Source organism: Bombina bombina, chromosome 5, assembly GCF_027579735.1.
Source record: "Bombina bombina isolate aBomBom1 chromosome 5, aBomBom1.pri, whole genome shotgun sequence".
NCBI classification, from domain to species: Eukaryota; Metazoa; Chordata; class Amphibia; order Anura; family Bombinatoridae; genus Bombina; species Bombina bombina.
In genome coordinates this window covers 991191111-991263199 of record NC_069503.1, presented here as the reverse complement: position 1 = coordinate 991263199, position 72089 = coordinate 991191111, and positions in this window count along the sequence as shown.

The window sequence follows — 72089 nt, the reverse complement described above, 5'->3', positions numbered from 1 at the left end:
CCCCTAATCTAACCCAAACCCCCCTTAAAATAACCTAACACTAATCCCCTGAAGATCATCCTACCTTTAGTTGTCTTCACTCAGCTGAGCCACCAATGGAACTGAAGAGGACATCCGGACCGGCAGAAGTGATCATCCAAGGGGCGCTGAAGAAATCTTCCATCCGATGAAGTGATCCTCCAAGCGGCGCTGAAGAAATCTTCCATCCGGGCGAGGTCATCTTCCAAGAGGCGCTGAAGAAGTCTTCTATCCGGGCGAGGTCATCTTCGAAGCCGGGTCTTGAATCTTCATCCCGCCGACGCGGAACATCCTTCTTTCCCGACGGACTACCAATGAATGAAGATTGAGCTCGCATTCTATTGGCTGATCGGAACAGCCAATAGAATGCAAGCTCAATCTGATTGGCTGATTGATTTTCCTATCAGCCTATCAGCCAATCGGAATTGAAGGGACGCCATCTTGGATGACGTCCCTTAAAGGAGCCTTCATTCGTCGGTAGTCCGTCAGGAAAGAAGGATGTTCCGCGTCGGCGGGATGAAGATTCAAGACCCGGCTTTCGAAGATGACCTCGCCCGGATAGAAGACTTCTTCAGCGCCTCTTGGAAGATGACCTTGCCCGGATGGAAGATTTCTTCAGCGCCGCTTGGAGGATCACTTCATCGGATGGAAGATTTCTTCAGCGCCCCTTGGATGATCACTTCTGCCAGTCCGGATGTCCTCTTCAGTTCCATCGGTGGCTCGGCTGAGTGAAGACAACTAAAGGTAGGATGATCTTCAGGGGATTAGTGTTAGGTTATTTTAAGGGGGGTTTGGGTTAGATTAGGGGTATGTGGGTGGTGGGTTTTAATGTTGGGGGGGTTGTATTTTTCTTTTACAGGCAAAAGAGCTGAACTCTTTGGGGCATGCCCCCACAAAAGGCCCTTTTAAGGGCTGGTAAGGTAAAAGAGCTTTGAACTTTTTTAATGTAGAATAGGGTAGGGCATTTTTTTATTTTGGGGGGGTTTGTTATTTTATTAGGGGGCTTAGATTAGGTGTACGTAGCTTAAAATTGTTGTAATATTTTTTTAAATGTTTGTAACTTATTTTTTTTATTTTTTGTAACTTAGCTTTTTTATTTTTTGTACTTTAGTTAGTTTATGTAATTGTATTTAATTGTAGTTATTTGTAGGTAGTTTATTTAATTTATTTAATGATAGTGTAGTGTTAGGTTTAATTGTAACTTAGGTTAGGATTTATTTTACAGGTAATTTTGTATTTCTTTTAGCTAGGTAGTTATTAAATAGTTAATAACTATTTAATAACTATTCTAACTAGCTAAAATAAATACCAAGTTACCTGTAAAACAAATATAAATCCTAAGATAGCTATTATTGGCTGTTCCGATCAGCCAATAGAATGCGAGCTCAATCTGATTGGCTGATTGGATCAGCCAATCGGATTGAACTTGATTCTGATTGGCTGATTCCATCAGCCAATCAGAAAAATCCTACCTTAATTCCGATTGGCTGATAGAATCCTATCAGCCAATCGGAATTCGAGGGACGCCATCTTGGATGACGTCCCTTAAAGGAACCGTCATTAGTCGGGAGACAACGGAAGAAGAGGATGGATCCGCGTTGCCTGCTTCAAGATGGACCCGCTCCGCACCGGATGGAAGAAGATCGAAGATGCCGCTTGGAGAAGATGTTTGCCGGTCCGGATGTCCTCTTCTTGCCGGATAGGAGGAAGACTTTGGAGCCTCTTCTGGACCTCTTCAGCACCGGATGATGGATCGCCAACCCCCGCTTGGGTTGGATGAAGATGTTGGAGCCAGGACGGATCGGTGATACCTGGATGGTGAAGACAAGGTAGGAAGATCTTCAGGGGCTTAGTGTTAGGTTTATTTAAGGGGGGTTTGGGTTAGATTAGGGGTATGTGGGTGGTGGGTTGTAATGTTGGGGGGGGGGTATTGTATTTATTCTTTTACAGGCAAAAGAGCTGAAATTCTTGGGGCATGCCCCGCAAAGGGCCCTGTTCAGGGCTGGTAAGGTAAAAGAGCTTGTAACTTTTTTAATTTAGAATAGGGTAGGGAATTTTTTATTTTGGGGGGCTTTGTTATTTTATTAGGGGGCTTAGAGTAGGTGTAATTAGTTTAAAATTGTTGTAATATTTTTCTTATGTTTGTAAATATTTTTTTATTTTTTGTAACTTAGTTCTTTTTTATTTTTTGTATTTAGCTAGTTTATTTAATTGTATTTATTTGTAGGAATTGTGTTTAATTAATTTATTGATAGTGTAGTGTTAGGTTAATTGTAGGTAATTGTAGGTAGTTTATTTAATTATTTTATTGATAGGGTAGTGTTAGGTTTAATTATATCTTAGGTTAGGATTTATTTTACAGGTAAATTTGTTATTATTTTAACTAGGTAACTATTAAATAGTTCTTAACTATTTAATAGCTATTGTACCTAGTTAAAATAAATACCAAGTTGCCTGTAAAATAAATATTAATCCTAAAATAGCTATAATATAATTATAATTTATATTGTAGCTATATTAGGATTTATTTTACAGGTAAGTATTTAGCTTTAAATAGGAATCATTTATTTAATAAGAGTTAATTTATTTCGTTAGATGTAAATTATATTTAAGTTAGGGGGGTGTTAGTGTTAGGGTTAGACTTAGCTTTAGGGGTTAATCAATTTATTAGAATAGCGGTGAGCTCCGCTCGGCAGATTAGGGGTTAATAATTGAAGGTAGGTGTCGGCGATGTTAGGGAGGGCAGATTAGGGGGTTAATACTATTTATGATAGGGTTAGTGAGGCGGGTTAGGGGTTAATAACTTTATTTTAGTAGCGCTCAGGTCCGCTCGGCAGATTAGGGGTTAATAAGTGTAGGCAGGTGTCGGCGACGTTGAGGGGGGCAGATTAGGGGTTAATAAATATAATATAGGGGTCGGCGGTGTTAGGGGTAGCAGATTAGGGGTACATAGGGCTAACGTAGGTGGCGGCGCTTTGCGGTCGGAAGATTAGGGGTTAATTATTTTAAGTAGCTGGCGGCGACGTTGTGGGGGGCAGGTTAGGGGTTAATAAATGTAATACAGGGGTCGGCGGGGTTAGGGGCAGCAGATTAGGGGTACATAAGTATAACGTAGGTGGCGGTCGGCAGATTAGGGGTTAAAAATTTTAATCGAGTGGCGGCGATGTGGGGGGAGCTCGGTTTAGGGGTACATAGGTAGTTTATGGGTGTTAGTGTACTTTAGGGTACAGTAGTTAAGAGCTTTATGAACCGGCGTTAGCCAGAAAGCTCTTAACTCCTGCTATTTTCAGGCGGCTGGAGTTTTGTCGTTAGAGCTCTAACGCTCACATCAGAAACGACTCTAAATACCAGCGTTAGAAAGATCCCATTGAAAAGATAGGATACGCAATTGACGTAAGGGGATCTGCGGTATGGAATAGTCGCGGCTGAAAAGTGAGCGTTAGACCCTTTAATCACTGACTCCAAATACCAGCGGGCGGCCAAAACCAGCGTTAGGAGCCTCTAATGCTGGTTTTGACGGCTACCGCCGAACTCCAAATCTAGGCCTTGGGGTTTATTTTACAGGTAAGTATTTAGTTTTAAATAGGAATAATTTATTTAAGTATAGTGTAGTGTTAGGTGTAATTGTAACTTAGGTTAGTTTTTATTTTACAGGTAAATTTCTCTTTATTTTAGCTAGGTAAGCTATTAAATAGTTAATAACTATTTAATAGCTATTGTACCTAGTTAAAATCAATTGAAAGGTGCCTGTAAAATAAAAATATATCCTAAGATAGCTACAATATAATTATTATTTATATTGTAGCTATATTAGGATTTATTTTATAGGTAAGTATTTAGTTTTAAATAGGATTAACTTAGTTAATAATAGAAATATTATTTAGATTTATTTAATTAATATTTAATTTAGGGGGGTGTTAGGGTTAGTGTTAGAATTAGGTTTAGGGGTTAATAATTTTATTACAGTGGCGGCGTTGTAGTTGTGGGCAGGATAGGGGTTAATAAATTTATTATAGGTGGCGACGGTGTAGGGGGGGCAGGATAGGGGTTAATAAATTTAATATAGGTTGCAGCGGGTTCAGGGAGCGGCGGTTTAGGGATTAAACTATTTATTTATTTGCGGCGAGGTGCGGGATCAGCAGGATAGGGGTTAATAACTTTATTATAGAGGGCGACGGTATAGGGGGGGCAGGATAGGGGTTACTAGGTATAATGTAGGTGGCAGCGGTGTCCGGGAGCGGCGGTTTAGGGGTTAATACATTTATAAGACTTGCGGCAGGGTCTAGGTGCGGCGGTTTAGGGGTTAGTAACTTTATTTAGTTGCGGGGGGCTCCGGGAGCGCCGGTATAGGGGGTAGAACAGTGTAGTTTAGTGTGGTTGCTTAGTGACAGGCTAGCAAGAAAGCTGTCAAAAGCCGAAGAGCAGCGAGATCGGATGAGTGATAACTCTCACAGTCCGCTGCTCATCGCCCCGCGGCTTTTTGACAGCTTTATTTGATAACTTAGGCGAACGTATATCAGGTCCACGGCGGCAAAGGTAGGCGAGCTTAGGCGGGTGTATTGGGCCGGCGAAGGCAGAAAAGTAGACGGCTTGATAACTACCCCCCCTTCTTCTTTAAAAGAGAAGAAATTTATTTTATTATATTTGATACTTTTTCTAAAGGAAGACTTAACATGGCAAGATTGATGTCTTTGGAAAAGCCAAGGAAAGTAATGTTTCGAGTTGGAAAAGGAACTGATTTGTTGAAGTTGATTAGAAAACCTAAATTTTGAAGGAGGTTTATAGAGATATTCAAATGATGAAAGAGAGTAATGTAATCTTGATGCATAAGAAGGATGTCATCCAAATAAATGATAAAACAAATCCTTCTTAGGTGAAGCCAGGCTACAATAGGCTTTAGAATTTTTGTAAATTCCCAAGGAGTGGAAGAAAGGCCAAAGGGAAGACATGTAAACTGCCAAACAGAATTTATCCAGATGAAACAAAGGAAATTCTTGAAAGGAGGATGAATCAGTACTGTTATGTAAGCATCTGTTAAATCTAATCTTACCATCCAATCCCTGTCCATCAAAGAATCTCTGAGGACGTGAATACCCTCCATTTTGAAATGATTGTATTCCAGAAATTGGTTTAGATTTCTTACGTTTATCACTGGGTAAAAAGTGCCCTCTTTTTTCTTTACAAAGAACATGTTGCTTATAAAAGACGTTTCTATTGAGGGGGCAAGTTCTATAGCAAATTTTTGAGCCAGATTGGAAAGTTCTATGTCTAAAAAGTTGGAATCCTGTAAAGAAAATACTTATTGGATCAGAAATGTGGGACTGAGACGGTGGATATATGAAATTTAGATTTGCAGGACCCAAGGGTCTAAAGTTATTTTCTCTTCCTCCTACTAAATGTGGGGATAAATTGGTAAAGGGAAGAGAAAGATTTACCTTGAAAGGGTCTTCTTTGTGCTCTGGAACGAAAACCTGAAGTTCCATGTCCGGGATCTTGAGCGAAAGAAATTTGTAAGGGAAGTTGAGGGAGGGCGGTTGTTTAGAAATTGAGACCTTAAGACAAATGAACGATCAGGAAAGTGGCCTCTACCTTTACTGCCCCTATCAAAATAAATTTGAGAAGGGTAGAAAATTTTCTTTGTATCAAATTTAATTTTGTTGAGAGAATTAAACGAATTTACATATGCCTAGATTACAAGTTTTGTTGGTAATGCTGTGCGGTGCTAACGTGCAGTTTTCCTTCACCGCTCACCTACAGACAACGCTGGTATTACGGGTTTTTACAAACCCGGCATTAGTCGCAGAAAAGTGAGCTGAGAGCAAAATTTTGTTCCACATCTCTCCTCAATACCAGCGCTGCTTACGTTAGCGGTGAGCCGGCTGAACGTGCTCATGCACGTTTTCCCCATAGGAATCAATGGGGAGAGGCAAAAAAGCAGCCCCATTGATTCCTTTGGGGAAATACATTTTATGTCTACACCTAACACCATAACATGAACCCTGAGTCTAAACACTCCTAATCTTACGCTTATTAACCCCTAATCTGCCGCCCCTGACATCGCCGACACCTGCATTATATTATTAACCCCTAATCTGCCGCTCCAGACATCGCCGCCGCCTACATTATATGTATTAACCCCTAATCTGCTGCCCCAACATTGCCGACACCTACATTATATTTATTAACCCATAATCTGCCACCTCCAATGTCGCCGCAACCTACCTACACTTATTAACGGTAGCGGTCCCGACAAAACAAGCACTCAGTCTCTCTCATGCCGGAGCACCGGAACTAAACAAAGAACATCCATTGTACTGACCTCATCTGGAGTTCCGTAGCAGGGAGCCAGAGAACCAATCCGCCAAATGTAAATGGATGTATAGAGGGATGCAGGAACTACAACAATACTTGCAAATAAAAGCCTCAGTTTGTTGAATGGAATAAAAAATATCCAATACAGTGTTAGAGGTAAAATATAGCAAAAAATGGACTAACAGACATGCAGTGTGAAAGACAAAGGCGTGTGTCTGATGAGTTTCGCGCCCCCTACAGGCGCTTACTCATAGACATGATACACACGTTGAATGAAGTGCTATTTATACAGAAGTGAACAATAAAGTTAACCCTATGATAACCAAATATGATTTAAAAATTGAAAGTTAAATAACCAATAAATAAAAAGTTTTAACTATTCAATAGTACACACACCAAGCACTATACTTGTATATACTATAGCAAATAAATATGTTTAAACCATGAAGACCCACAATGGTAAAGAGAACAAAATAAATATTTTAGCATAAATAGGTTGACCACTAAATAACTATGTAAATTTGATATTAGCGGACCACATAAGAAAACATTCATAAATATATAGAACAATAAATAATATTCTGTATGTTTGTGGATAGCAATTGATAGGTGAATACAACAAAACACAGTTCATAATAATGGGGGCCCCAGGGAGCTCAAACTCCTAAGGGCTAATGAATTAGTACAATCTAATTATTAAAGGACACAATATAATTCTTAATAGTGTATGTATACAAAGACTTAGAAGAAATTATTGGAAGGACAAGAAATTAGGCATCAATAAAAAAATTGATGTCACATTCTCTGTTCATTCCCATTGGGCTTCATGTATGTAATTGAAGTATCCAAAAAAAAATTTTTCCTTTCCAGGATATTGTATCTATTACCACCTCTAGGTGGAACAACTGCTACATCTATTATTTGAATCTTAATATTCGCTAAATTAGTGAAATGTTCGCCATTGAAGTGGTTTGCTATAGCTGACTCTTTCACATAATTCTTAGTATCCCTGAGATGCTCTCCAAATCTTTTTCTAACCTCCCTAGAGGTTTGGCCAACAAACTGATGTTGGCAAATGTTACAAGTAACCAAATAAACTGTAAACGTGGTGCCGCAATTTGCATAGAAGTCAATGTTATAGCTTTTCTTAGTAATATTGCTGACAAAATGTTTCTGCTTAGACATTTAAAATTACCATGTTTATTGAGCCACCTGGAGCCCGTTGAAATTGCTCTAGAAATATTACTGAGGGAAAGGCTCCTAGCTAGGGTCCTTGTTTTTTTGGGAACAAATTTACAGTTTTTAATAAAGGGTGCAAGAACTGTATCTCCTTCAAGTATATGAAGGTGTCTCTGAAGAATTTTGGCTATTTGAGTATATTGACTATTATACTCTGTGGTAAAAACTATAACCTCATCGTAAGACTTATTATTGTATTGTAATGTTTAATGTCATTTCTACATTTTTCTAGATGTTGTTCATTAAAACCCCTAGCCACGAGTCTGTTTTTAAGATCTAAAGATTGTGTTTCATATACCTCCAATGATTGAGTGTTTCTTTTTAGCCTTATAAACTGTCCTCTTGGGAAAGCTTTAAGGTGGCTAGGATGTTGGGAAGCAGCGTGTAATATCATATTGCCAGCAGTCGGCTTACAATAAGTTTTAGAGATGATTTTATTATCATTAATTTGTAAGGTTAAGTCTAAATAATTTACTTCCAATTGATCAAAAATTCCTGTGAATCTTAAATTCATGAATTGTTATCTAGAAACTGAATGAATTCTTTAAATACATCTTTATTTATTTGTCTCTTTAAGATGATCAAAAGATCATCTATATACCTGACAAATAAGAAAATATCCTCTAACCATGGGTTTAGAACACTATAGATATAAGTTAGTTCCCACCAGGATACGTAAAGATTTGCAAAGGCCGGGGCGAATTTGGCCCCCATGGCCGTCCCACATGTTTGTCTGTAAAAATTGTTGTCAAACAAAATAATTATGTGATAACAAAAACCTGAGAACATCACCTATATATATTTTTTTTTGTGTAATATTCCAAGCTCAATTCTCTTTCTAGAAAAAATTCAACAGCTTCAATACCCAGGTGTTGTGGTATGGAAGTGTAAAGTGATGTAATGTCTACAACTAACCAGGTATAATCCGGTTCCCAGACTACAGATTGTAATGTGTATAATAGATGTGAACTGCCTTTGAGGTATGACAACTGTTTAGTGGCCAAAGGCTTTAAAATACTGTCTAACCATGCCCCCAAAGGCTCAAACAAGGACCCCACACCCGAGACAATTGGTCTTCCAGGAGGATGTGTCAGGTCCTTGTAGACCTTGGGGACATGGTAGAATATAGGTAAAAGTGGGTTTTGAGGTACTAATGTATCAAAATCTGACTCTCTAAAGACTCCCAATTGTATCCCTTCTGTTATCAATTTTTTAAGTTCTTCCTTATAACGTATAGTAGGATTACCTATAAGCTTTTGATACACTTTGGGGTCAGAGAGTTGTTTATAAGCTTCAGAGAAATAGTACTCTTTATCCAAGATCACAATGCTGCCCCCCTTGTCTGAGTTTCTAATGACTATATGTTCATTGTCACGAAGGGACTTAATAGTTTTACGCTCCTTGTAACTAAGATTATAGGGGACAGCATTGGTATCCAGATCTTTTTTCAATTTCAAAACATCCTCTTGCACCATTCTTGGTACGCATTAATGTGAGGGCCTCTAAAGTGTACAGGATAGAACGCTGATCCTGATTTTTTAGGTTTAATAATGTCACTAGGTAGTGTTTCTTTTTTCTCTCCACTATACAGATCAGTGAGGTGCACTATAGAGCACGCCTCACTAAACGGCAGATGTACACTGTCTGCAAATAGCAGATCTGTGTCATCTTTAGGCTCTAATACATTTCTTTCTTCTGAATCTTTAGTGAGAGAGAAAAACCGTTTAAGTGCCAATTTTCGCATAAATTTATTAAAGTCAAGAAGTGTATTAAAACTAGAGAAATTAGAAGTAGGTGCAAACCCTAATCCTTTAGTTAACACTTTTCTTTCTTCATCAGTAAGCATATGTTTAGACAAATTAATAATGCTAAATTCAGTAACTTGTGCATTTAGGGTATTATGAACTGTGTTTTGTTGTATTCACCTATCAATTGCTATCCACAAACATATAGAATATTATTTATTGTTCTGTATATTTATTAATTTTTTCTTATGTGGTCCTCTAATATCAAATTTACATACACCTAGATTTAGAGTTTTGCTGCCAAAGGGGTGCGTTAGCTACGCATGTTTTTTTTTCTAGCGCTGCTTCTAAACAACGCTGGTATTTAGAGTTCTCTGAAGGGCTGCGTTAGGCTCCAAAAAGGAAGCGTACAGGCATATTTACCGAGACTTCAACTCTCAATACCAGCGTTGCTTATGGTAGTGGCTAGCTGGAAAAACGTGCTCATGCACGATTCCCCCATAGCAAACAATGGGGCAGTTTGGGCTGAAAAAAAAAACTAACACCTGCAAAACAGCAGCGTTCAGCTCCTAACGCAGCCCCATTGTTTCCTATGGGGAAACACTTTCTAAGTCTGCACCTAACACTCTAACATGTACCCCGAGTCTAAAAACCCCTAACCTTACACTCATTAACCCCTAATCTGCCGCCCCCACTATCGCTGACACCTGCATTTTATTATTAACCTCTAATCTTCCGTTCCGTACACCGCCGCAACCTGCATTATCCCTATGTACCCCTAATCTGCTGCCCCTAACATCGCCGACACCTACATAATATTTATTAACCCCTAATCTGCCCCCCCCAACGTCGCCGCTGCCTTACCTACACTTATTAACCCCTAATCTGCCGACTGGACCTCGCCACTACTCTAATAAATGTATTAACCCTCCCAACGCTGCTTTTTAAGGCTAACGCAAGACTCGTAATCTAGCCGAGTGTTATTTAATTCCTCAAGGCCATGTTCGCCAAAAAGCAGGCCATTAGCTAAGGGCAAAATCCTGAATTTTAGGGTCAATACGCCTCAGGACTAAACTACGTCTTTGTGTGGCAATACTAATCAAATAAAGAGTTCACTGCAGCCATTCCCTAACTTTCACCTAGATTATTACGAGTTTTGCGCTAAACAGGGTGTGAAATGAATGCAACAAAAGTTGCGTTATTTCACCCCCTATAGCGCTGCCATTATGAGTTACTGAAAACCCTCCTTGTGGCGTTAAGCTCCATATCGCACAAAATCCAAGGGCTGCTTTGACATGCTCGTGCATGCTTTCCCCTGTAGACATCTATGGGGAAAGAGTGTTAGAAAAAAAAACTAACACCTGAAGTGCGGAATGGAGATCGCCGTAACGCAACCCCATTGATGTCTATGGGGGAAAAAAGTTAAAGGGACACTGAACCCAATTTTTTTCTTTTATGATTCAGATAGAACATGACATTTTAAGCAACTTTCTAATTTACTCCTATTATCACATTTTCTTCATTCTCTTGGAATCTTTATTTGAAATGCAAGAATGTAAGTTTAGATTCCGGCCAATTTTTGGTGAACAACCTAGGTTGTCCTAGCTGATTGGTGGATAAATTCATCCACCAATCAAAAACTGCTGTCCATAGTTCTGAACCAAGAAAATAGCTTAGATGCCTTCTTTTTTATATAAAGATAACAAGAGAACGAAGAAACATTGATAATAGGAGTAAATTAGAAAGTTGCTTAAAATTGCATGCTCTATCTGAATCACAAAATAACATTTTTGGGTTCAGTGTCCCTTTAAGTAACTTTCTAATTTACTCCTATTATCACATTTTCTTCATTCTCTTGATATGTTTACTTGAAAAGCAAGAATGTAAGTTTAGATGCCGGCCCATTTTTGGTGAACAACCTGGGTTCTCCTTGCTGATTGGACAGCACCAATAAACAAGTGCTGTCCATGGTTCTGAACCAAACATTTGCTGGCTCCTTAGTTTAGATGCCTTCTTTTTAAAATAAAGATAGCAAGAGAACGTAGGAAAATTGTTAATAGGAGTAAATTAGAAAGTTGCTTAAAATTGCATGCTCTATCTGAATCCTGAAAGAAAAATTTTTGGTTCAGTGTCCCTTTAAGTTTAAACCTAACACCCTAACATAAACTCCAAGTCTAAACACCCCTAATCTGCTGCCCCTGACATCGCCGACACCTAATTAAATTTATTACCCCTAATCTGCCGCTCCCGACATCGCCGCCACTAATAAAAGTTATTAATCCCTATTCTGCCACTCCCAGACATCTCTGCCACTATAATTAAGCTATTAACCCCTATTCCCCCATACCCCGACATCGCTGCCACTATAATAAAGCTAATAACCCTTAATCCGCGGCTCCCCGACATCGCCGCTAATAAATAAAGTTATTAAACCTCCGGCCTGCCACATCTCCGCCACTAAATAAACCTATTAACCCCTAAACCTCCGGCCCCCCCACATTCAAATCAGCCAATAGGATTTCAGTAGCTTTCATCCTGTTGGCTGTTTTGAACAGCCAGTAGGATTTCAGAATCAAATCAGCCAATAGGAATCAAATAGGAATCAAATCAGCCAATAGAAATCAAATCAGCCAATAGGAATGCAAGGGACGCCATTTTGAAACAGCTAACTTGCATTCAACTTCAGTGTATGGCGGAGACTGTATGAAGAGGATGATCCACACAGGATTGGATCAGCTTCTAGGATAGCTCCGTGCCGCCAGGATAAAGATGCCCCGGGATGGATGAAGAGCTCGCCGCCTGGATGGAGATGGATGTCCGGACTTCAGAAACTGTGAGTAGATCTTCTGGGGTTAGTGTTAGTTTTTTTTTGGGGGGGGGGGGTTTGGTGGGTTTCTTTTAGATTAGGGTCTGGGCTTTGTCATGTTAATGACAATGCAAAAGAGCTAAATGCCCTTTTAAGAGCAATGCCCATACAAATGCCCCTTTATGGGCAATGGGTAGTTTAGGTTTTTTTTTAGTTAGTTTTTTTTATTTTAGGGGGTTGGTTGGGTGGTGGGTTTTACTGTTGGGGGGGAGCTTTGTATTTTTATACAGGTAAAAGAGCTGATTTCTTTAGGGAAATGCCCTACAATAGGCTCTTTTAAGGGCTATTGGTAGTTTATTGTAGGCTAGGGGGTGTTTTTATTTTGGGGGCTTATTTTTCATGATTTTAGTGTTTATTATTTTTGGTAAACTTAGATTTTTTTAACCTCTTAAGGACATATGACGGAATGTTTCTGTTATAAAACAACTGAGCAAACTGAAAGCTGTGTTAGGGTTTTTTAAATTTGTAATTTAAAATTTTTAATTGGTAGTATTTTTTTATTTTATTAGAATAGTTATGTTAAGTTAATTTATAGTTTAATGTTAGGTTTATTTTTATTTCACAGGTAAGTTTTTATTTATTTAAATAGAGTTATTTTGTAATTTTAATTTAAAGATAGGGGGTGTTAGGTTTAGGGGTTACTAGTTTAATTTATTTTTTTGCGATGTGGGGGGCAGGCAATTTAGGGGTTAAAAGGTTTATTTAGTGGCAGAGATGTCGGAGGCCAGAGGTTTAGAGGTTAATAGCTTTATTTAGTGGTGGCGATGTCAGGGAGCTGCGGAATAGGGGTTCATACATTTATTATAGTGGCGGTGATGACGGGGAGCGGCGGAATAGGGGTGAATAATTTTTATTAGTGTCGGAAATGACGGGAGCTGCAAATTAGGGGTTAATAGGTTTATTTAATAGTCGCAATGTGGGTGGGCAGCAGATTTAGGGGTTAATAGGTTTAATATAGTATTTGCGGGAGGGTGGCGGCTTAGGGGTAAACATGTAGTTTATTGGTGTTAGTGTACTTTGTAACACTTTAGTTATGAGTTTTGTGAAACATTTTTGTTAAACAAAATCCATAACTACTGCTCTCAGTTGGCGGCATGGATTGTGTCGGTATAGGCTGTAACGCAAGCATTTTAGCCTCACTGCTCAACCTGTAATACTGGCGTTATGAAAATCCCACACAAAAATGTCATTTTTTTGAGTGTGGGATTGACATTGCGTTACAGGCTACAATGCTTGCAGTATACCTATACCGACACGACTTGCAATATTGCGTTCCTGCTTTTATGCTGAAATTGCCATTTTTTCAGCGTTAAAAGTTGCAACGGAAAACTCGTAATCTAGGTGTTTGTGTCTAAGGATGATTCTTCTTTAGAAATAGCTTTTTCAGAGAGCTCAAACAGCTTTGTGACCATCCCTAAAGTATACACCACTTTATCCTGGCAGGATTTTAAAAACCTGTCCGGCCCTTTACAGATATTAACCCCTGCACCTCCTCAGGGGTCAAGCTGTGGAAGCGATTGGGAGCACTTCCAGGCGCTTTTAGGCTATTGCAGTGATGCCTCGATATTGAGGCATCCAGCAATACCCTTTTTTAGCATCCGATGCAGAGAAAGCCACTCTGTGACCCTCTCTGCATTGGACACCAATGGTGTCGATTGTTGGTGGGTGGGAGCTGTAGCAGGGAGGTGGGTGGGCTGTCCATCGTTGGAGGGATTTCAGGATCCTGTCCCTGCAGTGCGCACGACTCAGACACATTAGTAGCAAATGTATGGGAAGGAGGGAGAGGGAGAAGGAGAGGCAGGGGGGAATAAATGTTGGAAAAGGGATCTGGGAGAGGGGGGTAGGGTATTGAGGGGGGGGCAGCTACACTAAAGAATATTGGGTTTGAAATAAAATTAAAAAATACATATTTTCTTAGCAAAGCTGCCAGTACCCAAGATGGTGGCAAATAGGTAGAGGGAGAAGGGCTAAAGAGCTGTTTGGGGGGGATCAGGGAGGTTGGGGGCTAAGGGGGATCCAACACTGCATTATATATATATATATATATATATATATATATAGTAGTAAACAATTTCCAGTTCAGCCCACCGATAGCCAACTCGCCTGGGTGCAATGATATACCATCAAATAGAAAACAAGAGAATGCACTCTCAGGACTTTTTAAAAAAAAAAACAATTTAATGGAATGTTTTCGGGGTTCACAACCCCTTCATCAGCATACAAACCAAACCAAATTCAACTAATTTATAGTGTTACATACTAATTAAATCACACCAACCTTAGTGTCTCTCCAAAAAAGTGAGCCAATTTTTCGAGCTTGGAACGCATCTTGCGTTCCACAGTGCTATCCGAAACCGGAAGTTACATTACCTCACTTCCGGTTTACGGTTTCAATGAACAATCGTGAATTTAATAATGAAGTTGTACAATCTACATGTTTAAACATATTAGGGTGACGTACTGATGTAGAGGACTTCATATAAACAAACTTGTGCAGCATAATCATAGGTGCCTAAAATTGTGATAAATACATATTGACAAATGTTAGTGCATCCGGTCGGCATGGAGACAGTAACCATGGTAATCATATACAATCTAAATTGCCCAAAAGTGCCAATGCCTGTGTGAGGTTTACAACAACATACCAACTGAATAAGACAACAATTTTCATAGTGTCAGAAACAGCATACATTCAAGCTGAATACGATCATACCGTAAATGTAAAAAATAATCATTAAAATAATAATTGGACCATATATCAGTACGTGTGATTGGAATGGCAAGTTCTAAGTAAGAAACAAGTATAGTGCTGCAAATATGGGTATAGTAAGTTACAATGTATCGCCAATATGACATATAGTGAACTGAAACCAACTGACATTTGGCAAATATGTTGCTACAATGAATGTGCAAACAATTGGATGCATCGAGTGGGAGCAATATGTGGTGAAAGGAGTATATAGAATATTGTAGGGCTGTGGATCTAATCTGCTATACTGCTGGGGCACCATATTCATGTGGATTGAATTTGGCCATTGGACGGTTATAGCTTATATCAGCCCAAATGTGGATGCAAATGGCTATAAAAAGAAATTATATAAGGAGGGAAACCTTATTTTGAAATTCTAGCCTCAAACTTGTTTGCAAAAAACCACCGGTGTCACAGGATAGAGGAAATAATGATAATAATAATGAGGACATGTAGCTCATATGAGTATTATCCACCTCGGAAATTACTTCCAAGTGGGTATGGTAATGTTCATGTCTGTTTTTAGGACTGATGGTGCGTGTTAAGGCAGTGGGTAATAGCTCAAGGCAGACCAGGCTTCCACGGAAAAGATGGAGACAGTTGTCCCCCCTATTCCATGCCGTTAGGTGCACAGCATTTTCCCCTACAAATAGGAGCAAATGGAATATGTACCAAAACGGAGCCACAATGTCCACCTGATATACCCCAAGTATGTAGCACCCCAGTTGTTGATCACATAATGCTCTTAAAGTCCGGCATGGTATTCAAGCCACCTGGCTGTATCGTGCCCAGTCTGAACATCCACTGGGCCTCACGTTTCAGAAGTTGCTTGTTCCGGTCGCCCCCCCGGTCCAATGGGGGTATGTGGTCAATTAGAATGTAGCGGATGGAAGACACCGAGTGTCCCTTGTTAGCGCAATGTCGCGCCACTGGCTGCTCGGAATCACCATGTTTGAGTGCTGTCCTTATGGCGTGGCGATGATTGGCCATACGCTCACGGAGTGTGCCAGAGGTTTTCCCTATGTAGAAACAGGAACATTGACAAAATAATAAATATATGACGTGAGTAGTGGTACACGTTATGGAATGCCGGATAGAAAATGTTCGGTTTGTGTGTGGGTGATGGAAAACTTTGGTACCCACTAGGCCATTACAAATTGTACAGCCCAAACAGCGATAGGAACCCTTTATATTCCTTTTGTTCCCAGTCGAATAACACTGCTTGGGGTCCGTTTTCACCAAGAGATCCTTGAGATTAGTACCCCTCTTGAACCCAACCATAGGTCGTAAATTGTGAGTAAATGTGAGCTTTGGGTCTGAAGACATAATCGGCCAGTGGTGTCGAAGAATCTGGCCAATATTTTTTGTCGCTGGAGTGAAAGTGGTGGACATAATGAGCTTGTCACTTTTGTCCCTTTTGGGTTTGGGTATAATCAATTCCGTCTGTGTTAGCGTTGAAACGGATTCCATAGCATCCTGTATTACCGGGATCTTGTAACCCCTGTTCTGGAACCTCTCGCATTACAGACCCCATATCAGGCGGGCGGGGCATCAGACACAGACCCCCCAGACGACCACAACAGAGGACATAATTGTTAATCTGAGTGCACACATCTTGACTGACAATGAGCGCAAAGTACTTAATAAAGGTTTATCTTTTGTGCCGAGCACTTCAGTTTCTGAATTTGACCTTAAGCTAGACCTTTATAAACTGAATAGATCCCTCAAGATTAAAGAATTTTTTCAAAACAAAGATTCGCCTCCACAAAAGTCCCACATTGAACTTAAATGCAAAGTACCTAGCTCTTTTGAACCCAGTAACAGCAGTCCAAGTACTAAAACATTTTTGAGGCTGATAACCCAGGACTTGGACACAGCAAGAACAGACACATTATGGAAACATAATCTCTCCAGAGAGGAATTAAAAGCTATTCAAACCCTCCAGAATGATTCCTCTATAGTCATTAGGCCCGCCGATAAGGGCGGGGCCATTGTTCTTTTAGATTATAGTGACTATAGAGATGACATCCTGGAACAATTGTCTGATACCCTGACATATAAACTGTTAACTTCTGACCCTACTACACTATTTAAAACACAACTTGACAAACTGATTAAATTGGGATTTGAACAAGGGTACTTAACTGAACACATTCGTGATTTCTGCACCACTATACACCCTAAGATACCCATTTTGTATTCAATCCCCAAAATCCATAAAACATTAGACCACCCACCGGGCCGTCCTATTGTGTCAGCTAGGGAGTCACTTACCCAGCCTGTAGCACAATATGTGGATGTACTTTTACAGCCAGTGGTGAAGGAAACACGGTCTTATGTTATGGATACGAATGATTTCATTCGCAAAATACGGATTGTTGACATCCAGCCAGACGATTTGCTCGTCACTCTGGATGTCAACAGTCTGTATACCATTATACCTCATCTTGATGGACTTAAAGCCATACAAGAACATCTCACGGGTAACCCCCTCTATGAGGGTCCCCCAGTAGAATTCTTACTGTCCCTTATTGAATACTGTCTGTTTAAAAACTATTTTCGGTTTGAAAATAAATTTTACTTGCAAACCGCTGGCACAGCCATGGGTTCCTCCATGGCCCCCTCGTATGCCAACATCTACATGTCACAATTTGAAAACATGTATCTGTGGAACATGCTGAATGTATCCATCATATGCTATTACAGATACATAGATGACATTTTCTTGGTGTGGCGAGGGGGCCTGGAGGAACTCCACAAATGGTTTGATGTGTATAACAACACTACCAATAACGTCAAGTTTAAGATGACAGTGGATGCCCAATCCATCCATTTCTTGGACTTGACAGTTTTCAAGGATTCCAACACTTTAGGAACCACATTATACTATAAACCCACTGACCGCAACTCTATACTAAGGGCAGATAGTTGCCATCCCCCAGCCCTACTAAAAGGCATAGTAAAATCACAATGCATAAGAACAATGCGCAATAATTCTAATGCTGAAACTGGGGTCTCCCAATTGAAAGGAGTGGGCGAGAGGTTCCAGAACAGGGGTTACAAGATCCCGGTAATACAGGATGCTATGGAATCCGTTTCAATGCTAACACAGACGGAATTGATTATACCCAAACCCAAAAGGGACACAAGTGACAAGCTCATTATGTCCACCACTTTCACTCCAGCGACAAAAAATATTGGCCAGATTCTTCAACACCACTGGCCGATTATGTCTTCAGACCCAAAGCTCACATTTACTCACAATTTACGACCTATGGTTGGGTTCAAGAGGGGAACTAATCTCAAGGATCTCTTGGTGAAAACGGACCCCAAGCAGTGTTATTCGACTGGGAACAAAAGGAATATAAAGGGTTCCTATCGCTGTTTGGGCTGTACAACTTGTAATGGCCTAGTGGGTACCAAAGCTTTCCATCACCCACACACAAACCGAACATTTTCTATCCGGCATTCCATAACGTGTACCACTACTCATGTCATATATTTATTATTTTGTCCATGTTCCTGTTTCTACATAGGGAAAACCTCTGGCACACTCTGTGGACGTATGGCCAATCATCACCACGCCATAAGGACAGCACTCAAACATGGTGATTCTGAGCAGCCAGTGGCGCGACATTGCGCTAACAAGGGACACTCAGTGTCTTCCATCCGCTACATTCTAATTGACCACATACCCCCATTGGACCGGGGCGGCGACCGGAACAAGCAACTTCTGAAACGTGAGGCCCAGTGGATGTTCAGACTGGGCACGATACAGCCAGGTGGCTTGAATACCATGCCGGACTTTAAGAGCATTATGTGATCAACAACTGGGGTGCTACATACTTGGGGTATGTCAGGTGGACATTGTGGCTCCATTTTGGTACATATTCCATTTGCTCCTATTTGTAGGGGAAAATGCTGTGCACCTAACGGCATAGAATAGGGGGGACAACTGTCTCCATCTTTTCCGTGGAAGCCTGGTCTGCCTTGAGCTATTACCCACTGCCTTAACACGCACCATCAGTCCTAAAAACGGACATGAACATTACCATACCCACTTGGAAGTGTATACATTGTAACTTACTATACCCATATTTGCAGCACTATACTTGTTTCTTACTTAGAACTTGCCATTCCAATCACACGTACTGATATATGGTCCAATTATTATTTTAATGATTATTTTTTACATTTACGGTATGATCGTATTCAGCTTGAATGTATGCTGTTTCTGACACTAAGAAAATTGTTGTCTTATTCAGTTGGTATGTTGTTGTAAACCTCACACAGGCATTGGCACTTTTGGGCAATTTAGATTGTATATGATTACCATGGTTACTGTCTCCATGCCGACCGGATGCACTAACATTTGTCAATATGTATTTATCACAATTTTAGGCACCTATGATTATGCTGCACAAGTTTGTTTATATGAAGTCCTCTACATCAGTATGTCACCCTAATATGTTTAAACATGTAGATTGTACAACTTCATTATTAAATTCACGATTGTTCATTGAAACCGTAAACCGGAAGTGAGGTAATGTAACTTCCGGTTTCGGATAGCACTGTGGAACGCAAGATGCGTTCCAAGCTCGAAAAATTGGCGCACTTTTTTGGAGAGACACTATGGCCTAGATTTAGAGTTTGGCGTTAGCCGTGAAAACCAGCGTTAGAGGCTCCTAACGCTGGTTTTAGGCTACCGCCGGTATTTGGAGTCGTGTAGGTAAGGGTCTAACGCTCACTTTTCAGCCGCGACTTTTCCATACCGCAGATCCCCCTACGCCATTTGCGTATCCTATCTTTTCAATGGGATCTTTCTAACGCCGGTATTTAGAGTCGTTTCTGAAGTGAGCGTTAGAGCTCTAACGACAAAACTCCAGCCGCAGGAAAAAAGCAGGAGTTAAGAGCTTTCTGGGCTAACGCCGGTTCATAAAGCTCTTAACTACTGTACTCTAAAGTACACTAACACCCATAAACTACCTATGTACCCCTAAACTGAGGTCCCCCCACATCGCCGCAACTCGATTAAATTTTTTTAACCCCTAATCTGCCGACCGCCACCTACGTTATACTTATGTACCCCTAATCTGCTGCCCCTAACCCCGCCGACCCCTGTATTATATTTATTAACCCCTAACCTGCCCCCCACAACGTCGCCGACAGCTACTTACAATAATTAACCCCTAATCTGCCGACCGCAAAGCGCCGCCACCTACGTTATCCTTATGTACCCCTAATCTGCTGCCCCTAACACCGCCGACCCCTATATTATATTTATTAACCCCTAATCTGCCCCCCTCAACGTCGCCGACACCTGCCTACACTTATTAACCCCTAATCTGCCGAGCGGACCTGAGCGCTACTATAATAAATGTATTAACCCCTAAAGCTAAGTCTAACCCTAACACTAACACCCCCCTAAGTTAAATATAATTTAAATCTAACGAAATTAATTAACTCTTATTAAATAAATTATTCCTATTTAAAGCTAAATACTTACCTGTAAAATAAATCCTAATATAACTACAATATAAATTATAATTACATTGTAGCTATTTTAGGATTAATATTTATTTTACAGGCAACTTTGTAATTATTTTAACCAGGTACAATAGCTATTAAATAGTTAAGAACTATTTAATAGTTACCTAGTTAAAATAATAACAAAATTACCTGTAAAATAAGTCCTAACCTAAGTTCTAATTAAACCTAACACTACCCTATCAATAAATTAATTAAATAAAATACCTACAATTACCTACAATAAAACCTAACACTACACTATCAATAAATAAATTAAATACAATTTCTACAAATAACTACAATTACATAAACTAACTAAAGTACAAAAAATAAAAAAGAACTAAGTTACAAAAAATAAAAAAATATTTACAAACATAAGAAAAATATTACAACAATTTTAAACTAATTACACCTACTCTAAGCCCCCTAATAAAATAAAAAATTCCCTACCCTATTCTAAATTAATAAATTTAAAAGCTCTTTTACCTTACCAGCCCTGAACAGGGCCCTTTGCGGGGCATGCCCCAAGAAAATCAGCTCTTTTGCCTGTAAAAAAAAACATACAATACCCCCCCCCAACATTACAACCCACCACCCACATACCCCTAATCTAACCCAAACCCCCCTTAAATAAACCTAACACTAAGCCCCTGAAGATCTTCCTACCTTGTCTTCACCTCAACAGGTATCACCGATCCGTCCTGGCATCCGGTGCTGAAGAGGTCCAGAAGAGGCTCCAAAGTCTGTACACATCTTGTGACTCAGCAACATCCAGCCCTGGGTGCTAAATAGCACTCCAAAAAAGCTGTGATGTCACCAGAGCCACAGGCAGTTAACCCCAGTCCGGAATGGGTGCAAGAAACAAGGGGGATTACAAATAAAAAGTAATACAACACATAGAAACACCCAGCACTCACCAGCTAGCTCACAGCTAAGATAAAATCACAACTGGAAAGGTTAGTCACCGCATCTGGCCAAATGGGAAAGCTCAGGCACCACGTCAAGGTCCTTTCCATTGCCTGAGTCCCTAACACAGCCACACTATCATGCAAGCTCACAAAGTCAAACAAACTGAGAACAAAGAAGGGGTGCACAGGTGGATGTAATCACCCATAGAAAATACAAAACATGGAAGGGAACTGCACTCCAAGACCGGATCAGGTACACATCCTGTGATTCAGCAACATCCAGCCCTGGGTGCTAAATAGCACTCCAAAAAAGCTGTGATGTCACCAGAGCCACAGGCAGTTAACCCCAGTCCGGAATGGGTGTAAGAAACAAGGGGGATTACAAATAAAAAGTAATACAGTTTCCAGCTGTGATTTTATCTTTATCTTAGCTGTGAGCTAGCTGGTGAGTGCTGGGTGTTTCTATGTGTTAGTTATTTATATATATATATATATATATATATATATATATATATATATACAGTATATATATATATATATATATATATATATGTATATGTATATATATATATATATATATAAAAGCCTTTTACTTTAGTACTGGCAGACTTTCTGCCAGTACTTAAGATGGCGGTGACAATGTGAGGTGGGGTAGGGAAGAGAGCTGTTTGAGGGGGGTCAGAGAGGGATCGGGGGTAGGATGTGTCAGATGGGAGGCTGATCTCTACACTAAAGCTAAAATTTACCCTACAAGTTACCTAACTAACCCCTTAACTGCTGGGCATAATACGAGTGTGGTGCGCAGCGGAATTTAGCGGCCTTCTAATTACCAAAAAGTAATACTAATGCCATAAATGTCTGCTATTTCTGAACAAAGGGGATCCCAGAGAAGCATTCTCATCCATGTGTGCCATAATTGCACAAGCTATTTGAAAATAATTTCAGTGTGAAAAGTGAACAATCTTGTTTATTTGATCGCATTTGGTGGTGAAATGGTGGCATGAAATATACCAAAATGGGCCTAGATCAATACTTTGGGTTATCTACTAAAAAAAAAATATAGATGTGAAGGGTTATTCAGGGATTCCTGTCAGATATCAGTGTTACAATGTAACTATCGCTAATTGTGAAAAAAAAATGGTTTGGAAATAGCAAAGTGCTACTTGTACTTATTGCCCTATAACTTGCAAAAACAGCAAAGAACATGTAAACATTGGGTATTTCTAAACTCAGGATAAAATTTAGAAACTATTTTGCATGGGTGTTTTATGGTGGTTGTAGATGTGTAACAGATTTTGGGGGTCAAAGTTAGAAAAAGTGTGTTTTTTTCAATTTTTTCATCATATTTTATAATTTTTTTATAGTAAATTATAATATATGATTAAAATAATGATATCTTTAGAAAGTCCATTTAATGGTGAGAAAAACGGTATATAATATGTGTTGGTACAGTAAATAAGTAAGAGGAAAATTACAGCTAAACACAAACACTGCAGAGATGTAAAAATAGCCCTGGTCCTTAAGAGTAAGAAAATAAAAAAAATGGTCTGGTCACTAAGGGGTTAACATTTCTGTTGCCAATAAATTTGAATAAATTAGCATGAATGTCAGGTGTAATGTATTATTAGGGAGCTCAGGTCTTGGACACTCGGCTCTTAAAGTATTTTCTTTCCTAAGGCATTGAGAGTCCACGAATCATTCTAATTACTAGTGGGATATTCACTCTTGGCCAGCAGGAGGAGTCAAAGAACACCCTAGTAGAGCTGTTAAGTATAACTTCCCTTACCCCTACCCCCATAAAGAGTTGTTCTCTTTGCCTCTGTCAAGGGAGGATGTGCGAAGATGGTGTCTGAAGATATTTAATCCGTTTATGGGTACTTTTCCCTGCAAGCATGGATTGGGCATATGCTGTGTCCATGTAATAGTGGCTATTAGCAGTTAGAAAGCGGCAAAGTGGTGTTTGCTTTATTTCTAACATTTTTGCTACCCCTTTATGGAAAGCCAGGGTTGGTTACTCTGTTCTTTCTTTTTCTACAGGTCCATGGCAGAAGAGAAAGTATCTGCTACACCTTAGAAGTCATTCCCTGCAGGACAGCAGGAGCCACAGTTAAGTGCTTCCCTTCTAGGTTAGAAGGTACCAGTACTCTAAGGGTTAATTCCCTTGTGGATTTCATTATTGGAACTCCTTTTTTTTCTATGTTAAGTATAAGGAGGCACTGCATTAAAGAGCTGTTGAGATTATGAGGCTGAACGAATTTTAGATATTAATCTTAGGCTTTGAGAGATATTAGAGCACTTGAAGCTATGGCTCAGTGGTTAAGTATTTGGATTGGAATCCCAGAGGTTTGGCTTTGAAACCAGGTGGCTACTCTTTGTTGGGCACTGTTGTTTTTAGTGTTAAAAAAACTTATTCCTATATTTTTTTCTTCTACGTCTGTATTATTTGCGCCCTTTTTTTTTGGTGGCGCAGTTTAGTTGCGGTCATGTGACCATTCCTCCGCACTTCTGCTTCTCGGAGTTCATAGCGGAGTTGGTAGCAGGGTGTGTGGACATATTTAGTCTCTGTCTAAAGACTCTATCTACTGTGCTGCTATTGTAGCGAGATTACAAGTGCACATTTTTGGCTCCTGACTGAAAAACTATATCTACAATCGTGGGAGATTCAGGATAGCTAGTGCAAGTGTTCTTCTGGTTTAGGAGGTGGTAAGTCCTCAGCAGAGCTGAGGTATTTTACGGTGCTGGCTTTTGTATTATACAGAGAGTATATGATTTAAAAAAAATAATAATTTGGGCACAATATTTATTTTGCTAATTTCTTAGGGGACCAATTTATTCATAGTTATGGGTACTAATGAAGAAAGTGGGTCTTTTGAATAATGTTTATTTTGCTTGGAGGCTAATGTTATACTTCCTGTGCAGTTTTGCTTCTCTTGCCTAAATAAAACTTTATTTAAAGATAAGATTTATCTCTCAGAGCCTTCTGTCTCTCAGGATAATGTTGTCCTAGCAATGTCTCAGCTTTCCCCTCAAACGTCCCAAGCTTCACATGCAGTGCCCTGCAGTTCCTCTCAACAACCTCCTGGGGGTGTTTATTTACCTGGGGATGATGTTAATAAGGGTTCTGACTCCGCTAAGGCTGCGTTAGTCAGTTTGTCCCAGTTATCTGATGAGGATGATACCTCAGTGGCTTCTGAGGGAGAATTGTCAGATTCTGATACTGTAGTGACTAATTCTGCAGATTCAGAGGAGATTAATTTTATATAGAACATCTCTGAGTACTTTTAAAGGAGGGTCTTGCTACTTTGGAAGAATCCAACTTGTCTGTCATGGAGAATCCAAAGAGGTCTAGTAAACTTAATAGGGTATATGATGAACCCTCATCTGTGGAAGTGTTTCCAGTTCCAGACCGTATGGCAGATATCATAACTCAGGAATGGGATAAACCAGGGATTCCTTTTTTGCCATCCCCTGTTTTTAAAAAGATGTTTCCTGTCGCTGTCTCTATTCGTGACTCGTGGCGCACAGTGCCCAAGGTAGAGGGAGCTATCTCTACTATATCCAAGAGAACTACTATTCCTATTGAAGATTGTTGTTCTTTCTAGTATCCCATGGAGAAGAAGCTTGAGGCTTTTTTGAAGAAGATGTATATTCATCAGGGATTACAGTAGCAGCCTGTTGCTGGTGTTGCTACAGTGGCAGGGGCAGCATCTTATTGGTGCAATGACTTATCTAATCTAATCTTAGAAGAGAAGACTATAGAGGAGATCAAAGACAGGATCAAGGCTCTAAAGCTAGCCAATTCCTTTATTTGTGATGCCACCATGCAAGTTCTTAAGTTTGGAGCTAAGATTTCCGGTTTCACTGTTTTAGCTCACAGAGCTCTGTGGTTAATTTAAAAACTTGATCTGCAGATGTCACATCCAAGTCCAAGATTTTATCTTTGCCTTATAATGGTAAAACCTTGTTTGGTCCAGGTCTGGCTGAAATAATTTCTGAAATTACAGGTGGAAATGGCTCTTTCCTCCCTCAGGATATAAAGAATAGGCCTAAGGATTGCCAGAATTCTAATTTTCATTCCTTTCATAACTTTAAGGGACAAAAGTCTTCCTCGTCTTCGAAGTCGGAAGCACTCCAAGTATTCTTGGAATTCCAATCAGCCTTGGAATAAAGGAAAGCAAGCCAAGAAACCTTCCGCTGATTCTAAATCAGCATGAAGGGACCGTCCCCTATCCTGTATTGGATCAAGTGGGGACAGGCTCTCTTTTTTCGTCAGGCTTGGATAGGATATGCGATGTCCCAGATTCTTGGGCCATAGACATAGTGTCCCACGGTTACAGAATAGGATTAAGATCTTGTCCTCCCAGGGGCAGATTCCACCTGTCAAGGTTATCTGCGGACCGGATAAAGAGAGAGGCCTTCTTAAACTGAGTAAAGGACCTATCTTCCCTGGGAGTGATTGTTCCAGTTCCTCTAGAGGAACAGGGTCTAAGATTCTATTCAAATCTATTTGTAGTTCCCAAAAAAGAGGGCACTTTCTGTCCTATTCTGGACCCAAAGTGTCTCAATCAATTACTCAGGGTTCCGTTCATGTTCCCATTCACAGGGATCATTGGCAGTACCTGAGGTTTGCCTTTCTGGACAAATATTTTCAGTTTGTTGCCCTTGCTTTTGGCCTTGCTATAGCTCCCCGAAATTTCACAAATTGGTCAGAATCAGGCCTGTATTTAAACCTGTTGCTCCTCCTTGGAGCCTTAATCTTGTTCTTAAAGTTTTGCAGCAGGCTCCATTTGAGCCAATGCATTCTGTTGTTATTAATGTAAAGAGTATGCCCAGGCGCCAGCAAACGAAGGCTAAGGTAAAAAGTGGGGTTTGGATTGTATTACATAAAGGTATTTATTAATACAGAATAAAATATAATAAAATCACAAAATTCAAATATAAAATTTAAAATTCACAAATGCATGGATCCACACTGAATTTATATAAAAACATAGTGGATAACAATAAAGGATATAGTATATAACAATAAAAATGCTGTCAGTGTATGCTGGTACAGTAGGTAATGTATCTAAACACTTATGAATTAATCCAAAGGAATATATTTACAAAAAAATGTGTCACACGTGTCTCAAAAAATGGTGTCCTAAAAATGGTGTCCTAAAAGTATGTGAGATGTATAAAAAAATCCAAGAGAACTCCAGATATCCAATCCTAGTGTGATAAAAAGTGAAAATAGAAACAATGTCTAGAAAAAATAGCAAAGCTGCGACTGTGTTGCAAACTGTGGAAAAAAGTGTCAATCCTGAGAAGTGGTTAATCCAAATTAAGGTGGTTCTAGTGCTTGTCTCTTGATTCCCCAGATGCCCCTAGAGGCCCTGGCCTCTATATAAGATATGAAAAAGGTGGAAAAGGAAAAACACGGGAAATAATAACAAACTTGCTGCAAAAATCGGACTTGCTGCGAAAATACCTGTGGAAAAAGAATAAAAATACAATGTGTAGAAAAGTCACAGATACACTCTCCTACTGAAATAAGGCTTACCAGGTCAACGTGTTTTGGCCCTCTCTGGGCCTTTATCAAGACTGGTATTTACAAGATTTTGGTAGCCTTTTATAGCAGTTGGTTTATGTTACCGGAAATGGTCGGAAATAACCGTTTCCGGTTTGTGAATGTGTTCTAATCATTCAAAATGGATATAATCAAACTTTTAGGCATAGTGGCTAATAGACTTATGTGGTATAAAAAGTATATTAGCCCAAAAGAGGCTTTCAAAAACCTTTGTATGTTAGTGTAAACTCCGTATATTATTTATAGTTAAAAGCGATACCGCTTGACGTCACTTCCGGTGGGTATTACTGCGGCTCAGAATTATGGCTGCATAATAATCTACTTGTAACTCCGTTTATGCTATGTCCATCTTAAGATCTATTATCGATCTTGCTTTGTGATACATATGTAATATGTAATCTGGATCGCTTTGCCATAATAAAAACTTTTTTGCTTTTTTGCTTTACGCTTTTTGTCTGATTCCTATTGGTCTATATGGAAAAGCCCCATTGGTCGTGACGTCGTGCCTAAGTATTGTTAATTGTTAAGTTACTATCTTGGAAGGTTTTGTTTCTTATTGCTATTTTTTCTGCTCGCAGAGTCTCCGAACGTTTGGCTTTGCAGTGTGATTCCCCTTATCTTATTTTTCATGCTGGTAAGACGGTCCTACGTACTAAGCTGGGGTTTCTCCTTAAGAATGTGTTGGATTGCAATATTAATCAGGAAATTGTTCTTTCTTTTTTTCCTAATCCTTCTTCACAAAAGGAACATCTTTTGCATATCTTGGATGTCGTGCATGCTCTTAAATTTTACCTTCAAGCAACTTAAGATTTTCGGCAGACTTCTGCCCTGTTCTTTGTTTTCTCTGGTAAGTGTAGGGGTCAGAAGGCCACTTCTATCACTCTTTCTCTCTGGTTGAGAAGTTTTATTCGTTTAGCTTATGAGACAGCTGGACAGCAGCCTCCTGAGAGAATTACGGCTCATTCCACTATAGCTGTTTCATCTTCCTGGGCTTTCAAAAATTAAGCTTTGGTGGAGCAAATTTGCAAGGCGACAACATTACAAAAATGGAAATATGAAAAAAATGATATTTCCATAGGGGGCACTTCCTAACTACAAGTCTAATAGCAAAAAGAGTCCTTAACATCAAACAAGGTGGCAGTTATACATATGTATAGCTTGACGAAACAGCCCTAGAGGGCCTGAGAAACACGTTGCTTTGTTTTAATAAAATTTTGCTTTTATGATACACTTGCTGCTTCCTGAGATTTTTATATCGTGTGGCTGGTGAGTGGATTTTCATCAACGCCTGAGCACAGTCTACCGGGCCACTAAGAGGTTCCAATTCGCCTTTACTGCACCTGGAGGTGCGCTACTTCTTGTAAGTTTAACCATCAAGTGTGACTTTTGCCTGTTTATATTGTACTAGGCTATGGTAGCTGTGTTGTATCACTCACAGGAACGGATGCCTTGCCTGTTGTTCCCTTTATTGAGTGCTATAATTGTTGGCGCACAGTGAGCTGGACCACTGCAAATTGATCCAGTCTGCTCCATCTGCACCATTGGGTGCTTTACCCTTGTGAGTACCCATCTATATCACATTCAATAATCTTTTATATAGACGTTACTAGGCCATATTGGCGCTTCTGTTTTTATCTTCTCTAAAGGCGACCACATGGTCCTCCATACATACCTTTTCCAAATTCTTCAAATTTGATACTTTTGCCTCGGCTGAGGCTTCTTTTGGGAGAAAAGTTCTTCAAGCGGTGGTGCCTTCGGTTTAGGTCTGCCTGTCTTGTTCTCCCTCCCTTTCATTCTGTGTCCTCTAGCTTGGGTATTGGTTCCCACTAGTAATTAGAATGATTTGTGGACTCTCCATGCCTTAGGAAAGAAAAGAAAATGTATGGTTACCTGATAAATTTCTTTCTTTTCAGGCATGGAGAGTCCACAAACCACCCTTATTTATGTTCAAGTGGCAGTTTTTTTGTTAAAACCTCAGGCACCTCTATACCTTTGTGTTATCTTCTTTTTCCATTTTCCTTTGGCCGAATGAATGGGGGTTATGGGTAAGGGAAGTTATACTTAACAGCTCAGCTGGGTTGCTCTTTGCCTCCTCCTGCTGACTGGGAGTGAATATCCTACTAGTAATTAGAATGATTAGTGGACGACTCTCCATGCCTGGAAAGAAAGAAATGTATCAGATAAGAATACATTTAGGTTTTTTTGCTTTTCTAGAAAGTGGTTTCCAAATATTTAGCCACCCTTTTAGAGGGTCTCCATTAGGAAGATCTGGGATGGAGAAGGTCATCAATTTTTCTCCTCTTTTTTTAATTTAGGTAAATCATTATAGGATGATGAATCTGGAAATTCTGGGGTATATAAGGAATCCTCTGCTTCACAACCCAATTCCATATTAGAGTCAGACAACTCTATTGTAGAAGCTTTGTATACATGACTTCTGCTTTTATTCTGGAGTTGAATATCAATTTCTGAGTCTGAAGAGAAAATAGCAGGTTTAATTTTTGCAGAAGATTTTTTGTCTGATCTAAGCAGGTGTTTTTGCTCTTAATGAGACCTTTAGAAGCAGTGACAACAGATGGTTCAGTTAAATGCTTCCTTTTTAGAGCAGTTTTTTTTATGAATGTGAGGTTGACTATCAGATACAGATTGCATCTGAATATTAAACTGCTGCCTTAAATTATCTATAGAATTTTGAATCATATTTTGTACAGATTTTTCTGATAATGTATGAGCATTATCTTCAGATGTTTGTAACAAGATGAATTTGTTATACAAATAATGGTTATGATTTACCCAGGTATTGTAATGCTCGTGGGATATTCCTCTATCAGACCAAACTTGTCCAGTAGTATTCTTATCCCGGCGTCAAGCTGAAATGATAGGAAATATCCCAGAGCAGAGAAAGTTTGTAAAATGAGGTAAGCAGTACTCACAGTAGGCAGGGTAGTCTTTAGCGGCAACAGGAAGGAAATCCAGCAGTATAGCAGTTCAGGGATAAACCAATAGAAGGACCGAAACTGGCAGGAGTCAGCAACAAAGGAAATCCAGTAATATAACAGTTCAGAGATAAACCAATAGAATGGTCAGGCAGAGTTTGGTAACAGTATAGCAAACAAATAGTTCAGGCGTTAAGCAGGCAGAGTGGTCAGACAGGCAGAGTTCAGCAACAGTATAACAATCCAGTACTTTAGGGGTTAAGCACTGAGAGTAGTCAAGCAGAGTTCAGCAACGTTATGGCAATCCAGTACTTTAGGGGTTAAGCAAGCAGAGTAGTCAGACAGGCCGAGTTCAGCAACGTTGCGGCAATCCAGTACTTTAGGGGTTAAGCAAGCAGAATAGTCAGACAGGCAGAGTTCATTAACGTGATAACAGTCCAGCATAGCACCCACAGAAACGCCTATACTCGGCAGTGATGTAAGGTGAATGGAGTACTTACATAGGTGCATATTGGTGCCAAGAAGGACACACAGGTGTAATCAGGAGCGGCATCCAGAAGAGAGAGACAGCGTGTGCCGATGACTTCATCGCTGCATGCTCTGAACCACCGCCTGCGTCTATGGCAACAGCCATAGCAACGAATCACCTGTCAATGAGTGACAGGTATAAAATAAAGGTTAATAAATAATTAAATGCCATACAAAAAAATAAAGATAATTAAAACATAATAATTAAAAATAAGAGAAAAAATAAAACTTAAAACATTAACATTAGGAAGGTTATATAGCTAAAACAACAATTTAAGCTAAATATATCAAATTGTTTGAATTTTTTTAACAAAGTTTCAATTAGGATAACAGGAAAACGGTCTGAGGGCAGTTCAGAGGCGTGTGAGGTAATGCAGGGCGGGAAGATGGAGAGTAAAAGATGTAACCAAAGGGGGCGTGGCTAAAGTTGGACAGCAGTGAAATTGTTGGCACACACAGAGGGAACAGGGAAAGCAGCGTAAAGAACCGCTTACAGGTGCAAGAAAGGGAAAGATGCAAGATAGAGTGTAAGAAAGTAAAACTATATAAAAAATTATTGCCCATAATTAAAATAGAAATGGGCAAATAAATAAATGGGGTAAATAAATAGAAACATAAACAAATGGGAAACAAAAGAAAAAAGGAAAGAATACATTTATAAAATGTAATAAATCCTTAATAAATAGTAAACAGTGAATACTTTAAATATGAACGTATCTCTTGGAGCAGCAAAGAGCAAAGAGGAGAATTACAGACTTACTGGATGTTTTATGGTTATTTTGACTATTCTCATTGGTCACTTTTTTTATCTGACCTCTCAAGGCTTTCTGTCATTGGTTTATTATCTGTGTTCTTGTTTTACTATGTTTTTCTGTTAATATGGCATTGCTTTTAAGTGCTGTGGAGCAATAAAAAGAAAAGGTTAAGCAAAATATGAAGTCTCTGTCCTTGTAATAAAATGTATTTTAAGGTCCATTAAATACAGTAGAATTGCATAATCAACAAATGCATAATAATAAGACAATGCAATAACACATGAATTTTCTTTTTTTTCTCTCACAAATTTCAAAGTTACTTCAATTTTACCTGCTAATATATCATGTCACAGCCATCAGCCAATCACACTCGCATATAATAAGTAGGAGCTGGAGCCTCAGAAAGTGTGCAAATTTAAAAAAAAATGTGCATATTTTGATAATAGTAAACTGGAAAGTTTTTATAAAATTGTATACTCTAGCTTGTAGCAGTAGCACTAGATACTACTTTTAACTTATTTAAGTTTAAGCTGCTGTTCAGTTACTCACTAAAGATGTCAACAGGGTTAACAAATTTTCGTTAACAAACTAACAATGTTTCAGGATTCAGCTGAAAAATGTATTTTCTTGACAAATAAACACATTTATTCACATGTCTAGTTTTAAAGACTTATAGCAGGTCCATTTTAGGTGGCAGTTATGGGAAATGTTTATTACAACTACAGCTAGAAGGTAGAAATCTGTCTTATGTTTATCTAGGATATCTAGGATAGACTGGATTCTTTCTAAGACTGAGTGGCTCTCCTTTATTGAGTGCTATAATTGTTGGCGCACAGTGAGCTGGACCACTGCAAATTGATCCAGTCTGCTCCATTTGCACCATTGGGTGCTTTACCCTTGTGAGTACCCATCTATATCACATTCAATAATCTTTTTTATAGACGTTACTAGGCCATATTGGCGCTTCTGTTTTTATCTTCTCTAAAGGCGACCACAAATTTGATACTTTTGCCTCGGCTGAGGCTTCTTTTGGGAGAAAAGTTCTTCAAGCGGTGGTGCCTTCGGTTTAGGTCTGCCTGTCTTGTTCTCCCTCCCTTTCATTCTGTGTCCTCTAGCTTGGGTATTGGTTCCCACTAGTAATTAGAATGATTTGTGGACTCTCCATGCCTTAGGAAAGAAAAGAAAATGTATGGTTACCTGATAAATTTCTTTCTTTTCAGGCATGGAGAGTCCACAAACCACCCTTATTTATGTTCAAGTGGCAGTTTTTTTGTTAAAACCTCAGGCACCTCTATACCTTTGTGTTATCTTCTTTTTCCATTTTCCTTTGGCCGAATGAATGGGGGTTATGGGTAAGGGAAGTTATACTTAACAGCTCAGCTGGGTTGCTCTTTGCCTCCTCCTGCTGACTGGGAGTGAATATCCTACTAGTAATTAGAATAATTAGTGGACGACTCTCCATGCCTGGAAAGAAAGAAATGTATCAGATAAGAATACATTTAGGTTTTTTTGCTTTTCTAGAAAGTGGTTTCCAAATATTTAGCCACCCTTTTAGAGGGTCTCCATTAGGAAGATCTGGGATGGAGAAGGTCATCAATTTTTCTCCTCTTTTTTTAATTTAGGTAAATCATTATAGGATGATGAATCTGGAAATTCTGGGGTATATAAGGAATCCTCTGCTTCACAACCCAATTCCATATTAGAGTCAGACAACTCTATTGTAGAAGCTTTGTCTACATGACTTCTGCTTTTATTCTGGAGTTGAATATCAATTTCTGAGTCTGAAGAGAAAATAACAGGTTTAATTTTTGCAGAAGATTTTTTGTCTGATCTAAGCAGGTGTTTTTGCTCTTAATGAGACCTTTAGAAGCAGTGACAACAGATGGTTCAGTTAAATGCTTCCTTTTTAGAGCAGTTTTTTTTATGAATGTGAGGTTGACTATCAGATACAGATTGCATCTGAATATTAAACTGCTGCCTTAAATTATCTATAGAATTTTGAATCATATTTTGTACAGATTTTTCTGATAATGTATGAGCATTATCTTCAGATGTTTGTAACAAGATGAATTTGTTATACAAATAATGGTTATGATTTACCCAGGTATTGTAATGCTCGTGGGATATTCCTCTATCAGACCAAACTTGTCCAGTAGTATTCTTATCCCGGCATCAAGCTGAAATGATAGGAAATATCCCAGAGCAGAGAAAGTTTGTAAAATGAGGTAAGCAGTACTCACAGTAGGCAGGGTAGTCTTTAGCGGCAACAGGAAGGAAATCCAGCAGTATGGCAGTTCAGGGATAAACCAATAGAAGGACCGGAAACTGGCAGGAGTCAGCAACAAAGGAAATCCAGTAATATAACAGTTCAGAGATAAACCAATAGAATGGTCAGGCAGAGTTTGGTAACAGTATAGCAAACAAATAGTTCAGGCGTTAAGCAGGCAGAGTGGTCAGACAGGCAGAGTTCAGCAACAGTATAACAATCCAGTACTTTAGGGGTTAAGCACTGAGAGTAGTCAAGCAGAGTTCAGCAACGTTATGGCAATCCAGTACTTTAGGGGTTAAGCAAGCAGAGTAGTCAGACAGGCCGAGTTCAGCAACGTTGCGGCAATCCAGTACTTTAGGGGTTAAGCAAGCAGAATAGTCAGACAGGCAGAGTTCATTAACGTGATAACAGTCCAGCATAGCACCCAGGAGCACCCACAGAAACGCCTATACTCGGCAGTGATGTAAGGTGAATGGAGTACTTACATAGGTGCATATTGGTGCCAAGAAGGACACACAGGTGTAATCAGGAGCGGCATCCAGAAGAGAGAGACAGCGTGTGCCGATGACTTCATCGCTGCATGCTCTGAACCACCGCCTGCGTCTATGGCAACAGCCATAGCAACGAATCACCTGTCAATGAGTGACAGGTATAAAATAAAGGTTAATAAATAATTAAATGCCATACAAAAAAATAAAGATAATTAAAACATAATAATTAAAAATAAGAGAAAAAATAAAACTTAAAACATTAACATTAGGAAGGTTATATAGCTAAAACAACAATTTAAGCTAAATATATCAAATTGTTTGAATTTTTTTAACAAAGTTTCAATTAGGATAACAGGAAAACGGTCTGAGGGCAGTTCAGAGGCGTGTGAGGTAATGCAGGGCGGGAAGATGGAGAGTAAAAGATGTAACCAAAGGGGGCGTGGCTAAAGTTGGACAGCAGTGAAATTGTTGGCACACACAGAGGGAACAGGGAAAGCAGCGTAAAGAACCGCTTACAGGTGCAAGAAAGGGAAAGATGCAAGATAGAGTGTAAGAAAGTAAAACTATATAAAAAATTATTGCCCATAATTAAAATAGAAATGGGCAAATAAATAAATGGGGTAAATAAATAGAAACATAAACAAATGGGAAACAAAAGAAAAAAGGAAAGAATACATTTATAAAATGTAATAAATCCTTAATAAATAGTAAACAGTGAATACTTTAAATATGAACGTATCTCTTGGAGCAGCAAAGAGCAAAGAGGAGAATTACAGACTTACTGGATGTTTTATGGTTATTTTGACTATTCTCATTGGTCACTTTTTTTATCTGACCTCTCAAGGCTTTCTGTCATTGGTTTATTATCTGTGTTCTTGTTTTACTATGTTTTTCTGTTAATATGGCATTGCTTTTAAGTGCTGTGGAGCAATAAAAAGAAAAGGTTAAGCAAAATATGAAGTCTCTGTCCTTGTAATAAAATGTATTTTAAGGTCCATTAAATACAGTAGAATTGCATAATCAACAAATGCATAATAATAAGACAATGCAATAACACATGAATTTTCTTTTTTTTCTCTCACAAATTTCAAAGTTACTTCAATTTTACCTGCTAATATATCATGTCACAGCCATCAGCCAATCACACTCGCATATAATAAGTAGGAGCTGGAGCCTCAGAAAGTGTGCAAATTTAAAAAAAAATGTGCATATTTTGATAATAGTAAACTGGAAAGTTTTTATAAAATTGTATACTCTAGCTTGTAGCAGTAGCACTAGATACTACTTTTAACTTATTTAAGTTTAAGCTGCTGTTCAGTTACTCACTAAAGATGTCAACAGGGTTAACAAATTTTCGTTAACAAACTAACAATGTTTCAGGATTCAGCTGAAAAATGTATTTTCTTGACAAATAAACACATTTATTCACATGTCTAGTTTTAAAGACTTATAGCAGGTCCATTTTAGGTGGCAGTTATGGGAAATGTTTATTACAACTACAGCTAGAAGGTAGAAATCTGTCTTATGTTTATCTAGGATATCTAGGATAGACTGGATTCTTTCTAAGACTGAGTGGCTCTCCTTTATTGAGTGCTATAATTGTTGGCGCACAGTGAGCTGGACCACTGCAAATTGATCCAGTCTGCTCCATTTGCACCATTGGGTGCTTTACCCTTGTGAGTACCCATCTATATCACATTCAATAATCTTTTTTATAGACGTTACTAGGCCATATTGGCACTTCTGTTTTTATCTTCTCTAAAGGCGACCACAAATTTGATACTTTTGCCTCGGCTGAGGCTTCTTTTGGGAGAAAAGTTCTTCAAGCGGTGGTGCCTTCGGTTTAGGTCTGCCTGTCTTGTTCTCCCTCCCTTTCATTCTGTGTCCTCTAGCTTGGGTATTGGTTCCCACTAGTAATTAGAATGATTTGTGGACTCTCCATGCCTTAGGAAAGAAAAGAAAATGTATGGTTACCTGATAAATTTCTTTCTTTTCAGGCATGGAGAGTCCACAAACCACCCTTATTTATGTTCAAGTGGCAGTTTTTTTGTTAAAACCTCAGGCACCTCTATACCTTTGTGTTATCTTCTTTTTCCATTTTCCTTTGGCCGAATGAATGGGGGTTATGGGTAAGGGAAGTTATACTTAACAGCTCAGCTGGGTTGCTCTTTGCCTCCTCCTGCTGACTGGGAGTGAATATCCTACTAGTAATTAGAATAATTAGTGGACGACTCTCCATGCCTGGAAAGAAAGAAATGTATCAGATAAGAATACATTTAGTTTTTTTTGCTTTTCTAGAAAGTGGTTTCCAAATATTTAGCCACCCTTTTAGAGGGTCTCCATTAGGAAGATCTGGGATGGAGAAGGTCATCAATTTTTCTCCTCTTTTTTTAATTTAGGTAAATCATTATAGGATGATGAATCTGGAAATTCTGGGGTATATAAGGAATCCTCTGCTTCACAACCCAATTCCATATTAGAGTCAGACAACTCTATTGTAGAAGCTTTGTCTACATGACTTCTGCTTTTATTCTGGAGTTGAATATCAATTTCTGAGTCTGAAGAGAAAATAACAGGTTTAATTTTTGCAGAAGATTTTTTGTCTGATCTAAGCAGGTGTTTTTGCTCTTAATGAGACCTTTAGAAGCAGTGACAACAGATGGTTCAGTTAAATGCTTCCTTTTTAGAGCAGTTTTTTTTATGAATGTGAGGTTGACTATCAGATACAGATTGCATCTGAATATTAAACTGCTGCCTTAAATTATCTATAGAATTTTGAATCATATTTTGTACAGATTTTTCTGATAATGTATGAGCATTATCTTCAGATGTTTGTAACAAGATGAATTTGTTATACAAATAATGGTTATGATTTACCCAGGTATTGTAATGCTCGTGGGATATTCCTCTATCAGACCAAACTTGTCCAGTAGTATTCTTATCCCGGCATCAAGCTGAAATGATAGGAAATATCCCAGAGCAGAGAAAGTTTGTAAAATGAGGTAAGCAGTACTCACAGTAGGCAGGGTAGTCTTTAGCGGCAACAGGAAGGAAATCCAGCAGTATGGCAGTTCAGGGATAAACCAATAGAAGGACCGGAAACTGGCAGGAGTCAGCAACAAAGGAAATCCAGTAATATAACAGTTCAGAGATAAACCAATAGAATGGTCAGGCAGAGTTTGGTAACAGTATAGCAAACAAATAGTTCAGGCGTTAAGCAGGCAGAGTGGTCAGACAGGCAGAGTTCAGCAACAGTATAACAATCCAGTACTTTAGGGGTTAAGCACTGAGAGTAGTCAAGCAGAGTTCAGCAACGTTATGGCAATCCAGTACTTTAGGGGTTAAGCAAGCAGAGTAGTCAGACAGGCCGAGTTCAGCAACGTTGCGGCAATCCAGTACTTTAGGGGTTAAGCAAGCAGAATAGTCAGACAGGCAGAGTTCATTAACGTGATAACAGTCCAGCATAGCACCCAGGAGCACCCACAGAAACGCCTATACTCGGCAGTGATGTAAGGTGAATGGAGTACTTACATAGGTGCATATTGGTGCCAAGAAGGACACACAGGTGTAATCAGGAGCGGCATCCAGAAGAGAGAGACAGCGTGTGCCGATGACTTCATCGCTGCATGCTCTGAACCACCGCCTGCGTCTATGGCAACAGCCATAGCAACGAATCACCTGTCAATGAGTGACAGGTATAAAATAAAGGTTAATAAATAATTAAATGCCATACAAAAAAATAAAGATAATTAAAACATAATAATTAAAAATAAGAGAAAAAATAAAACTTAAAACATTAACATTAGGAAGGTTATATAGCTAAAACAACAATTTAAGCTAAATATATCAAATTGTTTGAATTTTTTTAACAAAGTTTCAATTAGGATAACAGGAAAACGGTCTGAGGGCAGTTCAGAGGCGTGTGAGGTAATGCAGGGCGGGAAGATGGAGAGTAAAAGATGTAACCAAAGGGGGCGTGGCTAAAGTTGGACAGCAGTGAAATTGTTGGCACACACAGAGGGAACAGGGAAAGCAGCGTAAAGAACCGCTTACAGGTGCAAGAAAGGGAAAGATGCAAGATAGAGTGTAAGAAAGTAAAACTATATAAAAAATTATTGCCCATAATTAAAATAGAAATGGGCAAATAAATAAATGGGGTAAATAAATAGAAACATAAACAAATGGGAAACAAAAGAAAAAAGGAAAGAATACATTTATAAAATGTAATAAATCCTTAATAAATAGTAAACAGTGAATACTTTAAATATGAACGTATCTCTTGGAGCAGCAAAGAGCAAAGAGGAGAATTACAGACTTACTGGATGTTTTATGGTTATTTTGACTATTCTCATTGGTCACTTTTTTTATCTGACCTCTCAAGGCTTTCTGTCATTGGTTTATTATCTGTGTTCTTGTTTTACTATGTTTTTCTGTTAATATGGCATTGCTTTTAAGTGCTGTGGAGCAATAAAAAGAAAAGGTTAAGCAAAATATGAAGTCTCTGTCCTTGTAATAAAATGTATTTTAAGGTCCATTAAATACAGTAGAATTGCATAATCAACAAATGCATAATAATAAGACAATGCAATAACACATGAATTTTCTTTTTTTTCTCTCACAAATTTCAAAGTTACTTCAATTTTACCTGCTAATATATCATGTCACAGCCATCAGCCAATCACACTCGCATATAATAAGTAGGAGCTGGAGCCTCAGAAAGTGTGCAAATTTAAAAAAAAATGTGCATATTTTGATAATAGTAAACTGGAAAGTTTTTATAAAATTGTATACTCTAGCTTGTAGCAGTAGCACTAGATACTACTTTTAACTTATTTAAGTTTAAGCTGCTGTTCAGTTACTCACTAAAGATGTCAACAGGGTTAACAAATTTTCGTTAACAAACTAACAATGTTTCAGGATTCAGCTGAAAAATGTATTTTCTTGACAAATAAACACATTTATTCACATGTCTAGTTTTAAAGACTTATAGCAGGTCCATTTTAGGTGGCAGTTATGGGAAATGTTTATTACAACTACAGCTAGAAGGTAGAAATCTGTCTTATGTTTATCTAGGATATCTAGGATAGACTGGATTCTTTCTAAGACTGAGTGGCTCTCCTTTATTGAGTGCTATAATTGTTGGCGCACAGTGAGCTGGACCACTGCAAATTGATCCAGTCTGCTCCATTTGCACCATTGGGTGCTTTACCCTTGTGAGTACCCATCTATATCACATTCAATAATCTTTTTTATAGACGTTACTAGGCCATATTGGCGCTTCTGTTTTTATCTTCTCTAAAGGCGACCACAAATTTGATACTTTTGCCTCGGCTGAGGCTTCTTTTGGGAGAAAAGTTCTTCAAGCGGTGGTGCCTTCGGTTTAGGTCTGCCTGTCTTGTTCTCCCTCCCTTTCATTCTGTGTCCTCTAGCTTGGGTATTGGTTCCCACTAGTAATTAGAATGATTTGTGGACTCTCCATGCCTTAGGAAAGAAAAGAAAATGTATGGTTACCTGATAAATTTCTTTCTTTTCAGGCATGGAGAGTCCACAAACCACCCTTATTTATGTTCAAGTGGCAGTTTTTTTGTTAAAACCTCAGGCACCTCTATACCTTTGTGTTATCTTCTTTTTCCATTTTCCTTTGGCCGAATGAATGGGGGTTATGGGTAAGGGAAGTTATACTTAACAGCTCAGCTGGGTTGCTCTTTGCCTCCTCCTGCTGACTGGGAGTGAATATCCTACTAGTAATTAGAATAATTAGTGGACGACTCTCCATGCCTGGAAAGAAAGAAATGTATCAGATAAGAATACATTTAGGTTTTTTTGCTTTTCTAGAAAGTGGTTTCCAAATATTTAGCCACCCTTTTAGAGGGTCTCCATTAGGAAGATCTGGGATGGAGAAGGTCATCAATTTTTCTCCTCTTTTTTTAATTTAGGTAAATCATTATAGGATGATGAATCTGGAAATTCTGGGGTATATAAGGAATCCTCTGCTTCACAACCCAATTCCATATTAGAGTCAGACAACTCTATTGTAGAAGCTTTGTCTACATGACTTCTGCTTTTATTCTGGAGTTGAATATCAATTTCTGAGTCTGAAGAGAAAATAACAGGTTTAATTTTTGCAGAAGATTTTTTGTCTGATCTAAGCAGGTGTTTTTGCTCTTAATGAGACCTTTAGAAGCAGTGACAACAGATGGTTCAGTTAAATGCTTCCTTTTTAGAGCAGTTTTTTTTATGAATGTGAGGTTGACTATCAGATACAGATTGCATCTGAATATTAAACTGCTGCCTTAAATTATCTATAGAATTTTGAATCATATTTTGTACAGATTTTTCTGATAATGTATGAGCATTATCTTCAGATGTTTGTAACAAGATGAATTTGTTATACAAATAATGGTTATGATTTACCCAGGTATTGTAATGCTCGTGGGATATTCCTCTATCAGACCAAACTTGTCCAGTAGTATTCTTATCCCGGCGTCAAGCTGAAATGATAGGAAATATCCCAGAGCAGAGAAAGTTTGTAAAATGAGGTAAGCAGTACTCACAGTAGGCAGGGTAGTCTTTAGCGGCAACAGGAAGGAAATCCAGCAGTATGGCAGTTCAGGGATAAACCAATAGAAGGACCGGAAACTGGCAGGAGTCAGCAACAAAGGAAATCCAGTAATATAACAGTTCAGAGATAAACCAATAGAATGGTCAGGCAGAGTTTGGTAACAGTATAGCAAACAAATAGTTCAGGCGTTAAGCAGGCAGAGTGGTCAGACAGGCAGAGTTCAGCAACAGTATAACAATCCAGTACTTTAGGGGTTAAGCACTGAGAGTAGTCAAGCAGAGTTCAGCAACGTTATGGCAATCCAGTACTTTAGGGGTTAAGCAAGCAGAGTAGTCAGACAGGCCGAGTTCAGCAACGTTGCGGCAATCCAGTACTTTAGGGGTTAAGCAAGCAGAATAGTCAGACAGGCAGAGTTCATTAACGTGATAACAGTCCAGCATAGCACCCAGGAGCACCCACAGAAACGCCTATACTCGGCAGTGATGTAAGGTGAATGGAGTACTTACATAGGTGCATATTGGTGCCAAGAAGGACACACAGGTGTAATCAGGAGCGGCATCCAGAAGAGAGAGACAGCGTGTGCCGATGACTTCATCGCTGCATGCTCTGAACCACCGCCTGCGTCTATGGCAACAGCCATAGCAACGAATCACCTGTCAATGAGTGACAGGTATAAAATAAAGGTTAATAAATAATTAAATGCCATACAAAAAAATAAAGATAATTAAAACATAATAATTAAAAATAAGAGAAAAAATAAAACTTAAAACATTAACATTAGGAAGGTTATATAGCTAAAACAACAATTTAAGCTAAATATATCAAATTGTTTGAATTTTTTTAACAAAGTTTCAATTAGGATAACAGGAAAACGGTCTGAGGGCAGTTCAGAGGCGTGTGAGGTAATGCAGGGCGGGAAGATGGAGAGTAAAAGATGTAACCAAAGGGGGCGTGGCTAAAGTTGGACAGCAGTGAAATTGTTGGCACACACAGAGGGAACAGGGAAAGCAGCGTAAAGAACCGCTTACAGGTGCAAGAAAGGGAAAGATGCAAGATAGAGTGTAAGAAAGTAAAACTATATAAAAAATTATTGCCCATAATTAAAATAGAAATGGGCAAATAAATAAATGGGGTAAATAAATAGAAACATAAACAAATGGGAAACAAAAGAAAAAAGGAAAGAATACATTTATAAAATGTAATAAATCCTTAATAAATAGTAAACAGTGAATACTTTAAATATGAACGTATCTCTTGGAGCAGCAAAGAGCAAAGAGGAGAATTACAGACTTACTGGATGTTTTATGGTTATTTTGACTATTCTCATTGGTCACTTTTTTTATCTGACCTCTCAAGGCTTTCTGTCATTGGTTTATTATCTGTGTTCTTGTTTTACTATGTTTTTCTGTTAATATGGCATTGCTTTTAAGTGCTGTGGAGCAATAAAAAGAAAAGGTTAAGCAAAATATGAAGTCTCTGTCCTTGTAATAAAATGTATTTTAAGGTCCATTAAATACAGTAGAATTGCATAATCAACAAATGCATAATAATAAGACAATGCAATAACACATGAATTTTCTTTTTTTTCTCTCACAAATTTCAAAGTTACTTCAATTTTACCTGCTAATATATCATGTCACAGCCATCAGCCAATCACACTCGCATATAATAAGTAGGAGCTGGAGCCTCAGAAAGTGTGCAAATTTAAAAAAAAATGTGCATATTTTGATAATAGTAAACTGGAAAGTTTTTATAAAATTGTATACTCTAGCTTGTAGCAGTAGCACTAGATACTACTTTTAACTTATTTAAGTTTAAGCTGCTGTTCAGTTACTCACTAAAGATGTCAACAGGGTTAACAAATTTTCGTTAACAAACTAACAATGTTTCAGGATTCAGCTGAAAAATGTATTTTCTTGACAAATAAACACATTTATTCACATGTCTAGTTTTAAAGACTTATAGCAGGTCCATTTTAGGTGGCAGTTATGGGAAATGTTTATTACAACTACAGCTAGAAGGTAGAAATCTGTCTTATGTTTATCTAGGATATCTAGGATAGACTGGATTCTTTCTAAGACTGAGTGGCTCTCCTTTATTGAGTGCTATAATTGTTGGCGCACAGTGAGCTGGACCACTGCAAATTGATCCAGTCTGCTCCATTTGCACCATTGGGTGCTTTACCCTTGTGAGTACCCATCTATATCACATTCAATAATCTTTTTTATAGACGTTACTAGGCCATATTGGCGCTTCTGTTTTTATCTTCTCTAAAGGCGACCACAAATTTGATACTTTTGCCTCGGCTGAGGCTTCTTTTGGGAGAAAAGTTCTTCAAGCGGTGGTGCCTTCGGTTTAGGTCTGCCTGTCTTGTTCTCCCTCCCTTTCATTCTGTGTCCTCTAGCTTGGGTATTGGTTCCCACTAGTAATTAGAATGATTTGTGGACTCTCCATGCCTTAGGAAAGAAAAGAAAATGTATGGTTACCTGATAAATTTCTTTCTTTTCAGGCATGGAGAGTCCACAAACCACCCTTATTTATGTTCAAGTGGCAGTTTTTTTGTTAAAACCTCAGGCACCTCTATACCTTTGTGTTATCTTCTTTTTCCATTTTCCTTTGGCCGAATGAATGGGGGTTATGGGTAAGGGAAGTTATACTTAACAGCTCAGCTGGGTTGCTCTTTGCCTCCTCCTGCTGACTGGGAGTGAATATCCTACTAGTAATTAGAATAATTAGTGGACGACTCTCCATGCCTGGAAAGAAAGAAATGTATCAGATAAGAATACATTTAGGTTTTTTTGCTTTTCTAGAAAGTGGTTTCCAAATATTTAGCCACCCTTTTAGAGGGTCTCCATTAGGAAGATCTGGGATGGAGAAGGTCATCAATTTTTCTCCTCTTTTTTTAATTTAGGTAAATCATTATAGGATGATGAATCTGGAAATTCTGGGGTATATAAGGAATCCTCTGCTTCACAACCCAATTCCATATTAGAGTCAGACAACTCTATTGTAGAAGCTTTGTCTACATGACTTCTGCTTTTATTCTGGAGTTGAATATCAATTTCTGAGTCTGAAGAGAAAATAACAGGTTTAATTTTTGCAGAAGATTTTTTGTCTGATCTAAGCAGGTGTTTTTGCTCTTAATGAGACCTTTAGAAGCAGTGACAACAGATGGTTCAGTTAAATGCTTCCTTTTTAGAGCAGTTTTTTTTATGAATGTGAGGTTGACTATCAGATACAGATTGCATCTGAATATTAAACTGCTGCCTTAAATTATCTATAGAATTTTGAATCATATTTTGTACAGATTTTTCTGATAATGTATGAGCATTATCTTCAGATGTTTGTAACAAGATGAATTTGTTATACAAATAATGGTTATGATTTACCCAGGTATTGTAATGCTCGTGGGATATTCCTCTATCAGACCAAACTTGTCCAGTAGTATTCTTATCCCGGCGTCAAGCTGAAATGATAGGAAATATCCCAGAGCAGAGAAAGTTTGTAAAATGAGGTAAGCAGTACTCACAGTAGGCAGGGTAGTCTTTAGCGGCAACAGGAAGGAAATCCAGCAGTATGGCAGTTCAGGGATAAACCAATAGAAGGACCGGAAACTGGCAGGAGTCAGCAACAAAGGAAATCCAGTAATATAACAGTTCAGAGATAAACCAATAGAATGGTCAGGCAGAGTTTGGTAACAGTATAGCAAACAAATAGTTCAGGCGTTAAGCAGGCAGAGTGGTCAGACAGGCAGAGTTCAGCAACAGTATAACAATCCAGTACTTTAGGGGTTAAGCACTGAGAGTAGTCAAGCAGAGTTCAGCAACGTTATGGCAATCCAGTACTTTAGGGGTTAAGCAAGCAGAGTAGTCAGACAGGCCGAGTTCAGCAACGTTGCGGCAATCCAGTACTTTAGGGGTTAAGCAAGCAGAATAGTCAGACAGGCAGAGTTCATTAACGTGATAACAGTCCAGCATAGCACCCAGGAGCACCCACAGAAACGCCTATACTCGGCAGTGATGTAAGGTGAATGGAGTACTTACATAGGTGCATATTGGTGCCAAGAAGGACACACAGGTGTAATCAGGAGCGGCATCCAGAAGAGAGAGACAGCGTGTGCCGATGACTTCATCGCTGCATGCTCTGAACCACCGCCTGCGTCTATGGCAATAGCCATAGCAACGAATCACCTGTCAATGAGTGACAGGTATAAAATAAAGGTTAATAAATAATTAAATGCCATACAAAAAAATAAAGATAATTAAAACATAATAATTAAAAATAAGAGAAAAAATAAAACTTAAAACATTAACATTAGGAAGGTTATATAGCTAAAACAACAATTTAAGCTAAATATATCAAATTGTTTGAATTTTTTTAACAAAGTTTCAATTAGGATAACAGGAAAACGGTCTGAGGGCAGTTCAGAGGCGTGTGAGGTAATGCAGGGCGGGAAGATGGAGAGTAAAAGATGTAACCAAAGGGGGCGTGGCTAAAGTTGGACAGCAGTGAAATTGTTGGCACACACAGAGGGAACAGGGAAAGCAGCGTAAAGAACCGCTTACAGGTGCAAGAAAGGGAAAGATGCAAGATAGAGTGTAAGAAAGTAAAACTATATAAAAAATTATTGCCCATAATTAAAATAGAAATGGGCAAATAAATAAATGGGGTAAATAAATAGAAACATAAACAAATGGGAAACAAAAGAAAAAAGGAAAGAATACATTTATAAAATGTAATAAATCCTTAATAAATAGTAAACAGTGAATACTTTAAATATGAACGTATCTCTTGGAGCAGCAAAGAGCAAAGAGGAGAATTACAGACTTACTGGATGTTTTATGGTTATTTTGACTATTCTCATTGGTCACTTTTTTTATCTGACCTCTCAAGGCTTTCTGTCATTGGTTTATTATCTGTGTTCTTGTTTTACTATGTTTTTCTGTTAATATGGCATTGCTTTTAAGTGCTGTGGAGCAATAAAAAGAAAAGGTTAAGCAAAATATGAAGTCTCTGTCCTTGTAATAAAATGTATTTTAAGGTCCATTAAATACAGTAGAATTGCATAATCAACAAATGCATAATAATAAGACAATGCAATAACACATGAATTTTCTTTTTTTTCTCTCACAAATTTCAAAGTTACTTCAATTTTACCTGCTAATATATCATGTCACAGCCATCAGCCAATCACACTCGCATATAATAAGTAGGAGCTGGAGCCTCAGAAAGTGTGCAAATTTAAAAAAAAATGTGCATATTTTGATAATAGTAAACTGGAAAGTTTTTATAAAATTGTATACTCTAGCTTGTAGCAGTAGCACTAGATACTACTTTTAACTTATTTAAGTTTAAGCTGCTGTTCAGTTACTCACTAAAGATGTCAACAGGGTTAACAAATTTTCGTTAACAAACTAACAATGTTTCAGGATTCAGCTGAAAAATGTATTTTCTTGACAAATAAACACATTTATTCACATGTCTAGTTTTAAAGACTTATAGCAGGTCCATTTTAGGTGGCAGTTATGGGAAATGTTTATTACAACTACAGCTAGAAGGTAGAAATCTGTCTTATGTTTATCTAGGATATCTAGGATAGACTGGATTCTTTCTAAGACTGAGTGGCTCTCCTTTAGTTCAGTACACTAACCAGCATTACCAATCTGGACCCCCAATTCCAACTCCTAAGTGACAGATTTTCCCCACACTTCACATGCTTTTTTAGACGATGCCCCAATTTTAATTTTTAAATGTTGGGATATATATGCTTCATTTGTGACTGCTAATTTTTTACAAAATGTCTGGGGCTTTTCCATGTTTAAATTGCTCACATTGTAATAGCATTATTAAAGGCAATGTGGTTAATTATCATTATATGGACAAAAAGTTCCTTATTAAAGGGACACTGAACCCAAATGTTTTCTTTTGCGATTCAGATAGAGCAGGCAATTTTAAGCAACTATCTAATTTACTCCTATTATAACTTTTTCTTCATTCTCTTGCTATCTTCATTTGAAAAAGAAGGCATCTAAGCTAAGGAGCCAGACAATTTTGCACCTATGAGGGAGTGGGGAATTTAATAGATCTAAAATGTTCTTAAAAAAGGAGGTCATGTGGATACATAGGTTGAATACTCTGTATACAAAGGGCCTAAACCGTGAATAAAATATATTTGCTTTATTGTCATTTATTTTTTATATGAATTAGTAAATTATTTTGTTTCACATCATGTATATTATAGTAATTATTTTTGTTAGTATTTACCTATCCTAAGTATGTTACTATGTATTATAATTATATGGGTATCTGTATTAGGATATATATGGTAATGTCACATTGATGAAGTCACAAGGGTATGGCTTTTGTAGTATAAAATGTGTGACAGTTTTCTCATATGTTATTAGCCAGAAGAAGGGATGGGACCCCAAAATCTTGCTATGATTCACACTGTTGCCTGTGAATACATTTTTGGAATTTCAAAGATTTGGGAGTTCCTGCCTTTTTTTAAAAAAAAAAAAAAAAACTTCTGTGGCTTATTTTGTTTGGTTTGTGACTCCCATTGTCATACCCTTGGTTTTGAATGCAACATTTAAAGGGGTAAAAGGGGAATTTACACTTTGAAAGGTATCTTGAAAAGTATATTGAGGATGCTTATCTTATGTTCTTTTAAGTAGCCAATAAAGGCTTACACACACACTAAAACAAAATCACACTAACAAGCTATTATTTAAAATGTAAAACATAAACAGTAGGATTGGCAGTCAGTGTTTGGCAAACATTAATAACTGGAAACCCAAAAGGTAGTGCCTTCATTTCTACGTCTTTATTATGATATTCAAGGTCCCCAACATAGTTGCACGATTCCTATTGTTATATTATTATAAATATCCAAAAATATCCCCATGTTATTCATACATGGTTCTATGTTAGTCTTTAAACATTAGTGGGGTTCAACCTTGGTTAACTGTCAAATAGGGATAATGACTTAGTAATGACTTAGAACAATGCTTTCCAAACTGTGTGTCGGGACACACTAGTGTGTCGGCAGCAGTGTGTAGGTGTGTCCCTGCTTCAGCACAAATTTAAAAAAAAAAAAAATTTTGGTTTCTGACTTTCCACCTGCCTGCTACGCATATCATATGGTTGACACGTGATTGATATCTAGGGGGTCAGACTCACAGATCATCTTAACCTATTGGCACAGCTCAGTGGGAACTAAAACTATTCCCATTGGCACATTGGCTCCTGACTGCACGTGTAGTCTCCTTAATTGGCTGCATTGTAGTCATTGAGTGGGACCAGCAGTGTGTTTGCAGGGTGGACAGTAGTCAGTCGGACTCACCTTGCTCTGAGGGCGGCAGCTTAAACGCTGAGCTGAAGTCAGTGGGGTTTTTATTTTTGCAGCTAGCTCCCAGTAGTGCATTGCTGCTCCAGCTCTTGATATATGGATAGGATGAAATGCAAGCGTATTTATCCAATATTCCACCAAATATTCAGAAACTGTGTTCATCCCATCAACCTCATACATCCCATTAAAATAGAAAGTAGCTTTTGGTGTTATTAAACTTTTTTTTAATTCTTGCACATACATACTGTTACTTGTAAATACATTGTGTTATTATATAATTTATGTATGTGTCCGTATCTCTTAAAACAAGTTAGTTTAACCTCCTGTATGCCAGTACAAGTGAATTACTGTGTCACGAAATCATGTAGGTCTAAAAAGTGTGTCGCCAACATGAAAAGTTTGCAAAGCTCTGACTTAGAACATATTTACAAAATATATATTTGTCTATTATAGCTTAGAGATGAGCGTCATATTTCAAGGAAAAAATATTAAATGTTAATTAATCTGTAATAAGGTTAGGTTTACATAAATGACTGGCCACACCTATCAGTTAGGATGGAGTTGAGTTTTCCATAAAATATACACTTGCCAACAAAAGGGGGCAGAAGAAGGTGACACAAGAGGGGCCATGCAAAGCTTGCACAATTAGGGATGGGCAAATGTTTCTAAAAATTCGAAATATAAAACGAATTTTGATACATTCGTTCGTTCGTATCGAATTTTGAATGTTTATATAACATTCTAACATTCTATTTTTGAATTTTCGTTTTCGAATTTTTCAATAAAATTCAAAAATATTTGTTCGAATAATAGAATGTTTAGCTATCTATTCATCCAATTTCGAAATGTAATACTCAAATTCGAATGTCAAATTCGAATTCAAAATAGTATTTCTAGTCTAATATTGTGTTTTCTAAATGTAATATTCGAATTCGAATGTGATATTCGATCCGAATGTGACATTCAAATTCGAAATAGTATTTCTAGTCCAATACTGTGTTTTATAAATTTAATATTCAAATTTGAATGTGATATTCGATTCGAATGTGATATTCGAATTCGAAATAGTGTTTCTAGTCTACAATTGTGTTTTATAAATGTAATATTCGAATTTGAAAGTGACATTCGAATTCGAATGTGACATTCGAATTCGAATGTGACATTCGAAAACTGTAAATAACATTCGAAAATCGATTTTTTAAGAATATTCGTTCTTATCAACATTCTAGTATGTAAATCGAATTGCTACAATAACATTCGTTCTAACATTCGAATTCGAATATAAACACATTCGCCCATCCCTATGCACGATGACTACACCCTGTCCAGAGGAGATGGGAGGCTAAGCTGACCAAACAGACAAGTCAGAATAAGGGGCGAGAGAGGGTCCAGGGGGAACCTAGGAGGGTCTTTTTACACTGAACCCTAGTGAAGTATGAAACAAACCAATATGAAACAGTTTTGTTAATAGGATTTATGTTCTTTACATTTATATTAAAAGTGTTTTTATTTAATCATGGGAGTTCATCAACTCTGGTTTGCCCTTAATAGTCACAAATGTTTTTGTTAGGTAATTCCTGAATTCCTGTCAGGATTATTAGTTTACCTGATTCTGACCAGCTATGCTGAATTTAAATAACAAACGTTTCTGTTTCTCTATTATACAGGCAAGATAAGGCAAATAAAATGATTTAGTGACTGTTTTCATGAGTTCTACTCTGATAATCATTAAATCATTGTAATGAATGCTTATTGATTTGCTTTATTCAAATATTGCTTATTATTTCTAACAATTCTTTTAATAAACTGTATTGATCTCGTTTCAGTTTAATTAATAGACAAATCAGAACTAAAAGAATTTTGGTTTTATATGTATTATCCTTTGCAAATTATATAATTTTAATTGTTATTAAATTGCACATATTGCCGCAGCAAGGTTGGTAACCACAATTTTATATATAGAGTTACATTAACAGAATGTTATAGAGGTTCCAGAATATTTATTGTGTATTAACACATAATACGCTATGCAGGTACACTACTGAAGAAATAATAATATTAATAATAAGGAGAATACAATATTTATAACAATGCATTAACACCTTATTAATAAATGGTTAAACTCCAATTACCTCTTGCCTTATTAATTTGTTATCTGATAACCTTTATTGAAGTCAATTAGGTATATTATAAGACAGGGTGGACAAATAATGTACAGCAAAGTTGTTTTGCTATGCATAATTAAACATTTTATAATGCAATCTCAAAGTTTTTTACTTTCTCTTTAACTGCCAAAATATACAATGCACACATAAAATGTGTTTTATGTCCCTTTAATAGAAATGATTACATATTATGAGCAACCATTAATCAGTCCAGTTTATGTTGCACTAACAATTTTAATGTTAAAGTTTAATCTCCAATTCTAGTTTTTAGGTAACACTCCTTTCATTAAAATAAAAATAGGATTTTAATAGCTATGTTGCAAATTGTCTTCAAATTAGCTAAACCCTTTGAAAAAAAATGTCCATATAATCATATCACATTCATACACTGATGATACTTTATATCAGTGGGTGTTACAATGTATCAGTGACAGATTTGCATAGTCTGAAGTTCTTAGACTATTATATAAAGTGAATGCTTTAAGTTATTTTGCATAATAATTAGAAGCATGATGATCATTTGGAACAGATATATAGCTGTTTTAGCAAATAATATAATTGCAGATTACAAACTTGTAATTTCAGTTCTCAAAAAGTATTCCAGTCAGATGTTTTCATTCAGTCTGTAATATTATTCATTGTTTTCGATAACAAGTGAATTAATTTAGTGAAATATTTTGAAATGATTAATTAATGCCAAAAAGATATAGATAAAGTCTATGCTTTAGATAGAACTATAGGAAGAGAGAGGTACAGGGAAACTGAGAAAAACAGAGATAGATATAGAAGGAGAGTTTTTTTAATGTGAAAATGTGACCCAGGTTGACTAAGCTTACCTTAGGAGGTCATATGGTAGTCAGAAGTACTTACTGACAAAAACTAGATCTAATCTTAGAGAAGTACATCAAAGTCAGCTACGAGTTCTTGTCACATTGTGCATAGAATCATATCATGTTTACCTGTTGGAGAGTATTACATGGTTTCCAAATAGCTTATTTATCTTTATTGTGTCATTCAAAATATGTGCTTTTGATTGTTGAAACCACCACATATACTAAAAAAAGAAATACACTCAGGGACCAGCCCATTCGAAAGGGGTTTGTTGTAGCATCTTTCAAAACAATGACCTCTCAACAACTTCTCATTTGACTGGTTAAATGCTTTAAACCAGGTCAAGAAAACCATAATGAAAAAGTTTTTTGCAGGGGCATTTTGAATTGTTAATAATAGTAATTCCCATGAGGTATTGTCACTGCAGTTGTTTTGTGGCTCTATAGAAAATTATAACTGTCACTAAATTCACAGCTGTGGGCTACTTAGATAGGAGTTTGAGTGCAATAAATAAGCTGTTAGTTAGAGACCCTGTAGATGGCAAGATAAGGATGAAGTTCATGGATTTGATGACTGTAGACAGAAATACATTTTTGGGGTGCTGATGTTTTTGATTGTCAGATACGTAATAGTTAGATACAACATATTAGTTACATGCAAAATAAATGTATACGACAATAATCACAATAAAGTAGAAGTGAAAATGAACTGGGATCAGAAGTTGTATAAATAAATAATGATGTGATGATAAATAAAGGCTACGCTAATGTAAAAATTCAAATAAATGTTTAAGTCCTTAAGTGAATTTATACAGCCGATCATTCATGAGTTCTTATAAAATTAAAGATACAGTAATATACCCCAGCGCCAACAGAAACCTTGTGAGCCTAAGGCGGTGGTACCTAGCTCCCACCTAAAGAAAGAAAACTATGAAGAATGAGCCCAGGCGCCAACAGTACGGAGGCTAAGGTTAGGTATGAGAGTGGACTACTTAAAGTACTATAAAAATGTTAAAACAATTTATTGTACAGAAATAAAGATAAAAATAGTAAAATACAATGCTTTTGTAAAAACACAATATTACATGTGCATGGATCCACGCTAATAAAATATAGTATATATAAAATCTTCAGAGCATAAACACATAATAGAAGTGGACACAATGAAATTGAGTTAACAATATAAAAGCTAATCCTTAGTGGTAACTATGAGTGAATAAAAATCATGAGTGAAAAAAATTCAATTGACAATAAAAATAATAAATCCAAATGACAATAAAAATATAAAAAATGTGGCAGTGTTCCAATACTTAATGTTTCATAAAAAAGCGATGAAATAAGTGTCAATCCTGTGTTGGAAAATGCAAAAAAATGCAAAAAAATGTGTCAATCCTGTGGTTTTCAGTGGAACAAAAAGAAAAAAGATGAAAAAAGATGGAAAAAGATGAAAAAAAGAGCTGAAAAAAGTCGGAGACAAAGATACAAATTGAAGTTTATGTGGAGTTTAATCCCTGTGTCCAGTGTTGTTGTCCTTATCCCTTAGTGTATAATATCCTTCTCCCTTGGTGTGTGGGGGCCCAGGGGAGCTCTGCCCCAGTGGAAAATACCAAAAAGTGCTGAGTGCAAAGAATTCAACTAAAAAATAATACAAAAATGAAAAAATCTGAAAACTCAAAAATAGAAACCTGTGAATAAAAATATATACACAATGTGTAAAACGAATACAAATGAGTACTTCTATTGAAATGATGATTACCAGGTCTACGCGTTTCGGCCTTTCCTAGGCCTTTATCAAGACTAATGGTAAGCTTTAATTAGTGGTCTTTTATAGGGGAAGTAGACCTGTGACCGGAAATGGTCTTATTTTGTGACTTCCGGTTTTTCATAACTTTTAGATTTTTATTTGGTCTTAAATGTTTGGTTTCTTTTGCTTGTATGGCATCTATAGAAGGCTTATGTGACAACTATAGAGGGCTAGATCGTTTGAGACCTATACCTGATAATCCCTAGCCTTCGTGATTGTGATGTCACTTCCGGTAGGGGTATCCGACCGAATCTGTCTGATCTGTTTGGCCTTAATGCTGAGCGATCGAATCACTAATATGGCTAAATGTTAGGTGATTAATCTGATATGTTTTAATAATTAATATACATTTCTAGATTTAAGATTTTTATTATTAATTTCGGTTCCGATTTCGGGAGGTCCCTATTGGTCGTGATGTCACGACATGTTGGCGCTGTTCATAGGCTCAAGCTGTTGCTAGGTCCTAATAATAGAGGCCAATTGTTTGTTAGTAACAGAGGTGTGTCTTGCTCTAGCAGTTTGATAGGTTATACTTGCGCTGAGCCTAATGGTAGCAGAAGAGAAATAGAGAAATGTAGAAAGCCATCTGTTTGTTAGTAACAGAGGTGTGTGCGGCTCTAGCGACTTGATAGGTTATATCTGCGCTGAACTCAATAATGATAAGGGGAGTCAAAGTGGAGATCAAAATGGAAGTAAAAAATAAATGAAAATAAAAATAAAAATAAAAATGTAAATAAGAGTAAAAGATACTTGTTGATTGCAAGTAGTTAACATCGTGATCGAGTTTAGACCTTTATAAAGCGGACAATAATTCTGACATGAGATGGCGTATTTGTAACGTAGCTAGTGTTTCAGGCTTTTTGACCTGCTTAAAACTTTTATAAATTGGTCATATCTGCAGGTTTTTTTGACCTACTTATGCATTATGTGTGATGCAAATATGAGGGGGCTGATGTTAGTACATCGAGTGCTAGTTGTAGAATTATTATAACGGCGGTCTTCTATCTTTTCCACAAGAGGTTGTACTCAGTTTGCTTTTCAAAACCGTTGTCCTCATAAGTGGATTACTGTGTTATTTTCGATGAAATATTTAATATTTAAATTTAAAAATATACTGTTGGTGATGTCCCTAATTATCTTGGGGCAATGCAATCGATTGAGGGGGGGGGGTAGTGTTTTAGGATTTATACCATATTAATGTCATATTAATGGTTAGAGATACATGGTAATGATGCTTTTTCCTTCAATATTACAGACTGCTGTCCCTGTGGGGATTGCAATCGAATGTGGGTGTCAAAGTCGTTCCTGATCTTGGTTAGGGAGATAAGTGCTTAGAGGATGAGACAGTATATATATATAAAGAGGGGGGTGTATCGTGAGGTCATGATTATTAGTATGTCATCATATGCTTTGCTTTTTTTGTTAAAATTTGTGGAGCCATATATTATTTTTAACAGAGCTATCTACAGTATGGTAAATCAAGATCTAATCAGAGGGGACTTATCCTGCCATCTGTTTAAACAGATAGTTTGTGTAGTGGCAGCCTGGTGATTTTAGACTAGGCTTTGTTGGGATCTGATAGCCTGCATGTTGATGGAGAGAGGGGGGAATGGGATGGTGGTTGTTTTTCTTGACAGAAGCAACCCTTAAACCACTTATACCTGGTTTAATATAGAGGGGGAATGGAAGGTTCTATATATTGACTGGTACCTAGAGGGGAGAGATCTTCAGCATGAATAGGTTCAATTATACTAAATTGTACAGGTGGGATAAATCTTCCTTATTATTCAATCCCTTCGGATGGAGACAATCCAGTTTAAAGATCCACTTAGATTCGGCGGTGAGTAATTTCTTTGTGTAGTTTCCGCCTCTCCAATCTTTTCCGATCTTCTGGATGCCCATAAAGGTCAGTTCTTTGATATTGCCCTTATGTTTGGTTGAAAAGTGTCTGTATAAAGCTGTGTCCATATTCAATTTTTCAATCAGTAGTATATGTTCACGTATCCTATCTTTCAGGATACGCGACGTCTGGCCTACGTATTGGAGGCCACACGAACATTGTAGCATATATACTACTCCACTGTCGTGACATCTGATTAGCTCATTTACTTTGTATTTTTCTTTAGTATGAAAATTGCAAAATGTGGTGGATTTCATACCACATTTGCACGCTTTGCATAGCGGGCAGGGGAAGAAACCTCTTATTTCCTTTCCAAATGTATCTGTAATGCCTCGCTTCTTCTTCTTTTCAATACTCGGAGCCAGTCTGCTTTGTAAGTTCTTAGTCTTTCGATATACAAACTTAGGCTTGGATGGCAATCTGTCACCTATTAGGTCATCATCTTTCAGAAGTGGCCAATGTTTCTGAAATATTCTCTCGATCATGTCTTTGTTCTCACTGTATTCTGTGATCATGACCACATTAAGACAGTCGTCTTCCGTTGGATGTACTTTTTCTTTATATTTCAGAAGGTCCTTCCTTTCAACATTTTTGACTTCTTGAATCTTCTGATCCAGTAGGTATTCATCATATCCCCTCTCTATAAACTTGTTTTTAATGATCTTGGCCTGTTCTTCCCATTTGTCATTTCTGGAACAGTTCTTCTTGATTCTTAATAACTGTCCCTTAGGGATGTTATTTTTCCAGTTTTTGTGATGGCAACTCATACTATGTATGTAATTGTTGCTGTCAACATTTTTAAAATGTGTAGATGTTTCAATTTTGCCATCTATAACTTCAATTTTTAGATCTAAAAAGATGAGTTCAGTAGTGCTCCATGAGTATGTAAACTTTAGATTATTTGTACTTCTGTTCATGACCTCAATGGTATAGTCTAGGTCTTCCTGGGTGCCTTTCCAGATGATGATTATATCATCTATATATCGGCGATATAGGACCAGGTCCGCGCCCGCTGGGCAAGAGTCCCAGAAGATGTTCTCCCACTTGCCCATATACAGGTTCGCATAACTGGGCGCGAACCTGGTCCCCATTGCTGTGCCGCATATCTGCTGGTAGTAATTTCCTTCGTCATAAAAATAGTTGTGAGTTAATATATACTGAATCCCATCCAGAATGAATTCTTTTTGAACATCAGGTATCTCTGGATCTTTATCAAGAAAGAACCTTACAGCTTCTATTCCATCCTCATGGGGGATACATGTATATAGTGACGTCACATCACATGTCGCCAAGATGTAATCTTCTTCCCATGGGATCTCATCCAGGAGATTCAACACCTGGGTTGAATCCTTGAGGTATGACGGTAGCCGTTTCACATATCCCTGGAGATTAAGATCAATATATTCTGAGAGGTTGCTACTGAGAGAACCAATGCCTGAAATAATTGGTCTTCCAGGTGGTCTCTGCAGGGATTTATGTATCTTCGGTAAGTGGTATAACACCGGTGTGATAGGATGACTTATATTGATATAATCATATTCTTTTTTACTCAGAATTCCTCGTTCCTTTGCTTGATCCAGAATCTGCAATAATTCTTTTTTGTAGACTCCTATTGGATTTGATGGTAGTTTTCGATAAGTTTCTGGATCGTTTAGGATTCTGGCATTTTCCAATTTGTAGTCCGTTCGGTCCATAACGACAATTCCGCCCCCCTTGTCAGCTGGTTTAATGATTAGATTATGATTCTCTTCCAATGTTTTGATTGTCTTCATCTGTTGATGAGAAAGGTTTTGTGATCTTGGTTTTAGTTTTTTGGTTTGTAGTTCCTTGATCTCTTTACAGACTATGGTCTCAAAAGCTTCTATGGAGGCTCCTTTGCTGCTTATGGGAAAGAAGGATGACTTTGGTTTCAAACTTGTATGTTTGTAACCGTCATGATGTTCTTGTGGTTTCCATAGTATTCTCTCCAGTGCTGATTTAGCAAAAAACCTCTTCAATGTTAATTTCCGGACGAATTCTTTGGTATTAATAAAAGTCTGGAATTTATCCAAACCTCTTGTGGGGGCAAATGAGAGGCCATATTTAAGGACAGAGTTCTCTTCCTCAGTCAAAGTATGTGAGCTTAGATTGAATATACCTTCGGTGTTGCCTGTAGTGGTTATTTCAGTCTTATCGTCAGTTTTTTTGTTTATTTTGGCACCTCCTCGCCTCCCTCGGTGTGTCTTCTTCTTAATGAGGTTGTTGGTCTGTCTGCATCCCTTTCTCTCTGGGACTTCAGGGGCCTGTCCCTTTCCCTGTTGTATGCTTGATCTGATCCTAAAAAAGATGGAGTTTCTGTTGTGGTGGTGGGTGTGGATTTCTGAGGTTCTTTATATTGATCCATCCTTCTAGTACGTTGTTGAATTTTCCATTCCTCCCTTACATTCCCCTCATCTTTTCTATGAGTGATCGGTCCTTCCTTCCTCTTTGGAGTTCTGTACGTATTGTTGTTAATATGAGGTGTATTATCTCTTCTGTCATTCGTCTCATAGTGATGGTATTCCCTCTGGTCTCTGTAAGTGGACTCTATATCATTTTGTCTATAATGGTTCGATCTCCCCTCATGGTATTGTCGTTTTGGTGAGTATTGGTGTTGATAATCTCCCCTGTTATATAATCTATCTTCAGTGTAATCCCAATTGTTGTGCCAGGAATCTCTCCTTCTTGTAGGTGTATATTCCTCCCTCCTTGTATATTGTCTATCATTCCCATAATCCCATCGTTGATTATTATTTTGCCATCTATTGTCATAATGGGGTATTGACCTATTGTTATCGTAAAATGTTGGAGCATAGTAATTTGGTCGTGTATAGTGTCTTCTATAAGGTCTGTTAGAGTAGAAGTTTCTAGGTTTATAGTATCTGTTTATTTCTCTCCTAGGTTCTCGCCCATATCTTGTGTCCTGTTGTTGATTACTAACATTTCTAATGTGGGTGACTGTATCTGCTGTCTCCTTCACTGTCTTTGTGTTTACCATCTCTTCTGTCATGGTGTCTATGTGTTCCTCTTTTGTTGTCTCAAACGATCTAGCCCTCTATAGTTGTCACATAAGCCTTCTATAGATGCCATACAAGCAAAAGAAACCAAACATTTAAGACCAAATAAAAATCTAAAAGTTACGAAAAACCGGAAGTCACAAAATAAGACCATTTCCGGTCACAGGTCTACTTCCCCTATAAAAGACCACTAATTAAAGCTTACCATTAGTCTTGATAAAGGCCTAGGAAAGGCCGAAACGCGTAGACCTGGTAAGCATCATTTCAATAGAAGTACTCATTTGTATTCGTTTTACACATTGTGTATATATTTTTATTCACAGGTTTCTATTTTTGAGTTTTCGGATTTTTTCATTTTTGTATTATTTTTTAGTTGAATTCTTTGCACTCAGCACTTTTTGGTATTTTCCACTGGGGCAGAGCTCCCCTGGGCCCCCACACACCAAGGGAGAAGGATATTATACACTAAGGGATAAGGACAACAACACTGGACACAGGGATTAAACTCCACATAAACTTCAATTTGTATCTTTGTCTCCGACTTTTTTCAGCTCTTTTTTTCATCTTTTTCCATCTTTTTTCATCTTTTTTCTTTTTGTTCCACTGAAAACCACAGGATTGACACATTTTTTTTGCATTTTTTTGCATTTTCCAACACAGGATTGACACTTATTTCATCGCTTTTTTATGAAACATTAAGTATTGAAACACTGCCACATTTTTTATATTTTTATTGTCATTTGGATTTATTATTTTTATTGTCAATTGAATTTTATTCACTCATGATTTTTATTCACTCATAGTTACCACTAAGGATTAGCTTTTATATTGTTAACTCAATTTCATTGTGTCCACTTCTATTATGTGTTTATGCTCTGAAGATTTTATATATACTATATTTTATTAGCGTGGATCCATGCACATGTAATATTGTGTTTTTACAAAAGCATTGTATTTTACTATTTTTATCTTTATTTCTGTACAATAAATTGTTTTAACATTTTTATAGTACTTTAAGTAGTCCACTCTCATACCTAACCTCCTAACCTTAGCCTCCGTACTGTTGGCGCCTGGGCTCATTCTTCATAGTTTTCTTTCTTTAGGTGGCAGCTAGGTACCACCGCCTTAGGCTCACAAGGTTTCTGTTGGCGCTGGGGTATATTACTGTATCTTTGATTACCAACCCCTAGCCTTATTCCAGCTGCCACTCTCAGACACTTAAGCAACTCCATAGAAATATGGAGACTCTAACTTCACTCAGACAAGACGTATCAATTAATGTAAACAAACAGACTAAAATGATTAGCATAGAAATAGATGAGGATGAGACTGTAGATATACAGTCCATATTCAGAGAATTAGAAAAACTTCTAATTTCAGAGGTGAAATATAAGGCTGAAATCTCATTCTTGAAAAAATGCCTGGAATTGGATATTATTCCAAAAGGGCTTTTAACACACAAAGAATGTGCTTTCCCTCTGTCTGACTCCATCTCCGAGAAATGGAGGTCTGTTCTAATAAACACCTCCAGACAATTAATAAAACTCATTATTGAATACAGAGAAACTTCAATAATAGATATGGACTCAAAGATTAAGGAGAATGAGGAAATCCTAATCAATTTAGAACATTCTGGACATGGGTCCATAGATTTAACAGAAAAGAAAGATAATCTATTTAAAAAGGTAAAAAAGACCAGAGACGATGTCATACAGAAAAAAACTAAAAAACTTCTAAGAGAATTGGAAAATAAAGAGACAACAAAAGAGGAACACATAGACACCATGACAGAAGAGATGGTAAACACAAAGACAGAGAAGGAGACAGCAGATACAGTCACCCACATTAGAAATGTTAGTAATCAACAACAGGACACAAGATATGGGCGAGAACCTAGGAGAGAAATAAACAGATACTATAAACCTAGAAACTTCTACTCTAACAGACCTTATAGAAGACACTATACACAACCAAATTACTATGCTCCAACATTTTACGATAACAATAGGTCAATACCCCATTATGACAATAGATGGCAAAATAATAATCAAGGATGGGATTATGGGAATGATAGACAATATACAAGGAGGGAGGAATATACACCTACAAGAAGGAGAGATTCCTGGCACAACAATTGGGATTACACTGAAGATAGATTATATAACAGGGGAGATTATCAACACCAATACTCACAAAAACGACAATACCATGAGGGGAGATCGAACCATTATAGACAAAATGATATAGAGTCCACTTACAGAGACCAGAGGGAATACCATCACTATGAGACGAATGACAGAAGAGATGATACACATCATATTAACAACAATACGTACAGAACTCCAAAGAGGAAGGAAGGACCGATCACTCATAGAAAAGATGAGGGGAATGTAAGGGAGGAATGGAAAATTCAACAACGTACTAGAAGGATGGATCAATATAAAGAACCTCAGAAATCCACACCCACCACCACAACAGAAACTCCATCTTTTTTAGGATCAGATCAAGCATACAACAGGGAAAGGGATAGGCCCCTGAAGTCCCAGAGAGAAAGGGATGCAGACAGACCAACAACCTCATTAAGAAGAAGACACACCGAGGGAGGCGAGGAGGTGCCAAAATAAACAAAAAGACTGACGATAAGACTGAAATAACCACTGCGGGCAACACCGAAGGTATATTCAATCTAAGCTCGCATACTTTGACTGAGGAAGAGAACTCTGTCCTTAAATATGGCCTCTCATTTGCCCCCACAAGAGGTTTGGATAAATTCCAGACTTTTATTAATACCAAAGAATTCGTCCGGAAATTAACATTGAAGAGGTTTTTTGCTAAATCAGCACTGGAGAGAACACTATGGAAACCACAAGAACATCATGACGGTTACAAACATACAAGTTTGAAACCAAAGTCATCCTTCTTTCCCATAAGCAGCAAAGGAGCCTCCATAGAAGCTTTTGAGACCATAGTCTGTAAAGAGATCAAGAAACTACAAACCAAAAAACTAAAACCAAGATCACAAAACCTTTCTCATCAACAGATGAAGACAATCAAAACATTGGAAGAGAATCATAATCTAATCATTAAACCAGCTGACAAGGGGGGCAGAATTGTCGTTATGGACCGAACGGACTACAAATTGGAAAATGCCAGAATCCTAAACGATCCAGAAACTTATCGAAAACTACCATCAAATCCAATAGGAGTCTACAAAAAAGAATTATTGCAGATTCTGGATCAAGCAAAGGAACGAGGAATTCTGAGTAAAAAAGAATATGATTATATCAATATAAGTCATCCTATCACACCGGTGTTATACCACTTACCGAAGATACATAAATCCCTGCAGAGACCACCTGGAAGACCAATTATTTCAGGCATTGGTTCTCTCAGTAGCAACCTATCAGAATATATTGATCTTAATCTCCAGGGATATGTGAAACGGCTACCGTCATACCTCAAGGATTCAACCCAGGTGTTGAATCTCCTGGATGAGATCCCATGGGAAGAAGATTACATCTTGGCGACATGTGATGTGACGTCACTATATACATGTATTCCCCATGAGGATGGAATAGAAGCTGTAAGGTTCTTTCTTGATAAAGATCCAGAGATACCTGATGTTCAAAAAGAATTCATTCTGGATGGGATTAAGTATATATTAACTCACAACTATTTTTATGACGAAGGAAATTACTACCAGCAGATATGCGGCACAGCAATGGGGACCAGGTTCGTGCCCAGTTATGCGAACCTGTATATGGGCAAGTGGGAGAACATCTTCTGGGACTCTTGCCCAGCGGGCGCGGACCTGGTCCTATATCACCGATATATAGATGATATAATCATCATCTGGAAAGGCACCCAGGAAGACCTAGACTATACCATTGAGGTCATGAACAGAAGTACAAATAATCTAAAGTTTACATACTCATGGAGCACTACTGAACTCGTCTTTTTAGATCTAAAAATTGAAGTTATAGATGGCAAAATTGAAACATCTACACATTTTAAAAATGTTGACAGCAACAATTACTTACATGGTATGAGTTGCCATCACAAAAACTGGAAAAATAACATCCCTAAGGGACAGTTATTAAGAATCAAGAAGAACTGTTCCAGAAATGACAAATGGGAAGAACAGGCCAAGATCATTAAAAACAAGTTTATAGAGAGGGGATATGATGAATACCTACTGGATCAGAAGATTCAAGAAGTCAAAAATATCGAAAGGAAGGACCTTCTGAAATATAAAGAAAAAGTACATCCAACAGAAGACGACTGTCTTAATGTGGTCATGATCACAGAATACAGTGAGAACAAAGACATGATCAAGAGAATATTTCAGAAACATTGGCCACTTCTGAAAGATGATGACCTAATAGGTGACAGATTGCCATCCAAGCCTAAGTTTGTATATCGAAAGACTAAGAACTTACAAAGCAGACTGGCTCCGAGTATTGAAAAGAAGAAGAAGCGAGGCATTACAGATACATTTGGAAAGGAAATAAGAGGTTTCTTCCCCTGCCCGCTATGCAAAGCGTGCAAATGTGGTATAAAATCCACCACATTTTGCAATTTTCATACTAAAGAAAAATACAAAGTAAATGAGCTAATCAGATGTCACGACAGTGGAGTAGTATATATGCTACAATGTTCGTGTGGCCTCCAATACGTAGGCCAGACGTCGCGTATCCTGAAAGATAGGATACGTGAACATATACTACTGATTGAAAAATTGAATATGGACACAGCTTTATACAGAAACTTTTCAACCAAACATAAGGGCAATATCAAAGAACTGACCTTTATGGGCATCCAGAAGATCGGAAAAGATTGGAGAGGCGGAAACTACACAAAGAAATTACTCACCGCCGAATCTAAATGGATCTTTAAACTGGATTGTCTCCATCCGAAGGGATTGAATAATAAGGAAGATTTATCCCACCTGTACAATTTAGTATAATTGAACCTATTCATGCTGAAGATCTCTCCCCTCTAGGTACCAGTCGATATATAGAACCTTCCATTCCCCCTCTATATTAAACCAGGTATAAGTGGTTTAAGGGTTGCTTCTGTCAAGAAAAACAACCACCATCCCATTCCCCCCTCTCTCCATCAACATGCAGGCTATCAGATCCCAACAAAGCCTAGTCTAAAATCACCAGGCTGCCACTACACAAACTATCTGTTTAAACAGATGGCAGGATAAGTCCCCTCTGATTAGATCTTGATTTACCATACTGTAGATAGCTCTGTTAAAAATAATATATGGCTCCACAAATTTTAACAAAAAAAGCAAAGCATATGATGACATACTAATAATCATGACCTCACGATACACCCCCCTCTTTTATATATATATACTGTCTCATCCTCTAAGCACTTATCTCCCTAACCAAGATCAGGAACGACTATGACACCCACATTCGATTGCAATCCCCACAGGGACAGCAGTCTGTAATATTGAAGGAAAAAGCATCATTACCATGTATCTCTAACCATTAATATGACATTAATATGGTCTAAATCCTAAAACACTACCCCCCCCCCCCCCTCAATCGATTGCATTGCCCCAAGATAATTAGGGACATCACCAACAGTATATTTTTAAATTTAAATATTAAATATTTCATCGAAAATAACACAGTAATCCACTTATGAGGACAACGGTTTCGAAAAGCAAACTGAGTACAACCTCTTGTGGAAAAGATAGAAGACCGCCGTTATAATAATTCTACAACTAGCACTCGATGTACTAACATCAGACCCCTCATATTTGCATCACACATAATGCATAAGTAGGTCAAAAAATCCTGCAGATATGATCAATTTATAAAAGTTTTAGGCAGGTCAAAAAGCCAGAAACACTAGCTACATTACAAATACGCCATCTCATGTCAGAATTATTGTCCGCTTTATAAAGGTCTAAACTCGATCACGATGTTAACTACTTGCAATCAACAAGTATCTTTTACTCTCATTTACATTTTTATTTTTATTTTTATTTTCATTTATTTTTTACTTCCATTTTGATCTCCATTTTGACTCCCCTTATCATTATTGAGTTCAGCGCAGATATAACCTATCAAGTCGCTAGAGCCGCACACACCTCTGTTACTAACAAACAGATGGCTTTCTACATTTCTCTATTTCTCTTCTGCTACCATTAGGCTCAGCGCAAGTATAACCTATCAAACTGCTAGAGCAAGACACACCTCTGTTACTAACAAACAATTGGCCTCTATTATTAGGACCTAGCAACAGCTTGAGCCTATGAACAGCGCCAACATGTCGTGACGTCACGACCAATAGGGACCTCCGGAAATCGGAACCGAAATTAATAATAAAAATCTTAAATCTAGAAATGTATATTAATTATTAAAACATATCAGATTAATCACCTAACATTTAGCCATATTAGTGATTCGATCGCTCAGCATTAAGGCCAAACAGATCAGACAGATTCGGTCGGATACCCCTACCGGAAGTGACGTCACAATCACGAAGGCTAGGGATTATCAGGTATAGGTCTCAAACGATCTAGCCCTCTATAGTTGTCACATAAGCCTTCTATAGATGCCATACAAGCAAAAGAAACCAAACATTTAAGACCAAATAAAAATCTAAAAGTTACGAAAAACCGGAAGTCACAAAATAAGACCATTTCCGGTCACAGGTCTACTTCCCCTATAAAAGACCACTAATTAAAGCTTACCATTAGTCTTGATAAAGGCCTAGGGAAGGCCGAAACGCGTAGACCTGGTAAGCATCATTTCAATAGAAGTACTCATTTGTATTCGTTTTACACATTGTGTATATATTTTTATTCACAAGTTTCTATTTTTGAGTTTTCGGATTTTTTCATTTTTGTATTATTTTTTAGTTGAATTCTTTGCACTCAGCACTTTTTGGTATTTTCCACTGGGGCAGAGCTCCCCTGGGCCCCCACACACCAAGGGAGAAGGATATTATACACTATGGGATAAGGACAACAACACTGGACACAGGGATTAAACTCCACATAAACTTCAATTTGTATCTTTGTCTCCGACTTTTTTCAGCTCTTTTTTTCATCTTTTTCCATCTTTTTTCATCTTTTTTCTTTTTGTTCCACTGAAAACCACAGGATTGACACATTTTTTTGCATTTTTTTGCATTTTCCAACACAGGATTGACACTTATTTCATCGCTTTTTTATGAAACATTAAGTATTGGAACACTGCCACATTTTTTATATTTTTATTGTCATTTGGATTTATTATTTTTATTGTCAATTGAATTTTATTCACTCATGATTTTTATTCACTCATAGTTACCACTAAGGATTAGCTTTTATATTGTTAACTCAATTTCATTGTGTCCACTTCTATTATGTGTTTATGCTCTGAAGATTTTATATATACTATATTTTATTAGCGTGGATCCATGCACATGTAATATTGTGTTTTTACAAAAGCATTGTATTTTACTATTTTTATCTTTATTTCTGTACAATAAATTGTTTTAACATTTTTATAGTACTTTAAGTAGTCCACTCTCATACCTAACCTCCTAACCTTAGCCTCCGTACTGTTGGCGCCTGGGCTCATTCTTCATAGTTTTCTTTCTTTAGGTGGCAGCTAGGTACCACCGCCTTAGGCTCACAAGGTTTCTGTTGGCGCTGGGGTATATTACTGTATCTTTGATTACCAACCCCTAGCCTTATTCCAGCTGCCACTCTCAGACACTTAAGCAACTCCATAGAAATATGGAGACTCTAACTTCACTCAGACAAGACGTATCAATTAATGTAAACAAACAGACTAAAATGATTAGCATAGAAATAGATGAGGATGAGACTGTAGATATACAGTCCATATTCAGAGAATTAGAAAAACTTCTAATTTCAGAGGTGAAATATAAGGCTGAAATCTCATTCTTGAAAAAATGCCTGGAATTGGATATTATTCCAAAAGGGCTTTTAACACACAAAGAATGTGCTTTCCCTCTGTCTGACTCCATCTCCGAGAAATGGAGGTCTGTTCTAATAAACACCTCCAGACAATTAATAAAACTCATTATTGAATACAGAGAAACTTCAATAATAGATATGGACTCAAAGATTAAGGAGAATGAGGAAATCCTAATCAATTTAGAACATTCTGGACATGGGTCCATAGATTTAACAGAAAAGAAAGATAATCTATTTAAAAAGGTAAAAAAGACCAGAGACGATGTCATACAGAAAAAAACTAAAAAACTTCTAAGAGAATTGGAAAATAAAGAGACAACAAAAGAGGAACACATAGACACCATGACAGAAGAGATGGTAAACACAAAGACAGAGAAGGAGACAGCAGATACAGTCACCCACATTAGAAATGTTAGTAATCAACAACAGGACACAAGATATGGGCGAGAACCTAGGAGAGAAATAAACAGATACTATAAACCTAGAAACTTCTACTCTAACAGACCTTATAGAAGACACTATACACAACCAAATTACTATGCTCCAACATTTTACGATAACAATAGGTCAATACCCCATTATGACAATAGATGGCAAAATAATAATCAAGGATGGGATTATGGGAATGATAGACAATATACAAGGAGGGAGGAATATACACCTACAAGAAGGAGAGATTCCTGGCACAACAATTGGGATTACACTGAAGATAGATTATATAACAGGGGAGATTATCAACACCAATACTCACAAAAACGACAATACCATGAGGGGAGATCGAACCATTATAGACAAAATGATATAGAGTCCACTTACAGAGACCAGAGGGAATACCATCACTATGAGACGAATGACAGAAGAGATGATACACATCATATTAACAACAATACGTACAGAACTCCAAAGAGGAAGGAAGGACCGATCACTCATAGAAAAGATGAGGGGAATGTAAGGGAGGAATGGAAAATTCAACAACGTACTAGAAGGATGGATCAATATAAAGAACCTCAGAAATCCACACCCACCACCACAACAGAAACTCCATCTTTTTTAGGATCAGATCAAGCATACAACAGGGAAAGGGACAGGCCCCTGAAGTCCCAGAGAGAAAGGGATGCAGACAGACCAACAACCTCATTAAGAAGAAGACACACCGAGGGAGGCGAGGAGGTGCCAAAATAAACAAAAAGACTGACGATAAGACTGAAATAACCACTGCGGGCAACACCGAAGGTATATTCAATCTAAGCTCGCATACTTTGACTGAGGAAGAGAACTCTGTCCTTAAATATGGCCTCTCATTTGCCCCCACAAGAGGTTTGGATAAATTCCAGACTTTTATTAATACCAAAGAATTCGTCCGGAAATTAACATTGAAGAGGTTTTTTGCTAAATCAGCACTGGAGAGAACACTATGGAAACCACAAGAACATCATGACGGTTACAAACATACAAGTTTGAAACCAAAGTCATCCTTCTTTCCCATAAGCAGCAAAGGAGCCTCCATAGAAGCTTTTGAGACCATAGTCTGTAAAGAGATCAAGAAACTACAAACCAAAAAACTAAAACCAAGATCACAAAACCTTTCTCATCAACAGATGAAGACAATCAAAACATTGGAAGAGAATCATAATCTAATCATTAAACCAGCTGACAAGGGGGGCAGAATTGTCGTTATGGACCGAACGGACTACAAATTGGAAAATGCCAGAATCCTAAACGATCCAGAAACTTATCGAAAACTACCATCAAATCCAATAGGAGTCTACAAAAAAGAATTATTGCAGATTCTGGATCAAGCAAAGGAACGAGGAATTCTGAGTAAAAAAGAATATGATTATATCAATATAAGTCATCCTATCACACCGGTGTTATACCACTTACCGAAGATACATAAATCCCTGCAGAGACCACCTGGAAGACCAATTATTTCAGGCATTGGTTCTCTCAGTAGCAACCTATCAGAATATATTGATCTTAATCTCCAGGGATATGTGAAACGGCTACCGTCATACCTCAAGGATTCAACCCAGGTGTTGAATCTCCTGGATGAGATCCCATGGGAAGAAGATTACATCTTGGCGACATGTGATGTGACGTCACTATATACATGTATTCCCCATGAGGATGGAATAGAAGCTGTAAGGTTCTTTCTTGATAAAGATCCAGAGATACCTGATGTTCAAAAAGAATTCATTCTGGATGGGATTAAGTATATATTAACTCACAACTATTTTTATGACGAAGGAAATTACTACCAGCAGATATGCGGCACAGCAATGGGGACCAGGTTCGTGCCCAGTTATGCGAACCTGTATATGGGCAAGTGGGAGAACATCTTCTGGGACTCTTGCCCAGCGGGCGCGGACCTGGTCCTATATCACCGATATATAGATGATATAATCATCATCTGGAAAGGCACCCAGGAAGACCTAGACTATACCATTGAGGTCATGAACAGAAGTACAAATAATCTAAAGTTTACATACTCATGGAGCACTACTGAACTCGTCTTTTTAGATCTAAAAATTGAAGTTATAGATGGCAAAATTGAAACATCTACACATTTTAAAAATGTTGACAGCAACAATTACATACATGGTATGAGTTGCCATCACAAAAACTGGAAAAATAACATCCCTAAGGGACAGTTATTAAGAATCAAGAAGAACTGTTCCAGAAATGACAAATGGGAAGAACAGGCCAAGATCATTAAAAACAAGTTTATAGAGAGGGGATATGATGAATACCTACTGGATCAGAAGATTCAAGAAGTCAAAAATATCGAAAGGAAGGACCTTCTGAAATATAAAGAAAAAGTACATCCAACAGAAGACGACTGTCTTAATGTGGTCATGATCACAGAATACAGTGAGAACAAAGACATGATCAAGAGAATATTTCAGAAACATAGGTCATCATCTTTCAGAAGTGGCCAAATAGGTGACAGATTGCCATCCAAGCCTAAGTTTGTATATCGAAAGACTAAGAACTTACAAAGCAGACTGGCTCCGAGTATTGAAAAGAAGAAGAAGCGAGGCATTACAGATACATTTGGAAAGGAAATAAGAGGTTTCTTCCCCTGCCCGCTATGCAAAGCGTGCAAATGTGGTATAAAATCCACCACATTTTGCAATTTTCATACTAAAGAAAAATACAAAGTAAATGAGCTAATCAGATGTCACGACAGTGGAGTAGTATATATGCTACAATGTTCGTGTGGCCTCCAATACGTAGGCCAGACGTCGCGTATCCTGAAAGATAGGATACGTGAACATATACTACTGATTGAAAAATTGAATATGGACACAGCTTTATACAGAAACTTTTCAACCAAACATAAGGGCAATATCAAAGAACTGACCTTTATGGGCATCCTGAAGATCGGAAAAGATTGGAGAGGCGGAAACTACACAAAGAAATTACTCACCGCCGAATCTAAATGGATCTTTAAACTGGATTGTCTCCATCCGAAGGGATTGAATAATAAGGAAGATTTATCCCACCTGTACAATTTAGTATAATTGAACCTATTCATGCTGAAGATCTCTCCCCTCTAGGTACCAGTCGATATATAGAACCTTCCATTCCCCCTCTATATTAAACCAGGTATAAGTGGTTTAAGGGTTGCTTCTGTCAAGAAAAACAACCACCATCCCATTCCCCCCTCTCTCCATCAACATGCAGGCTATCAGATCCCAACAAAGCCTAGTCTAAAATCACCAGGCTGCCACTACACAAACTATCTGTTTAAACAGATGGCAGGATAAGTCCCCTCTGATTAGATCTTGATTTACCATACTGTAGATAGCTCTGTTAAAAATAATATATGGCTCCACAAATTTTAACAAAAAAAGCAAAGCATATGATGACATACTAATAATCATGACCTCACGATACACCCCCCTCTTTTATATATATATACTGTCTCATCCTCTAAGCACTTATCTCCCTAACCAAGATCAGGAACGACTATGACACCCACATTCGATTGCAATCCCCACAGGGACAGCAGTCTGTAATATTGAAGGAAAAAGCATCATTACCATGTATCTCTAACCATTAATATGACATTAATATGGTATAAATCCTAAAACACTACCCCCCCCCCTCAATCGATTGCATTGCCCCAAGATAATTAGGGACATCACCAACAGTATATTTTTAAATTTAAATATTAAATATTTCATCGAAAATAACACAGTAATCCACTTATGAGGACAACGGTTTCGAAAAGCAAACTGAGTACAACCTCTTGTGGAAAAGATAGAAGACCGCCGTTATAATAATTCTACAACTAGCACTCGATGTACTAACATCAGACCCCTCATATTTGCATCACACATAATGCATAAGTAGGTCAAAAAATCCTGCAGATATGATCAATTTATAAAAGTTTTAGGCAGGTCAAAAAGCCAGAAACACTAGCTACATTACAAATACGCCATCTCATGTCAGAATTATTGTCCGCTTTATAAAGGTCTAAACTCGATCACGATGTTAACTACTTGCAATCAACAAGTATCTTTTACTCTCATTTACATTTTTATTTTTATTTTTATTTTCATTTATTTTTTACTTCCATTTTGATCTCCATTTTGACTCCCCTTATCATTATTGAGTTCAGCGCAGATATAACCTATCAAGTCGCTAGAGCCGCACACACCTCTGTTACTAACAAACAGATGGCTTTCTACATTTCTCTATTTCTCTTCTGCTACCATTAGGCTCAGCGCAAGTATAACCTATCAAACTGCTAGAGCAAGACACACCTCTGTTACTAACAAACAATTGGCCTCTATTATTAGGACCTAGCAACAGCTTGAGCCTATGAACAGCGCCAACATGTCGTGACGTCACGACCAATAGGGACCTCCGGAAATCGGAACCGAAATTAATAATAAAAATCTTAAATCTAGAAATGTATATTAATTATTAAAACATATCAGATTAATCACCTAACATTTAGCCATATTAGTGATTCGATCGCTCAGCATTAAGGCCAAACAGATCAGACAGATTCGGTCGGATACCCCTACCGGAAGTGACGTCACAATCACGAAGGCTAGGGATTATCAGGTATAGGTCTCAAACGATCTAGCCCTCTATAGTTGTCACATAAGCCTTCTATAGATGCCATACAAGCAAAAGAAACCAAACATTTAAGACCAAATAAAAATCTAAAAGTTACGAAAAACCGGAAGTCACAAAATAAGACCATTTCCGGTCACAGGTCTACTTCCCCTATAAAAGACCACTAATTAAAGCTTACCATTAGTCTTGATAAAGGCCTAGGGAAGGCCGAAACGCGTAGACCTGGTAAGCATCATTTCAATAGAAGTACTCATTTGTATTCGTTTTACACATTGTGTATATATTTTTATTCACAAGTTTCTATTTTTGAGTTTTCGGATTTTTTCATTTTTGTATTATTTTTTAGTTGAATTCTTTGCACTCAGCACTTTTTGGTATTTTCCACTGGGGCAGAGCTCCCCTGGGCCCCCACACACCAAGGGAGAAGGATATTATACACTATGGGATAAGGACAACAACACTGGACACAGGGATTAAACTCCACATAAACTTCAATTTGTATCTTTGTCTCCGACTTTTTTCAGCTCTTTTTTTCATCTTTTTCCATCTTTTTTCATCTTTTTTCTTTTTGTTCCACTGAAAACCACAGGATTGACACATTTTTTTGCATTTTTTTGCATTTTCCAACACAGGATTGACACTTATTTCATCGCTTTTTTATGAAACATTAAGTATTGGAACACTGCCACATTTTTTATATTTTTATTGTCATTTGGATTTATTATTTTTATTGTCAATTGAATTTTATTCACTCATGATTTTTATTCACTCATAGTTACCACTAAGGATTAGCTTTTATATTGTTAACTCAATTTCATTGTGTCCACTTCTATTATGTGTTTATGCTCTGAAGATTTTATATATACTATATTTTATTAGCGTGGATCCATGCACATGTAATATTGTGTTTTTACAAAAGCATTGTATTTTACTATTTTTATCTTTATTTCTGTACAATAAATTGTTTTAACATTTTTATAGTACTTTAAGTAGTCCACTCTCATACCTAACCTTAGCCTCCGTACTGTTGGCGCCTGGGCTCATTCTTCATAGTTTTCTTATAAAATTAACATTCTTGTAAAACTGCTGCCATATAGTGCTCTAGACTCATGAGCTTATATACCTGCTTTTCGAAAAATATACAAAGAAAACAAAGACAATTTTGGATTTAATATCCCTTTAACGTGAGAAGGGGTGTTAAACAGAAATTAAATAATGTTAGAGAGGAATTAAATAAAGTGGGATTGAGTTAGACAGATTAAATAGAAGAATAAGGTTATGTTTGATATGAAGGGGTGCTGATAGCTGTTGGAGAAAGAGATTGTGAAATATGGGAGACGGATGAGATAAAGGTGGGGTGCAAAACAGAACCTGACCTCTCTTCTTTGTTGTATTCTTTGTTCCAGTAGCCTCTGTGTCTGCTCCCCTCCTGCTGTTAATTACCAGTATTATGGCCCCTCGTATATTAAGTCTGACTGCTGTA